At 38.2% G+C, this 72,089-nt stretch overlaps 2 protein-coding genes across 2 annotated transcripts; both read right to left on the reverse strand.

Annotated features, from left to right (window-relative positions):
• Positions 1-14,634: 14,634 nt before the first annotated feature.
• On the reverse strand, positions 14,635-41,814 carry LOC115433214 (glutamate receptor 4-like). The gene is made up of 2 exons (XM_030154501.1): positions 41,438-41,814; positions 14,635-14,834 (listed from the first exon to the last, which is right to left on the reverse strand). Exons 1-2 carry the CDS (start codon positions 41,526-41,528, stop codon positions 14,635-14,637), a joined length of 291 nt encoding a protein of 96 aa, XP_030010361.1. The 5' UTR covers positions 41,529-41,814.
• A 13,072-nt stretch (positions 41,815-54,886) lies between these two features.
• LOC115433130 (high choriolytic enzyme 1-like) lies at positions 54,887-55,672 on the reverse strand. The gene has a single exon (XM_030154378.1). The coding sequence runs from the start codon at positions 55,670-55,672 to the stop codon at positions 54,887-54,889; it is 786 nt and encodes a 261-aa protein (XP_030010238.1).
• Between the last annotated feature and the right edge of the window lie 16,417 nt (positions 55,673-72,089).

Raw genomic sequence — 72,089 nt, forward strand, 5'->3', positions numbered from 1 at the left:
ACCCTGTTTACATGGCAATAAATATGATTCTGATTCTGAAATACATTGTGTCCCAGCTTTTCTTGATCATGCCATACTGCTGTCCGTAACTGTTCCCTAAACCTAACCAAATACTAACCCTGAATGTAGCTAAGTAAAACTATAATAAGACAAGTATTAAAGTTTGACTTGCATCACATTTATTAATGTACATTCATGTTATGTCATCTCAGTAATGTTAAATGTTTAGTGGAGGAGATATGACACCATTAACAGGAAACCCAATGAAACATTAAGCTGTAAAATGCTGTTCATTAAATTTAAACATTATTGGAAACATTTGCTGACATATTTAATACTGCTGAAACACTTGATCACATGTGAACATTTGATGCATTAGGTACAAAAGTCAAAACACTATGTAAAATAAATCTGGTCATTTTAACGCAAAAATCGTACACATTACAGCTTTCAATTATAAACTTAATGGGGTTTCATTAGTTTATCGCTGTTACAAATTGTGTTCAACCCTCCTCAATATTTTCAGTCTTTCCCAGTGAACTATCTCCTGTCACTAAGCCAGAAGAATTCCACTCTCAAATACTCTACACACATATATATATACCGCACATATGCCTCCAGTTCATTCCACTTGAATATGGAGCTTAAGACATTTTTCTCAAGTGCATCAGCCTTGTATGAAAGTAGATAAGATATCAGAGGTCCTTGAACACATCACCAGTAACACAGTCATGGTGTCTTCGTACTGTGGCTATATTCACTGTTCATCTAGGGCAGGGCTTAGAGTGAAAAAATAAAATTACATTATGGAAATGTCATCTACAAAGTACTCTTTAAAAAATGTGAATAGCATGAACAACCATGAACAAACTGAAATTTCTTAAGAAAAATAAGTGTAATTTTAACAATACCTCAGTTTCTCATTTACACATACAAATTGTAACTTATAGCAGCTCCACAAACACACAAAACATTTAAGAATATTGGTCAAATTGCATTTATTTTTCACACTTTTTTTGTACTTGGTTGTTCATGAATTTGTAAAATGGTTTGTAAATCTTAATATTTTCAAATAATTTAGCTTTATTCCATTAAAACAAAGTGGCAAAAAAATAATACAAATGTGAAGAAGACAGGCATAATAGTATTAAACAACATTTGTGTTTGTTCTTGTTATTCACATTTTTCTTGAAGGATAGTTTGTAAACGTAAACATTTTCATGTAATTTTACTTTTTTACTCTAAAACACAGAGAAAAAACTTGGGGTTGTCATTATTTATAGGTTATTATGATAGTATTCAACTGGTCTGATCTACTTTCATATTGGTCTGAATGTGGAACCTGAATTAAAATAATTTTAACATCCTTGATTGTTAATATCTTCAGTAGAACTTTTTCATTTCACAAATTCATCCCAGGGGCCGGATAGGACCCTTTTTGGGCCCACGGGCCATATGTTTGACACCACTGATCTAGTGCTTCACTCGCTCCCTAAGGACCTGCATGTACTAACAGTCTGAACTTCCAAAGGACAACACTTCTGTCCAAAGGACTAATGGTTGAAAAGCTGCTGAGGTTCAAGGACCCTGTGACTGTCCTGAACTTCAGCAGCGATGGGACACTGACACTGAAAACACCACATCCATGACGTTACTGCTCATGCAGGCTGAGTGCTTCCTAATAAACAGGACGTTCTGTCGCTTTGGCACTTAACTTGCAGCCTTTTCACAAACATATAATTATGTACATTATGTGAAGAATGCAGTGTTGGTCCATGCATTTGGTGTCTGAGCCTTCAGTGGGACTTACCGGAATTAATCCACCTCTTAATACCACCACTATCACATCACAGTTATAGAAACCATCAGTACTATACAAACCCCCCCCACAAAATAACAAGGTGTGGCATGAAAGACAGAGAGACACTAGTGGTATGGAGGGCGGATCCCATTATGATTAAAACTGTAAACCCAGTTAAGACAATTCCAAACCTCGACACCACAACCACTCGCAATCAATATTTATCTAATAACAAGACAAAAACATACAAAAGCTAAATCAAAACTATCATATCCTACTCACCAGAGATGCTCAAATATTTACCTCCGCCAAGGAGGTTATGTTTTTGCCGGCGTTGGTTTGTCTCTGTGTTTGTGTGTTTTGCCTGTCCGTGTGCAGGATAACTCAAAAAGTTATGAACGGATTTGGATGAAAATTTCAGGAAATGTTGATACTGGCACAAGGCCCAAATGATAAAATTTTGGTGGTGATTGGGGGGGGGGGCACTGATCTGCCTTGGCAGAGGTCTGCGCTCTCCGAGTCCTTCTAGTTATATATAAATCCATCCTCCTTTCTTTGAACCCTTCTCTGACTCATCATAGAGGTGATGTGTGTTTCAGTTCCATCAATAAGTCCTGTTTCATGTCCATGGAGGCCAAGGCTGACAGTCTCCTCTGTCCAGTTGGATTCCTCACATAAGGTTAGATTCTCTGGAGGACGCAGAATGTCCACTCCACCACTAGCTAGCGTCAGGGTTGGACCACCTCTCCTCACCATTTCCACCTTGAAAATTGATTTTCAAGTCCAGACCAAATCCTTTTCCTCTCCTCTGTCAGCCATTGTGGGTGGAAACAAATTCTACCTCAAATGTATTAACAGTTCAATTCAATGAAATGAGTTTTATTGGCATGAATCCAAAAAAATATGACCAAAGTTATGTCCAATAGGCTAATAGTCCTGCTCTGGCCATCCAATCAGAGGAAGGATAAATGCTGATGACACTGGGGACTAGCTAGCTGGAATCTGATTGGTTACAGAAACAGTCCTGATGTTCTACAGTTTAAGTTCCATGAGCCTTCACTACTGATTCTTAAGGACCAGGGCAGATTAGATTAACCCTGGTAACACAGAGACACTGAAATCTGATTGGACCAAATATCTTCCATCCCATCCACAAACTGGGAGCAGTGGAGCCAAGAGAAACACTAAGAACTGAACAGAATAGTCTACTGGGAATAAATTAATACAATTTCAGGGAACAAATATTAGAATTTAGGTGTAAATGTAGGTCAGTGTTTCTGATGTTTAGTCCTGTAGAAAGCCTTGGCCCTGATGGACCAACACTGGAAGAATGGGATTTTTTGTTCTCACACAGGTTTTCAGACTTTGTAGATTTCAGTTTCAATGAATTCCAGTGTTGTTGGTGGTAAAAGGCAACATTAGACACTTGACTCCCACAGCCGACATTCCTTCAGGCCAGATAGGAGCAGTTGTCACTGTTTTGACCCCGTGACCTTTCAGAGTGGTACAACGCAGCTGAGGATGCAGAGGTTCCCTGAGGTTTTACGAAGCCAACGACTAAGTATCAGAGACAGAGAAGAGAGGAACACCATTCTACAGATCTGATGTCTGTTTGGCAAAATACCAAGATTCTCTTCGATGCGCTGATGCAAACAAATATCTGATCCCTTATTTCCGTTCCCTTTTCACTTTTTTTTTTTTTTTTTTAAATCAACGAAGACCAACCAACAGGCAACAACTTTGTCTTAGAAGTCAATCTAATGCAGACCGACCCAAACATCCACCTTTAACCAAAACCATCTACTGATCTAAACTGTTTAATAACTGTTGATCCACTAATCCTATCAATAAATGTAAATAATTGGTGTAAAATACAGTTTGTCATCTTTTCATAGTCATCTGATTTGACCCATTTGGACGTTCAGAGGCTCCGTAGTTACTGTGGAAACACCGTCATCTTCTACAACACTGATTCACCAATAAAACCCACGGAGTTGGATCAGTGACAGTGGATGGACACACTGGGTTTATGTTCATTAATTGTATTTTTTGCTGAAAAAAAGCCACTTTGTCTTTAGTTTTCTCTGTTTTGACATAATAACCTTTGAATTTACTCTGAGCTTTTATGAACATCTACATGATCAGTGAAATAAATAAAGGAAAATACATGATTTACACTGAAATACAGAGGATAATATTACTTACGAAAAGTTAAAGAGAGAGAAATTAATTTGGGAGCTGCCACAAAAGTAGAACTAGGTTTTTGTGGGTTAAGTGTAATAATGAACAGAGGAGACTCATAATGGACTCAGTTGCTTTATCTGTACCCTCTAATACTTGTTCTGTAGACAAATATTAGTAATGAAAGTTACTATCATGTTGATAACACTTTAGGACTAAGAAATCTTCTAATGTCAGGCTTTGATTGATGCATGTACTTCTCAGCTTGCACGTTTGCTAAATCAGATTTTGAGAGCTTTCTGAAAATTGAATAAAATATTTTTCTAATGATACACAGTAGTTATTGTATTTTAAAAATTACACTAATAAGACAATTGTTGGACATTTCACCATTTAATGATAGCAGAGTTCACTTTTTAAAAGAGCTAATTGCTAATAGTGATCGAAAAGGTACTGCTGGTCAAACAAAACAAAGGAGGTTTTGTTCATTTTGAGCAAATAAAATAAGTTTTTTTATCCCAGCTTGGGGAAATTTCACAGTTAATAGCAGTAACAATATAACAAACAATTGCAGAGAAAAGACAGGTAGGAAAAAAAATATATAAGCGAAAAATAAGAAATTTGTTATTTATATAAATATTTATATAAATAAAAATTTTGAATAAAAAAATGTGATATTGTTTGCATATTTACATCATCATGGCTGGAGGAGGGGGGGTTACTGGGAACTGGCTGTGGGGAGAAATTACCTGTGGAATCGCCTCTCCAGTGTGGTGCAGGGGGTGGGAGGGGTTAGCCATGGTGGATGTCAGTTTTGCTGAAATGATATGAATGCTTTGACACATGGGCTTTAATTTTTCTCATAAAAGAAATTCTCTAGTTTCTGCTTAGCCGTCAACATTAGCAAACAGGTACTCCTGGTTGAATTAGACCAAATACAGTTGTGCCAAATAAGGTGAGTGGATTCAGATGGGAAAAGTCATATGTCTACATTTAAGGATACATAAAGTATTGTAGAATTCAGGACTTCATAGAGACCACTAGCAAAACTGTAGCAATAGCATCTAATGTAAAATCAGCTAATGCTACAATTAGCTTAACCCTGTAAAACCATTTGTATGATATTTACTATGCCAGGTTCTATCTTATCAATAAGATCAAGACTTTCCTTAAAACCTTTTGTATATGACCTGATATATGTTTTCTGCCCCCTGGTGGATTATCATCCCACTGCAGCCAGTGGAAGGGCTTTTTTTTTTTTTTTTTTTTACCTTTTCAATATGGCCGCTATAGTTAAATCATCCACACACTTTTTGTAGGAAAGTCTTTGAGTTACGCTAAGAAGAACATTTATATTGTTGTTCATTTTATTTAAATAAGTACTTCATGTACTGAAACAATGCATAGTTACTGGATAATTGATTACTTATAGTACAGTTAAATTGTGTAAAAATGTGTGTATCTAATTAGATACTTCATGTATGTAAGGTGCTTTATTAAAATGCCCAATGAATCAATGTGACACAAAAATATATTATAAACAAAATGATATGGCAAAATGTTTAAAGGTTTAATAAACATCTCAATTTTTTAAAAATTGGGGCTGGTTTTTGACAGGTCAGGTTATACAGGGTGAAGTATTCAATGATGGTTTGATAGTATTTTATTTTTTCAGGTTCGTTTTTTTTTTAAACTTTAAAGATTTTTTTGCTAGTATTTCAGTTCAACAGCAGAGAACAGAACACATATGTACCCTTCCAGTCTGCATTAAAATAATTATACCAAAATACAACAAAACATGACAAGTCATTTGTGTGTTTACTGACTTTATCCATGTTGATGACAGTAAATACTAACACCAGTCCAAAAATAATACAGAGATGACAGTGAATCATACTGATGTAGCAGAGTTTATCAGAGTGTCTACAGAACGATTATCAATGACACTGGGAACATATAACAACATTTGTCCTCTTCCTCCCACCAATTATCCACAGATTAGACCATTCAGCGGCTGAATGCTCTAATCGCTCTTCACAAATTAGCTTTGTCTCTCATCTCAACTTCCCAAATGTACGCCATGCCCCTAAACATCACACGGTAACACAACTTATTCACAACCATTATGTCAGGGCCTTTTATAACTGAGGAAACACAGGGCTGAGGAGGAAAACCACATAAAGACACTGGAAAATGTAAAACTGGGGGGGTGAAAGCAAGTGATGTGGTTCGATCTCAGATTCCCGCTGGCCCTGAGCTATCACAGCCATTGATTGGTTCATGTAATTCTGCTCTGATTTGGCTTGGCCAATCAATGGGCTGCAGACACACTTCCTGTGACTGTGCAGCCATTAGATGTGGGTAAAAAAAAAAAAAAAAAAAAAGTTCAGAATTTCTCGATTCCTGGCAATATACAGTTTACACCCAGCCAAGCTTCGACCACAAAACAACTGCTTCTCTTCAGTCATTTCCTGTCCCACTGCATTAATTCTGCATCCTCTGTGACTGAGTTCACACACAAAGCCTGGTTACTATACGAACCTGCGAGTTACTGAAACAGAGGAAGGCTTTCTCCTTGTTCCACACGTGTATTTGTATGTAGTTCGACCATTAGGACCTAGCGCTGCCCACTGTGAAGGCCATCTTAAAACTGTGAACATTATTATTCCCAACAATAAACTGCAAAAGGGCTAAAAACAATCCTAGAAAAACATGACATTTTTAACATGCATTAAAAGTTGCCCCTGCAGGTGGTTTGACCTACATGTTCCAAATTTGGTAGGTACACGTACTCGGTTCAGATCAGAGCCATAGAGAGAGAGAGTTGCGACACCCTTTGATGTCACCGCTCCGGTGATCACGTGGTTCATGTAAGCCTCAATAGTTCCAAAACAAACGGTGCGCTGTCATGTTCTTCTATGGGACAGACAGCAGCGAGTGTGTTACTGCAGGTAAATATCAACATAAACCACACACAAGTATATTTACAACCGTTGTGTCACTACTACATGTATGTTTGTGTCAGTTCTGCTTTTGAGTAGTGGGGTTGACCACTGAAAGGACTGACTTTATTACTTTGATTTATTAGCCTTCACATGCCCTGATCACCAGCTCACTGCTTCTTGACATAGTTAGCCATCTAGCCTCATAACTACAGTAAGCAGGTTTATGAAATGAGCACAGGACAAATAAAACTACTTACAGGCATCACATGCCATTCTAATAATAATAGGGCTGCACGATTTTGGCAAAAAAAAAAAAAAATCCCGATTTTTTCCTCTAAAAACTCGATTTTCGATTTCGATTTTTGGGTAAAACTACAAAAGACAACAGAAGTCAGCATGTCGTTTTTGTGAGCAGCCCACAATGCAAGCCACTGCTCCCTACCTCAAATATGTGATGGTATCATGTGATGAACCCACAGTTGTTGTTTTTTTCCTTCATTAAATCTTTAAAATGAAGTAGAGTGTACAAACAATGTATACAACAACAAAATGACATAAGTTTGCCAGGGGGAATACACTACAATACAATGTCCAAATCACAGCAAATACTGATGGTTTTTATAGCCTTTTTGGTTACAGATTTATCTAACAGCTTTAAATAAAGTTCAACATCTTTCAAAAAATAAATAATATTTGGTTATGTGTTACAGAACTTACAATTGTGAATGAAAAATTTAGCAAGTAAGAGGATTAAATTAATTATAAAAAAAAAAAAAAAAAAAAAACTTTTTGGGGTGTCTGGGCCCACAGCAGTGATACCAGTGTAAGTCAGTGACAGGCATCAGTCGTGCGTGTGTGGACCATGGAATATGAGTGATCCCCATGCGGTTGTATTTAAACTGGGGGATCCGTGCATGGAACAGACCGACCCAGGACACGCTGGAGGGATTCTATCTGTGGAGCTGGTGGATGTGTCTGGGCAGAGGCTGTTTGGGCTCCTCTGCTGAGGCTGATGACCCGATGACCCGGACCCGGATCGGAAGAAGACAGCACAGTATGGATCCAGGACAACGTAAGAAGAGTGATTCCCTTGCAGCTATGTTTCAATTGTGGGATCCGTTTGTGAAACCGTGGCTTACATTGGTATCACTACTGCGAGTTCATGAACAAATTTAAAGTCCATGGTCATTACACGGACTTCTGTGAAAGACCGCTGTCACTGATAGGAGGAAGAGCCTACGGTCGCCCGAAGGCGCGTGGCTCAGAGGCACGAGAAAGATGAAATCGATTTTACGATATCCCTTTTTTAAAAATAATTTAAAAATCCGATTTCAATTTAAAATCGATTAATTGTGCAGCCCTGGATAATAACATCTATAAATATATAATAATAAATAAAATAATACAATAAATTACAAATAGAATAAAATAACTGTCAAAGTGGACCCATATTTCTACCTACAGTAAATGACACTAATGATCACATGACCTCAGCTGACAAACCGAACCCAACACCACCAGGTTCAGCATAACAACTCAAATAAAACCCACTGAGAACTACATTTGGACTAACATCATCTTATCTTAGAAACTCCATCATTTGTGGTTATAGTGGTTAAATCTCAACAGCTGGACAAGTCAAGTTAGCTAACTATACAACTACAGCTGAAAATTGAACATAACGGTTGTATAAGATATAAATTTATACAAAGGCTAACACATACCAATGAAAACAGAATTTACAACATATATGTCACTAATACAGGAAATACACTTGATCATTTGAAAAATGATGGTACCTTATTAACTTAGGACTGGAGTTGCTAGATCGGCAGAAATAAAAATGAATGTATTCCGACGATGCCATACTCTATGTTTGGAACTATTAGCTCCTCCACAACCCAGAAGTAGGTCCATATTTCATCATTTTTTACAGTGGGAGTCTATGGAAATGTTGCCACTTTCTTTTCTCTACACCACTGGTCCAGATGCACAAAAAGCCTAGCGGAACCACATCCTACAACAACAAAACACTTTCAGCTGTTTTACTCTAATGTCCTGGAGAATTAACCCAATATCATCTACAGACATTTGGGAAAACATGTCAAAACACTGACTTTTCACTGAGTGATGTTGTGGATATAGCGCATTAATACCCTTATATAACTTATATAACTATATCATATTTGGTAGGGACATCTATCAATCCAAACACAAAGAATCCCTTCATGGAGCAAAACTCTAAGTCCAAGAGGAAGTCAGTGATTATGAGATTTTTGCAAATTGTATATATTTTTATACATACATAACATATAAACCCTACCCACCCCATGTTTGTGAGTTTTCAATGGATTCATCCTCCTGGAGCTGAAATTTGGATCAGGATCATATTTACACATGCACATTCTCTCTCTCTCTCTCTCTCTCTCTCTCTCTCTCTCTCTCTCTCTCTCTCTCTCTCTCTCTCTCTCTATCTATCTATCTATCTATCTATCTATCTATCTATCTATCTATATTATTATCCTGTTGTATGTTTAACTCCTGCTATATTCACTTCCTTCACTCATAGCCTGCTTTTCTATTTTTTTTCTATACTATTTTATTGGCTGCTGAACTTCCCCACAGGGATCAATACAGATTAAATAACTGCAATTTTATCTGTAAGGTTGTGCTTTTAAAAGGTCATTACAGGCAAAAATCTCACTGATAATTTGCTTATGGTTTAAAAAACCAGATGTATTAATTAAAGGTTTTTAGTAGCAATGTGTATGGAAAGTGACTGAATTGAGTGTAATGTCGTGGAGCTTTAATGTTGTACTGGAATATGAATATTTATGGGATGCTGTCAGAGCATAGTGAAGGGGAAATGAACGGTGGTAAACTGGGAATATGTTGTTTCAAATACATGCATATGATTTAAAAAAAAAAAAAAAAAAAGGAAAGGATGCCTATATGTCACAGGTCATTACACAATCACACACTTTACAACCACCTTTGTGACCAAACACACATGATAACACTTCCTTCTCTGCATAATGTAGCCATTGATTTTTTTTTTTTTTCTAACACCAGATCACACCATAGACACCAGGCAGACATCAGTGTTTTATGGTCTTCACACACACACACACACACACACACACACACACACACACACACACACACACACACACACACTTAGAGTGATGGTGAGATTTGTAACAGTTGCGGGCAGTGTGTTTTTTAGTGATGGTCCCTGGGGAAACCGGCTTCTCTCTGTCTACATTTCATGCTTTGCGAGTGACTTTGTGTGTGTGTGTGTGTGTGTGTGTGTGTTATTCTTAGCTGCACCGCTACATCCTCACGCACATGGATGTTGATGCAGCATCAGTATAACGCGTATATATGCGCACAATGAGCTGTGACAACGTAAACACACAACCTCACCACGGCTCATTTATGACTCATTAGTAACACTCTCAGGTTTTATTTGAAACACCATCCATTATGCAAGTGTTAGAATTTGACCGTTTTACCACATCTTCCACTACTACTACATCCATTTTTATAGCTACAATAAAAGCATAGTAGACCGTAGGAGTCTGAGTGTATCTGGCTATTTTTGAATACTTTTGGTTTTGCCTTTATATTTCTCATTAAGAAACTGTTTAACACATTGTAGGAAAACTATATACAACTGAATTTACAAACCAATCTGGTGTCACAATATGATGTTCAATGAACCATTTTACAACTCAGAAAACTATATGCAACTATTTGTAAAAACACTTCTGCTGGGCTGATGTAGTTCCCTTTTCCACCAAAGTCAGCGACACATCTTGGTTTTGTTTTTTTTTCCAAATGTAATGACAGTATTGCCAAAAATTATGTCTACTCGGCTTTTAAATGTAACTGATTTCACAGTTTTACACTTTAACACCAGTGTAAAACTCAGCGAGGCTCCCTCTGCTGATGCATCATCTGAAATCGGTTTGTGATTTGGATGCGACGGTGCGTTCAGGGACTCTGAAGGGTTAAGAGTAATCCTTTTTCATTTTTGATAAGCTTTACTGTGATATTACAGCACCGTATGTCATGATTAGAGATGCACCGATACCACTTTTTTCCAGACCAAGTACAAGTACGAGTACTTACATTTGAGTACTTGCTGATACCAAGTACCGATATGAGTACTTAATAATCCCATTCCAGTCCTCAGTTCCTTTTGTAAATGTGCTTCATTGTCGTTGTCATTAGTCTGACTGGAACAAAGTGCTGCTACTGACATTTAATGTGTTGGAATGAGCGTTTCTCAATTAATCCACCAGGGGGCGCCGCTCTGAATTAACCATACTGGACAAATACCACGAAGAAGAGGAAAGTTTTTTGAGAAGAAGAAAGTCAGTAATAACAAACATGGGGACGACAGAGGTAACACTAATGTGATACTAATATTATAGCGTTTTCGCTGGTAAGGTTTAAAAGCGAAGCTTCAGCAGGAAGAGAAAAGAGAAATGAGCCAGAAGTTTCGTTTTCACTTCTGCTGGCGGTGGTCCGCATTGCTCCGTAGTAGCACCACTCCTGAGTAGGACGGAAACCGGCTGAGCCCTGGGTAGTTGTCATAAATCTGTCAGTAGTTTTTCTCGAACTCACACAGTGGCTCTTTGAACAGATCCTCTACCTTCACAGTTCCTGCTGGTATTCTCTGCCTGGGTACGCATCCGCCAGCACCTGGAAAATGGATGGAATGTACACAGAGGGCGGACAGAACGCTGTATCTGTATCTGTCTGTGTCTTTAACGTTACTTGCAGTCAGTGTTACTTTTATCACCGTCATTTATTTTGAAAAATCTTCACACTCCCTATACATTATTCCACCGCCGTGTACCTGCTGCACTGAACTGTGAATGTCACACGGCCGGAAGTGGTATCAGTGCATTTGTATCGGACATCTTGTACGAGTACAAGTACACACACTGAGTATCGGAGCCGATACCTGATACTGGTATCGGATCGGTGCATCCCTAGTCATGATATAGAGACAAGGCTACACATAAGGTCATACATACACTGAATGACACCTTATAACAAAATAAGTTAGAATTACACACAACTACATTTTTGCACACTTATTATGTAAATGTATTTAATTATCATATTGATAATATATTGTCTAATACATACTGTGTAATTTGTTGTTCTAATTTTGTGCCTTAATAGAGTGTTTTAATAATAAGATTTGGCATGTATATATATTCAGAGCTATATGTATATATGTTTGAATATTTAGAGCTTTATATATGTTTTTATTTCCTTTTCTTTTTCTGTTATCGATCATTTCTTTCCTGCTACTTTTTATTCTTCTTGAATGTAGCGACTGTAACACCCAATAATTTCCCCCCGGATTAATAAAGCATTCTGATTCTGATAGAGATCATAAAAAAGATACTATTAGTTACAAGACTGTGATCATTATCCTCAGCTCAGTCGAACAGTCCCTTATTCTACACAGTGTCCATTTCCACTCCAGTCAGTGTTCATTTTTAATACCATGAAACATTTTACACTTCAAATAAAGGCCATAACTGTATTTGAATTTCCTTGATGCCCCGTCCTGCCTCTATTGATATTGATATTGATGTTGATATTGATACTGATGTTGACCAGGTGTAGGTCTGGACTCAGATCATGAAGTCACACAAGTATAACATGTTGCCCCTGTACAATGATCCAAAAACAGGTTCGAACACTTCAACTGAATTAACACAAAATCTACACAGCAAACACCAAAACTGAATTGAACATGAACATTCTGATAATCGATAAAAACAAGAGAGCATCTAATTCCTCTGAGGGCAGATTTCTCTTTGGGTTATAGACAAAACCAGACATTGGAGGATGTGAACTTTGGGAATGATGATGATTGGCATTTTTCACCATTTTGACATTTCATATCCCAAAAAATGGATTAATTGAGAAAATAACAGGGAGATTAGTAACAATAAATCATCAGTAAAGATAATTTCCAATTGCCTCCCTTAAACTAATGAAATATTACAATATAAATATTTCATATCACTACTTGTAGACACGTGTGTTCATGTTATACAGTTTCCACAGCTCATGGTACTTCACAGTGATCCATAACACTAATTATTTTCATATGTTCATAGTCCAGATGCCATTTTTATAATAATTTTGCCAGATATAAAATCAATGATGGCGGTATGGCAGCAGTAGTACTAGTGGATATAATCAGTCTGTGCCGTCTCAGTCTAATTCATGTCCCTCTAAATGCGTCTGTTGTCATATTACATCTTTGCAGAAATATAGTTATTGTGATGATAAATGATTGCAAGTATGGCTGTCTTAAAATAATGTCCTCTTGTCAGAATTATGAGCTATGTTATCTTTTTCTACTAATTCACTACTTAACAGACCAGTGTTATTTATCTGACATCTCACCAACATATGATAAATCACCACAAAATGCGACCATTTTAATCCTCCATATTTCTACATCATCCATCCTGGTTTAACACAAAACAGGTCTGTACAGACGTGATCCAAAACAATGACTCATTATGTTTATATGTTTAAAAAAAAAATCATGATCTTTATGTACCATTAAAGGGGTTTTATGTAGTATTAGTATTCCAAACTCCAGTCACATAGTAGATCACACCACCGATCAATGCTAAGTATCCATGATATAATCCATGTATCTATGACAGTCACTCAAAATAACACTGTGTGTTACAAATGTTCACATGCTGCATCAACTGATAGTTCACATTAAACTCTGTTAGCTTAGCTCTGTTTTTGCCACAGTAAAACCACAGACCAGCTCTGTTTCCTGTATGGTTTGTGTTGTCAATAACTGAACTAAAAACTGTGATGTTCACGTTATTCAGGCTACATTTACACATAGCTGGGTATTTTGGAAAAAAGGACATTTCCCCTTCTCTGTTTAAAAAAAAGGTGTGCACATGTGACTGTTTTCAGAAAAACCTTGGTTTCCCTGTATATCTACACCGTTAAGAGCATAAAAGCCTGTAGATGGCAGTGTGGTGATAAGATCGAGTCCCATTAACCAATCAGAATCCTGAAAAGAATCAAAACAAAACATTATTTCTGTTACCAACCAGTAGTCGCATGTGACACAAATGTATTTGTGTCATAAGCTGTGATGTCCGTCCCAGACCTCCATTTCCCTCTGTTTACACTCAAATGCAAAAATGGAGTTTTTAGAAACCATCGCTTTTGGTGGGCGTGGCCATCATTGTCACGTAAACAATAGGCACAAACGCAGAGAAAAATCTCCATTTTCCAGATACCGTCTACATGTAAACGTAGCCTTAGACTAAACAGTTCTCTTTTCGGGACCCAAACCAAAAGTGCTTTTATAATATACATGATTCAGATTCCTACTCCTGCCTCTGGACATATGACCTGACAAAGTACAGGGAGATTTTATGTCTCTACATTTCCTCGGATCATGCAATAGCGACATTATTTAGTGGTGATCAAGTTGCAGAAACAGTGTGTTGAGCCTTATCTGAGCTCAGTTCCATTTGCTATTGATTTGCTCCTGGAACCAGTGGGACTTATCTCCTGCTCGTCCATGTTAGTGGTCTTAACTACAGCCGCTGACGCTCCATTCCAGACCTCATTCCAACATAACTTCACAGAGAGCTCTAATGTTCCTGCTTGTAGTCAAATCTCAATCTAGTGCACGAGGACAGCATGAACCCATGCAGCTGACTTACAGGCGTTGGTGACGGCAAAGCTGTTGGCGGTCTCGATGTTGTCCACATGAGGCACCAGGTTGAACGGTGCTTCTGAGGCGTTGGGGCTGGTGTTGTGCAGGAAGATCGCCAAGCGAAAGGCAGTGTACTCCTGATCGGTGTTTCTGATAAACAGACCGCCTGCAAAGAAAAACAGCACAGAGCCTGATCAATCCACCGCATCTCCCTTCCATGTTTCATCTTATTACAGACACTTCAATTATCAGAGACATGAAACCAGTGGAAGTAATCTCAGTTTGTAAAAAACTTTGACTCAACCCAAGAAGACCCAAACATTTACCAAAACCATCTACTGATGTAACTGTTGAATACCTGGTGATCCACTAATCCTATCAATGCATGTAAAGAACTGGTGCAAAATACAGTTCTTCATCTTTTCATGGTCAACAAATATGACCCATTTGGACGTTCAGAGGCTCTGTAGTTACCATGGAAACACCATCGTCTTCTACAACATTGACTCACCAGTGAAACCCATGGAGTTGGATCAATGACAGTGGATGGACACACTGGGTTTAAATATACTAAATAATACACAAAAATTAATAAAAATTTACAAAATAATAAATAACATGAAGAAAAAAACTAAATGAAGTAACCAAAAGAATAAAATAAACAACAAAGTGAGCAAAAACAGTCAAAGTGATCAATAAAATGAACAAAGTTTAACAATAAATCAACAAAATAAGTAATCTGAACAAAATAAGCCACAAATTGAACAAAATTGAAGAAATAAAGTAATAAAAAAGGCAAGAAAATGAACAAAAACAAACCACTTTTGTAAAATGAAAAATGAAAAATCACAAAACAAAAAATAACAAGGAAAGAATAATCAAGAACATGAATAAAAACAGTCATAGTAATGAATAAAATGGACAAAATTAATCAAAATATTAACAAAAAGAATGAGCAAAAACAACAAAATAAACCACACACTGAACAAAATTGAATAAAAAATAATGAACCCATGGAGTTTAATCAATGACAGTGGATGGACACTGGGTTTATGTTCATTTAATGACATATTTCTATTTTTTTTTTAAAGTCACTTTAGCTGCAGTTTTCTGTTTTGATAAAATAACTTTTGAATTTACTCTGAGCTTTAAAGAACATCTACATGATCAGTAAATTAAATACAGGAAAATACCTGATTTACACTGAAAAATGCAAAATGCAGATCAAATCATTAGAATGAATGGTGATAAATCACGTGGAAAAGACAAAAAATAAGAATAATAATTTGGAAGTTGTGTCAAAAATAGTTGTGGCTCTTTGAGGGCTTAAGGAACAGTTCAAAGACCAACAGATGAAGCTTTTCAGGCTAAATCTACTTTTTAACTGACATTGTTGTCACCCTCTTTCTCTGTAGGCTGGTGTTTCACTGATTAGGCAAATCATTCTATTGCCTGGCGCTGGCTTCAAATAAATACCTGCAGAGTAGCTAAATAAATGCATGGGTCACTATTTGAAAAGATATATTCCAGATTACCAACCAAAGACCAACTAACACTGTATTATAGGCTTTGATGTTGTTGTTACCATCTGTGTTCAGAGAAGAACCTACGTATAGATCTACACAACTGACAGGACAATATATCGTTAGCCTCATATCATAATTGTCAAACTCATACACAAATGGACAAAAGTATGTGGACACGTTGAATTCAGGTGTTTCTTTTCTAACAGGGGTCTAGGATACAAAACAATAATGACTAATGTCAGAATATAGTTTTATATTGGGATAAATATCCTATTGATTATTAATATTGATGTTTCTATGTCAGATCCTCATGAACAGGACATCTTACAACTGTAGACATGATGTGTCCCAACATTTATGTCCATATAGTTTAGAAACATCAATATTTCCTTAAAGTTTAATGCAGTGGTTTACAACCTTTTTTGGCTCCTGACCCCATTTTAACATCACAAATTTCTGGCGACCTCAGACTTTCAAAACGGAGACTTTTTTTTGCAAAAATTCATTTGTTTTTGATCATGTAGTAGTTTGCTATACTAGGCTGTAAATAAATGTTATTTTTAGATGACATTTAGTCTCTATAGTGTATATTATTGTGGACGGAGGTAGAAAAGCCAGGTGTAGATTACTGCACAAAGAGAGAATTTTATTTTCCTTGGTCAGGATATGTACAGTCAGTCCAGCTGTGATTTACAAGGCTGACAATTAATACCGAAAAAACAATAAATCAAACGATGAATTACGAAGGAGCTCCAGCATCTGAAACCGACCACAATGAACATTAGACAGATAAACAGAACCACAGTGCTGCAGTTTTAGCTTCAGAGTTTGTCATGTCGTTTATGGATTAGGATTGTCTGTCTCAACTCACCATATATTTTTTATTCGTAAGTTTTGTTTTTTTTTCTTTTTGTTTTTTTTATCAATTACTAAAAAATTCAGGCGACCCCATTTGAATTCCAGGCGACCCCACGTGGGGTCCCAACCCCAAGGTTGAAAAACACTGGTTTAATGGTAGATTTTTCTTACTCAGAGTGATGTGAAGAAAGTAGATGGTTAGATTTGGTAGAAAATTATTATTTACAATCAGAGCAGGAAAAATATTTGAGAAATTTAGAGGTAGAACATTTAAAACTGTAGTCATGGATTGAAAAAACAAAATCAATGTTGAGAGAAATGAAGCCGAAAGCATCTCTGATACATTTTAGAAACAAAGAAAACAATTTAAACCAAACTAACCAATGCAATGATATTTATCCCAAGATACAACTATATTATGACATTTGTCTTTGAGGAAATATTGATGTCTCTAAACTATATGGACATAAATATTGGGACATATCATGTCTACAGCTGTAAGATGTCCTGTTCATGGTGATCTGACATCAAAACATCAATATTAATAATCAATAGGATATTTATCCCATAATATAAAACTATATTCTGATATTAGTCATTATTGTTTTGTATCCCAGACCCCTGTTAGAAAAGAAACACCTGAATTCAACGTGTCCACATACTTTTGTCCATTTGTGTATCAGTTAGGCAGTTATGATATGAGGCCAACGAAATGGAACAAAATAAAAGGGCTATTGTTGCATTGTTGACATACTTTACTGGTCCAGTACCACAGACAGTCCAGGTTTAATGGAACACTGGCAGATGGTGACTACAGCTGTTTTAAAGCTGAACTCTGCATGTTCGTTACAGTCACGTTCATATGTGGCCGTGGCTGAAATGTCAGCAGTGTTTTAGGTTAGAAGCTGTTTTGCTTCACATTTCAAAAACCTAACTTCGGGCTATTTCTAAGGATGAGATGAGTGTAAATGTCATTTATAACAAAATGCCAGCATGTTCTTTTTATGGCTGACCTCTTTTAAGGGAAGACTGTGTTCTGTTTTTTTTTTCTAGTCATGTAAATCCATATCATCTTTCAGTGTGAATCTAGTAAAATACTCTTTCCACTTTCATCTTTTTAAGCTATTTGGACGCCCTGTTGGCTCACACTTCCCACCAAATGCTCAGAGGAGGCATTTCTCCTGTTTTACAGATCAAATGGTGTGAACACTGGTCAGCAGGAATGCCCTTTACACATCTCCAATCTGAAAACTTATCTCAACTGCACATTAGTAGCGCAAGCTCTGACCTATATTTGGTCCCATTGAGATTTCTGTGCCTTATGCGTTTGCAATTTTCAGATGATAGATAGTTGGATATATAAGGTAAGATATGACTTTATTTATCTCACTGTGGGGAAATTTCACAATTAACAGCAGCAAAAATACAAGCACAATGTAATATCATGAGTCGTGTAATATACACGTCACTTTTATTTGGCATTATAAGCTTTTCACGTGTATGTTCACATTGTTATTAGCCCCCTGTCCAACCTGCATCGATGCGTCAAATACCACGCACTGAGGGTTAGAGTTATGCGAACCGGAGATCGTGGCGGAAATTGACACGCGATCAAATGGCGCTGAATAACACGCAGAAGATCGAAAATGCGTACATATAGCATGCCAAATGCCATAAGAACTGGTGTGACATACAACACCATTTATTAAGATCAGTCTGACAAGTAAGTGCAGAGAAAAAGACAGGTAGAAAAAAAACCACAAACGAGTAAAAAAATGTAAATATAAAGAGAAAAATAAGAAATTTGGTATTTATATAAATTATTTGAATTGAAAATCAAATATTATTTACATATTTAGAAAGATACAGTTACATATTTACATACAGTTCATACCTAAACACAAGTCTGACCATCTACCAGTATATTCCTCCATAAACATCCGATGTAGTTTGTGTCCTTGTAAATATCAAGGCTCGTCATTAATGTTTGAATCATTTTTAGAATTGACAATAGTCTCTGGAGCTTGTAAATCTCAGAAATTTGTTCAGAAAAGCAAGGAATTAAGGATATAAAGACAGGGTATGATTTTTCTCCGGGGTGATATTGGTTAATGACAGAAAAAGGATATTTGGAACCTGTGAAGAAGACTACTGGCCTTCAGAATTACTCCAACACACAACTGTCCTTTAAGCCGACTGTCAAATCAAATAAAGAAAATGCGATTTAAACATATTTGAACAAATAGGAAATTACAGTCAAATCTATTCTAACCCCCAAGATCTGTCCTGCAATGACAGTTAGTGATGTCCCGATCTTTTTTTGCTTCCGATCCAGTCCGATTTTTTATTTATTTATTTTCATTTGTTTTGCCGATCCCGATCCAACATTGATCTGATACCGACTTGTTACATTGAAATTTTAATTTAAATTCGAAGTCATACTATTATTTTTCTTGAGATCACAATTGGGCTGAATGTGGAACCTGAACTAAAACAAGTATGACACCTTTGACTCCTACTAACGTCAGTATAATATTTGCACTTTCCAAATTCATACTGTGGGACAAATTACAACCTTTGGTGGGTTACTTCCGGGTCAAAAGAATGTCAGTTTATTTGCAGGGCGTGTTGGGTCAAATAATTCCCCAGGTGGAAAAAAACCTGACTAGCGCATCACTACTGGACCATAAAGTGAAACTAATAGATGTTTTACTAATTCCTCTAACCCTCCCGCTGATGTGCAACTATTTTTTTTATTTTCCCTACCTTCGGAAACTTTCATTTGAGGGGGCAGGATGCTTTTTTTTTTTTTTTTTTTTTAATTCTAATAAACTCTGTTCTTCTTATTCTGCCCCTGCCTGTGTGTGTAGACTAGCTTAGTAAATAGACAACAGGTTTCCGAAGAGAAGCCAGACGTCAAAAGCTTCTCTCCAAAGCTTTACTTGGGACTCACTGTAAAACTGCAAACACACATACAGAATATGTCTCAGTTACGTTCATTGCATTAGTACATTTACATGGCATAATACTTTTAAATGAATAGTAAAAAAAATCGCTAGCTCGATGCTAACTTGAATAGGAAAATCCACAGATATGCTAACGATTAGCATTTATAGATTAGTTTAAGATTTATGACGTCTTTTTACCCAGCAACAAAGGCTCACATCAGAGATATGTTATACTATTCATTCCTACAACAACTGGACATAAAATGCTCACAGGCAAACGTTTTCCTGGCCGTACAGAGTAAGAAAAACACGTCCGTTCAGTTCCTTCTCCTGTCTGAACAGACGACGGGAAAACCGGAAGTACAAAATAGACATTACTGCAACTTATTCTGACCACTAGAGGGCCCCCTTTACTAGCTTCTAACAACAGAACATAACATATGTGTTACTTTGTTAAATACAGGGTGTCCCATAAGTCTCCATACATAGGAGACATAATACATTCCATACATACATGGTTCTAACATGTATTTCTTTATATTTCAGATAACCCAAAGAATGCATTTGAATAAAGAGCAACGAATTGAAATCATCCTGATGGCTGATTCAGCAAGCAGTCGTATGGTTGCAAGCGCATTTAACAGAAAACATGGGACGAGTGTCACACACGACACTGTGGCAAAACTTATTGTCAAGCTGAAAAAAACAGGAAGTGTTCTGGATCAATTTGTTCCCGACAAAATGGCAGTCATATAGAGCATATTATATTAAAAAAAATGGTTTATGTCAAGAGACGTTTATTTTTCCTATGTATGGAGACTTATGGGACACCCTGTAGTAAATTTTTTTAACTATATTTTCTTGTTTTTCAGTTTTTGTAATTACGTATTCTTATTTCTGTAGTACTGGTGTTTGTAAATACTACAGAAGAGGTTATCCACGGTTTGGTACGCATTGCAGTTCTTGAGTTTACGGTTCAGTACAGTTCGGACACAGAGCCCAGCTGTGCACCAAAACATAACTGCGAGCTGATGGAGAGCCTTAAGGTTCATTTATGTTCCTTTATGTACATAAAAAGATTTGTGAGTTTCTACCATTGTCATGCGTCACTGCCTTCATACTTCCATGCCTCCTGTACGTTGCAATGAGCGTTTCTCAATCAATCCACCAGAGGGCGCCACTCTTAATTACCATACTGGCCAAATACCATGAAGAAGAGTAAAGTTTTTTGAGAAGAAGAAGAAAGTCAATAACAATAAGAAACATGGCGACAACAAAGGAGGTTTCAATAATGTGGACACTAATGTTAATATTGACAAGGGTAGTTGGAAGTAGAAGGGCTGTGCTCTGCATCCGGTCAGTCATCTTGCAAAGCTCTAATATAAACACGAGTTGTCCGGAAATGTCATTTGAAAATGACAAATTTATTTATTTATTTAATTGGTTTATTTAATAGGGACCATGCACATTTATGAACACTGCTGTATAAAAAATACACCTATGTAAAATTTTCATCTGCAGTCCCCATGCAGGTGAAAGAAACAAACATTAGTACATCGCTCATTCGCTAAAACTAAAATAAATAATAAATAAAAATACAAATAATGGTGACATAGACATCATCAAAACAAACAAACAAATGAACAAAAAATAAATAGACATAGTAGCCGTTCAGAGCCAGAGACAATGAGCCGTACCGCGGTACATGCTCACACTGAACCATGAGGGGTGTACCGAACAGCACGACAGTACAACATGCACCATTGCACCCCTAGAAAATACTGCACTGACTGGAGTTGGACTCCTAATTTCATTGTACACACAATTACAATGAAGGCTATTCTATTCTATTCTATTCTATTCTATTCTATTCTATTCTATTCTATTCTATTCTATTCTATCCATCCCTTTATACTGCTTGGTCATGAGTCGTTGGCACCAGTTTTCAGTACCAAACACACCCCTGTGCATAAGGGACCAGGTACAAGTCCATCTCCAGAGTCCTCAGATCGGTGCCATGGGTCAGGTCAGGAGGAGACAGTGTTTATGACAGTTCATGTCCCAGTTCATGCTGTGTTTACTGTAGCCTTTTCTCACTTTGTCTTTCTTATTTTAGCCAAGTTATTTATATGTAAACTGTGCAAAAACATATCCATGGTGATGTCTCGGTATCTTCTGGACGACTCTGTGCATCAAAACGTGACCCACTGTAAAATAGAATTTGGCCCATTTCTTGTCCTTCTTCTTTTCCTTTGGGCTGTTCCACTCAGGGGTCACCACAGCCAATCATCTTCCTCCATTTAACCCTGTCCTCTGCATCCTCTTCTCTCTCACCAACTACCCTCGTGTCCTCTGTGACTTCCTCCATAAATCTGGTCCTGGGTCTTCCTCTAGACCTCCTGCATAGCAGTTACAGCCTCATCATCCTTCTACCAATACATTCACTATCCCTCCTCTGTACATGTCCAAACCAGTGGTGGCTCGTCAATAGAGGGCGCTAGGATGCCGCCCCACCTGTCTCACGTGAAGAAGAAGACAATGGGAATCACATAAGATAATTTTACAAAAACAGTAATATTTAAATAAACGAGCTATACATGATACAGTCTGTGAGTACTGTATATAATCTGTATTCAAGTGGAGTTTAAACATGTTTTTGGTCGTTTAACGAGCAGCCAAGTCACATGTTTCCTGTTTGGGGCGCCACCCGAGAACTCCATAGACCACAGGTGTCAAACATGTGGCCCGGGGGCCAAAACCGGACCGCCAAAGGGTCCAATCTGGCCTGCAGGAGGAAATTTGAGAAATGCAAAAAATTACACTGAAGATATTAACAATCAGTGGTGTCAAAATCATTTTAATTCACATTCCACATACAGACACATACAGTCCAATTAGATTTCAAGTGGGTCAGAACCAGTAAAATATTATCAGAATAACCTATAAATAATGACAACCCCAAACTCTTTCAATGTTTTTTAGGTGTAAAAAAGTAATATTACATCAAAATGTTTACATTACCAAACTATACTTTTACAAAAAATGGGAATAACCTGAACAAATATGAACAAACGGAAATGTCTTCAGAAAAGTAAATGTAATCTTACCAGTATTCTGCCTGTGACTAAATGTTTTGTACGATTGTAATGCACATGTGTAAATGATAAACTGACAAACCAAGGCATAATATTGTTAAAATTGCACTTTTTCTCCGAAGACAATTCAAGTTGTTCATGTTTTTCAGATTTTTACAGGAACTTTGTAGATATAAACCTGATCAGAATATAATTTTACTTTTTCCTTGTTATTATTTTACTGGTCCGGCCCGCTTCAGATCAAATTTGGCTGAAAGTGGAACTGAACTAAAATGAGTTTGACAGCCCTGCCATGGACTGTCATTATAACTGGCGCACACAAAGTGCACGCCCTCCAATATAAGAGATAGGAGAGCCTCAGAGTATAAAAAATTGGAAAATAAAAAAAAACAAACAATGGAATCAGCAAATATGTCTGGAAGTAATACTACTGATCTGTAGCTAAACAGCTGGATAGATCAGTGGTTAGCTCAATGGACTTTGGTGTGAGGAGGTATGGGATTGATTCCCAATATGAGTGGTATCAGTGGTACTGTATGTTTTAACCCTTATGTTAATTTCCTATTTCTAGCTTACCGGCCAACTATAAGCTATTGTCGTCATGTGGCATCCGGCGTCGGCGTCTGTCGGTGTCGTCTGTCAGCGTCTGTCGTACGTTACAAAAATTTCAATCGTCTTCTTCTCTGAAACTACAATTCTGATTGACTTCAAACTTGGTATACAGCTTCTTTATGATGATGTCAACAAAATTTAGTGAAATTATTTGGATCCGGATCTCATTCTGGATTTGGAGCGACTTTGAAAAATGTCCCCATTATCAGAGATAGGAAGTGGATGGATGCAATAACTCAGTAAATATAAATGATCTCCAGTGTAAATTTCTCCAGTCCAGCCCTGATGGGGAGATGACCCAAACATAATGTCCACATGCTGATCAGGATCTTCTTCTGATCTGGGAACTTACGGAAAATTTAACATGGGCTCTTATGGGGAAAAAAATTCAATCGTCTTCTTCTCCGAAACTCCAGTTCTGATTGACTTCAAACTTGGTCTACAGCTTCTGTGTGATGATGTCAACACAAGGTACTGACATTATTTCGATCTGGATCTGATTCTGGATTTGGTGCGACTTCGAAAAATTTTCCCATTAGAACAGATAGGAAGTGGATCGATCCAATAAATCAGTAAGAATCAATGATATCAAGTTGGAATTTGAATTTTTTACAGATCTGATTGGAATATGACCAAAACATGGGCTATTTCTGTAATAGAATAAATACACAGAACTGGGTGAGAATAAATGGCATCTGGATACATTTCCCAAAGCTTTTAATTTGGCCGGTAAGATACAGGACCATTGGTCCTATTTTTTTTAATGCCATGCGATTTACCTGTACTACCTCCACCCCTGGTCTACATGCACTGTCCAACTATCAGTGGAAAAGACACTTGTCTGGGACATGTCTGACTTTAACTATAGACTCATGGATAAATGGACGTGTTTGAAGGATAGACGGTGAAATTTACATATAAGAAATACACGACTGAAAACGCATACTTTGTATTTGAATTTAACTTAACATTTTAAAATAGTGCTGCATGTACATGTATCCTACTGGTCATATGTGGTTATAGTGCAGCTGAAGACTGACATGGATACTGTGCCACCAAAATATAATTATTTCAGCAAATGGATGTCCGTCAGTCCTGGTTTCATCTACAGCCTGTCCGTCCATGGGAGTGGATCCCTCCTTCACTGTGGTTCCACCTGAGGTTTCTCTTTTCCCACTGGAGTTTTTTGGAGTTTTTCTTTGCCGAGAAGGAGGGTCTAAGGACAGGGGATGCCCGGGACACTGATCCATTTGCTTCATCAACTGTTTACCTACCTAATTATTTGACTGTTGCTTATTTTCATGTTCAACAAATGCTGTAAAGCCCTGTGAGGCAACCTTGTTGTGATACTGGGCTCTACAAATAAAACTGAATTGAAATTGAATTGAATATGATTTCACCACTTTGGATCTCCACTGGTCCAATCCATCTCAGTCCAGCCTCTCGGATTTTTTCTCAAAAACATCTACCATGTGCTGTTCCTCTGATGTACTCATTGCTGATCCGATCTATCTTGGTCCCTCCCACAGAGAGCGTGATCGTCTGAACGTCCGCTACCTCCACTGTCTCGAACCCATACAACATGGCTGCTCTCACCACAGTCGTCTACATTTATTCTGCTTAAATATTATTCTGATTACTTGACTTATGATAAAACAAAAATACACATTCAAAATGTCTCAAATCTTAACCCATAAATACAGTGCTACTTTTGTGCCTTTCTTAGGTGATTTCTCACTATTGATTGCAATATTATCCTCCTTATTTTTTGTTTTTTAAGTGTAAATCACGTATTTTCCCATATTTAATTCACAAATCCTATAGATGTTCATAAAAGCTCAGATTAAAGTTGATGGTTATTATACCAGAAACCGAGAAAACTTGAAAAAAAAGTGTCTTTTTCAGTCCAATCTCTCATTAACTGAACATAAACCCAGTGTGTCCATCCACTGTCACTGATCCAACTCCATGGGCTTGACTGGGGAATCAATGCTGTAGAAGATGACGGTGTTTCCAGAGTAACTACAGAGCCTCTGAACGTTCAAATGGGACATATCTGATGACCATGAAAAGATGAAGAACTTTATTTTACACCAATTATTTCAACATTTTTCTTCAATTTTGCTCAGTTTGTAGATTATTTTGTTCCTGTTTCTAATTATTTTTTCTTTTTTTTGTTCATTTTATCAATTACTTTGGCTGTACTGGTTCATTCTGTTGACTATTTAATTAATTTTTGACATTTTTCAACATCTTCTTGCCTATTTCCTTTCTTGCAATTTTGTTCAGTATTTGGCTTATTTTCTTAACCTCCTCAGACTCAGCTATGGGTTTTCTGTCCACATTTGTGGACAACAGTTTCACAACTTTACAAAAAAAAAGAGAAAAGAACACTGTCCACCACAAAGGACACTCAGTAAAAATTTTAAAAACTGCATCTGAAAAAAACTGTTGCATCATGATGTTTCCAATATAGGCACTTATTAAATAAAAAGAAAAAAATAAGCCGGTACTTTGCTGACATTTCCTGGGTCTCAGGAGGTTAATATTAATTATTATTTTGTTAATTTGTTTTTATTCCTTTTATTCATTACTTCGGCTGTTTTTGTTCATTTTGTTGATTATTCTATTATTTTTTACTTTGTTTTACACAGTTTTTTGCTTATTTTTTCCACGTTATATATCATTTTGAATGTTTTTTTCTTCATTTTTGTTCGTCTTCTCCACTGTCATTGATCCAACTCCATGGGTTTTACTAGTGAATCACTGTTGTAGAAGATGACGGTGTTTTCACGGTAACTACGGAGCCTCTGAACGTCCAAATAGGGCATATGTGAAGACCATGAAAAGATGAAGAACTGTATTTTACCCATTATTTGCATGTATTAATAGGATTAGTGGATCAAAAGATATTAAACAGTTTAGATCAGGAGATGGTTTTAGTCGACGGTGGCTGTTTGGGTGTTGATGGGTTAACTTGAAAATCCTTGTCCAACTAACTTAGTGAATTCTGTTGACTTAACTTCAGCAACAGTTCAGGAAAGTGGGTGGAGTCAAACCCTGCATCATCACAGTTTGGTGATATAGCATCCAAATGCATCATGGACAGTTATCAGGTTGTGAACTTATCATCACTCTTTTGCGCCTTGTTTCAGAGCTGGGAATACATTTTATAATACACATTATGCATTTATTTTGACCCATAAAGACCCAAACATCCACAGGTGACCTAAACCATCTACTGATGTAACTGTTTAGTACCTGTTGATCCACTAATCCTATCAATCCATGTAAATAATTGGTGAAAAATGCAGTTATTTGTCTTCTCATGGTCATCAGATATGACCCATTTGAACATTCATAGGCTCCCTAGTTACCGTGGAAACATCGTCATCTTCTACAACATTGATTCACCAGTAAAACCCATGGAGTTGGATCAATGACAGTGGATGGAGACACTGGGTTTATGTTCAGTTAATGACAGATTGGACTGAAAAAGACACTTTTTCTTCATTTTTTTATGTTTTGATATAAAAACCTTTGACTCGAGCTTCTATGAACATCTATATGATCAGTCAGTTAAACATAGAATAGATTATTTTCACTGGAAAAAATGCAAAATTGAGAGGATAATATAATATATGGTGATAAATGACTTAGCAAAGTTTAAATAGAGAGAAAAAGTCACCCTGGGTCCATATGGGTTAAGACATTGCCTCATCTGTATGCGTTTCCACTGTTTGATGGCGGTTCAGTGGTTAATACAGTCACCTCATAGCAGAAGGTCCAGGTTCAATTCCAGCACCAGCCATGGTTGGTGATGTGAAATACCAGATGAGCCAACCAAACTAGGAAACTAGCGTTGACACATTTCAGTTTTTAATTCAGCTGAATTTAATTTTTAAGTTCAAACAACTGCACTAAGAGTTCAACTAACCATGGGCGTCACAGACCTGGCAGACTTTTTACAAGTGACAACTTCATCCCTCACACTTTTCGTGAGATAAACCAAAGTATCCAATTACCAGTAGAAATTCTACAGATCAACCAGAGGAAAAGTGAGTGAGTAGGAACCTACCCAAATACACAAAGAGTAAACCCATAGGTCAGATCAGCTTGAGTGACAGATCGACCAGCCAATGAATCACAGGAAATACCCGGTTGGACTTGGCACTAAGCCACTGACAGTGTTTGACCAATGTCGAACCTGGCAGTCAAGTTGCCTCTCTCCTCAAGACTTTGAGTAGGAGCGTACTCAAGGTAGCTCAGCATCACACTGGAGAAGTGACACAAAAATTACTGTCACTGTCAGATATGTTGTTTGTTGGCTCATATTTGAATGTCGAAATACATGACCTGGTTGTTATGTAAGGGATAGCCTAATTTATAGTCAGCTGACGAGCTGTAAAATAAGACATTATGTTGTGGGTTCAGACTGACGTCTTCTTAATGTAGCTAATATTCAAGTTTATAGTGAATCACAGCATGTCACAGTCCTAACAGAACTGTTGTTGCGTTCAAATTTTTACCCCCATATTTTTTTTAATCCTGTAAGATTTATGCGCATGATACAAACAGTCACGCATGTGCAAACACACTGTTTTCCATATCAGTTACTTACTATTTATGTCCACATGCATAATTTGGTGATGATCAACCGCTGTTTTCAGACATTAAGCTACTTTCTGCTTTTTCTCTATAATGTGTCCCTATGGAGATGAAAAGGCTTAACATGGACAACATCCAGAAAATTGGGGTTGTCATGATTTTTGCAGAGGTGAAAGTGGGCATGACTAGAGATGTCCACATTAACTTTGGTGATGATTAATCACTGTTCTCTGGGATTAAGCTACGTTAAGCCTTTTTTGGGTTAAGTGTTTTAGAATGTCCCTCTTCTTCTGCTGCTGCCGGACCAAAACAGTGTCCACAGCTTCCTCTTGGTCTTGCAGCTGTAGCAGAAAGTAACTGAAACCCTTTTACTATGAACAGTGGACTGATCTAGACCTCTTCTTCTTCTTCTTGGTTTTTATGGTGGTTGGTAAGGCAACAACGTGCACCGTGTACTGGTGAAATGCATGAAATCTAAGCTATTTAGATTTATTATTATGGGCTCTATTTATCTGTGAAACTTTAATTATCGGAATTATCTGAGTGACATCATTTTTTTCAATATCAGACCGATGTTTATCAGTGCTGATAATTATTCTGCAAACCCAGTGGAGAGTGTAGAGGCAAAGAGAAACCACAAATTTAAACAGAACATTCCAAAGTATCGAAAACAATAACAAAGGTAAGGCAAAGCAAAGAACACAATGTTGAACTACCTCACTGTGGCTCTTCAACAACACTTTATGTCCGAAATGGAGTAGGAAGAAGCCGAGCTTATATTGTCCAACCCCAAATTTACATGACTAATATATACAATCCATTAAAAAAAGAACAGGTTAACACTAAGTTACAGGAAAAGAGCTCAAGTTATAACTTATAAAAAAAAACATAAGAGCACAAAACAGTCCAGCTGTATTTCCTTATTTCCTTCTTTAAACACTTCTGTTACCGTCCTGGCTTAAACTGCTGTTCCTCATCCTTATATTTCTTTTAAAAATATATTTCATGTATAGTTCAAGCTAAGGCTGTGGTCTGGTACCTTTTTGGCATCAATTATATAATGATATAGAAATATTTAGACCAGGTGTGCCTGCAGACCTAAGGTACACACGAATCACACGGACCGGGGGGGCAGGCAGGAGGAGGGAGTTCTCTTTCTCTCTCGCTCTCAAATTTCACTTTGTGCACACAAGCCATATGGACTTACACCTGTGGGCGTCAATGACTTAGACAATAGCTACAATAAAAATAAAACCAATGTGGTCATTTGTGTCGACCTGCTGTAACGCTTCACTATGAATCTAATCCACCAATAGCAGTAAACACATGAACTTTTGGACGACACTGCTATGGAATCTGTATAATTCTTCTGAAGAAGCAGATCAGATCAGATCTTCTGCCATGTTCATAGGTCTAGACCAGTGTTTGTCAACGGGGGTGGTACAGCCCCCAAGGGGGCATTAAGACACTATTGGGGGGCATTTGGAACGAGAAAGCTGAGAGAGGGCAGGAGACACATGATTGCGTAAAGGGGCGTTTGTCAAAAAAGGTTGAGATCCAGTGGTCCAGACCAGGGCTGGCCTCCCCTGGTCTAGACCCACCTTTGGCAGTGACACAATGTCGTACAATGTCTAATATACGACCAGAGATTATAGAGGGTGTATGTGGTAGTTTTTATGCTGTTGTGTATTTGTGCATGCTGTACCGCATTTGTCCAGCAGTCACCGCCAAAGCGTTCTGGGCATAGCAACATGATTGTAAGGCTATTGTGTTCTAAAATTACTAATATCTCCCAAAATATTGGTCCTATCAACTTGCCATTTTTGCTAGTCTGTTCCTTGACTAAAAATACATAAGTATGACAAACTGCAGCAGTCAGCTCTGTACAGATTTTGTGTAAATCCTGAGACACACACATGCACATTAAGAGTGCAACGTTACAGGTGGACTGCTGTGGGATGTTTGGGCCACGGTTTCAGTTCGGTTTCAGTTCATGTTTGTGCATAAAGAGAACAGTTTTTTTCTCCCAAAATTATATTTTTATTTTGCTTATCAGCAAAAACGGAATTTCACAACAGGAACAAATTGTGTCACACTATTGTATGTGTGTCAGAGTCCTGCACCGGGTCAGTCAAGTAAGTTACTGTTCAGACAATGTGTTTAATCACGGGTCGGGTTGTGGGTCTAATGTACGTGGGTACGGACAGGTGCGTTTTAGACATTTAAAAAATGCAGGTAGCAGGTTGGGTTGCAGTACTCAGTTTTGTGAGTATGAGTGGGTGTGGGTTTAGAAAAGTGGACCCCTGCAGGACTCAGATGTGTGTTGAGTCTAAGGCAAGGTTATAATAGTTTTGGATTTTTCATTATAGTTTTATTTAGTTTTGACTGTTTTTCTCCAATTCAGTTAGTTTTAATTTGTTTTTAGAGCAGGTTTGCTAGTTTTTGTTAGCTTTTGTTATTTTCTAAATGCTTAGTTTTAGTTTAGTTTTAGTCAATACAGTTTCAGTTTGTTATCTTTTTTATAGTTATAGTTTTTATTTATTTCAGTTAACGAAAATCTTTTTACAATTCTAGTTTTCGTCATTTTGTTAGTTTTCGTTAACAATTATAACCTTGGTCTAAAGCCGCTTCTCTGTCCACTGTCTCTCACTGTGGGGCGGGGCTTCCTCGCACTGCACACTCACGTGCATGTCCAGAGAGAGAGAGAGAGAGAGAGAGAGAGAGAGAGAGGTACAAGCCGAGGCTGTATACTGCATATGTAGTTACTGCACAGATGAGACGTGACAGTGGAGCGACTTAAACCTTCATCAGTTCTAAGGCCAAACCCCTCCAATCACTGCTGTGGAAGCCCAACCGTGATTGGACATTAACTTGTGGAGGCGGGCCGTCACCTGCCTGAACAGGCACACACTCTGGCCTGTAAAGCAGTATACAAAGCGCCAACGCAAAATCAATTGTGAAACCGAAAAACCTGCGGTCCGTAAGGACAGACTGTCCAGTGCAGGGTGGACCCAACAGGACACGGTTTTCCTGAGTACCGCTGAATCCCTAACGCACACACACAGAGGCCACTTGGCTTTTATCATATAGACTGGCATTGTACAGGTAGTTCTGACCAGTGTATATTTAATGACAGTATATATTTAATGACTTGTTGGTTACAGTGAAAGTTTTTTCTTCTGACATCCTGACTGTTCACCTACACATGACAGAAGCTAGGGTTATGCTGTTTATTCAGGGTGTTTGCTCTTTATCCAAATAAAAATTCCAGACTTTTTCCAAAACTGATATTTTTTCCTCTAAACCTTGACTTTATGTACTTTTATACTTGTGTGCCAATTTTTGTTAAGATTGTACCTGCTGTGTGTAGTGGAAAAGTTCATTTTAATAAATGTATGAATGCATAATTCACAGTAAACTGTGTTTTACTGACATAAACTTATTTATATATATACCACACAAACAAGTTTCACTAGAATCATTCCAGTACAAACTAGTTAGTGAAATCAGATCAAGTTTTTTAGGCTTTTCTCATGCATTTCTTATCTTACAAGATTATGTGTCTGTGCATACTCTAAAATTCTACGATGACAGAATTTTTTTTACACAGTTTATTAAGACTTTCACACAAAATTCCAGACTTTTCAAGGTCTGGAAAACAGCGGTTCAAAATTCCATATTTTTAAAGACTTTCAAGACCTGTTATTAATACTAGCTAAGCAGGTTAAACTAACATCAGCTGACATTATTTTGTACAGTGGACAGGCTAGAGACATTATTCAGGAGGTTTTCAATTGCATAATTCATTTTGACCTCGGCTCCTCGCCAATACATTAGTATCTTAAACTTGTAATACCACTGATGGCCACTTGATGGTGCTTCTAAAAGCCCTGGCTCCCTTACAAATGCATTGCAAAAAACACGAATGATGTTTGTTTTGTTTTTTTTACTCTAACTTTAGCCTCTAATAATTAATCCATTTTTTAATTACTTATTTAATGACTAATTCTATGTCAAACTTTGACACCTGGTTCGCTCGCCTGCCAAGTTGGACTTTTGGAGCTTATTTTTATTTAGTAAAACACATATATTTCCCTAACTTACAGCACATTGTGGTTAATAGGTCCTAAGACTGCAATGACCTTATGAACCAAAGCTTGATGATGTTAACTGCTTCACAGTCACTAAGCTAGTGTTAGCATTAGCTCAACTGTGACCCATCACAGACACTGATCTAACATCAGTTCAATGAAGATATGACAATGTGAAGTGGATCACATGGATTTAGGTTGGGACATGGTTCTGTGGTCAATATGTACGTCTCTGTCCACTCCATCACATAAACCAGTCTGACTGAGCTGTGAGACGGACACGGTTCAACTACAAACAGAACCAGCTGCAGAACTAACAGTGTTTTATGGTCATGAATAGTTTGGATTCTGGATGAAAAAACACCAATATGTGACAAATGCTCCTATTATTATCAGAACAGATCAGCAGTCTGTGTCTTTATTGTACAGCATTTTTCAATACTAATAATACTAATATTAATAATTGTTAAATAATATGTATGTATGTACAAAAAAGCTCATTTAAAAGTTCATACTCTTATATTTTACATGTTCTGCCTGTCTTTCTGTTCTTAGTTTTCTGTATTTTGTTGCTGTAGACACCGTGATTTCCCCAGTGGGATCAATAAAGCCAAAATATCTTATCTTATCTTATCTTATCTTATCTTATCTTATCTTATCTTACTTCACTACATTATAAACAAGTGGTTCCAGGCACAATAAAACCCACTCTTCGCATGTACTGTAACTTATTTTGGCATCGATCCAGCTGATGTCATCATGTCTATGCATGTGCTGATGTCAGCATAGACAAATTTCACCCATTATAAGTAAATGGAGGGGAAAAAAAAGATTTTACTAATTCATAAAAAATTAGAACTTTGACCTACTTTTCCCAAAATGTAATCACATGTATTCTGGGTCACTGGTAATCTATAAACCCAATCTGGGATGAATTCAAGCAATAGTTTTGCTGCTAAAGTGTGAACAAACAAACAAACAAACTAGAAAAGCACTGGGAGAGTGCAGACCACCACCAAGGCAGATCAGTCCCCCCCCCACACACACACACACACCCAAATCACCACCAAAATGTAATCATTTGTTCCTCGTGCCAGTATCAACATTTCTTGAAATTTTCATCCAAATCCGTCCATAACTTTTTGAGTTATCTTGCACACGGATAGACAGACAGACAGACCAATTCCGGCAAAAACGGAACCTCCTTGGCGGTGTTAACAAACCAAACCAAAAGCAATACCCCTTGCCTCACCTTCGGGGGGCGGGGTAAATAAATATAAAACTAGAAGCACTCGGAGAGTGCAGACCTCCGCCAAGGCTGATCAGTGGGCCCCCCCGTGGGCCCCCCCACCCCCGATCACCACCAAAATTTAATCATTTCTTCCTTATCCCATTTCCAACAAACCCTGAAAATTTCATCCAAATCTGTCCATAACTTTTTGAGTTATGTTGCACACTAACGGACAGACAAACAAACAAACCCTGGCAAAAACATAACCTCCTTGGCGGAGGTAACCAGTAGACCTGTCATCCATTACACTGATCAGCAACTGTTTTGATCAGTGTCCAAAGTACGACGGAGTATTAGGGCCACATAAGAAAATAAAAACGCTTGTCACTATGAGAGTAAAGTCGTAATATTTCGAGAATAAAGTCAGAATATAATGAGAATAAAGTTGTAAATTAAAAAAAAAAAAACTCATTATTTAACAAGAATAAAGTCATACTTTTATGAGATTAAAGTCACAATATTTTGAAAATTCGACAGAGTTTTACAGCGAACACAAGTGAAGCAGTAACTTGCCCTTCTGTTGGACTCCAAAACTCACAGCAGAATCCTCTCAGTTTCTTCAGAAACAACAAACCCGATAACTCTGGTGTTTCCACCGATAGCCCTGCAGACGAACACTTCGTCAGTTTCTCCTCCACAAAAGAGGCAATTTGCTCCAAATCAGTTCAGTTCTTATAATGAAACAAACCCAAACATGTGCAAACTCGCTTCAAAGTCATTAGCCTAATGGTAATGTGTGGATGGTGGGCGGGGCTAATAGGTTCAGTATTCGGCCTTTGAGCATAACCCCAAATGAAAGAGTAACTTCACTGAATGTTCCAAGTTCTCCATTATGCGATGAGTGGGTACAACTTTACTCTCATTATATTCTGACTATATTCTCAAATTCAATATTATGACTTTATTCTCGTAGTGACAATTAGTAGTAGTTTTATTTCGAGCACATAGAATCATCAGATAACAAAGAATCATACAACATGGTCCAAAAAATAAATAAATAAATAAAAATTTTCTGTGCTCGAAAAGGAGTGGGAAGAAGTATAACTTATTGACTCCCACCTAGGGATGGGAATCGTTAAGAATTTAACGATTCCGATTCCATTATCGATATTGATTATCGATCCGATTCCTTATCGATTCTCTTATCGATTCTCACTGGGTGAGGGAATAAAAGAGTAGAAACAGGTGTGTTTGCATTAACTGTCTTATATTTCCATCTCTGCACAGAAAATATACCATATACAGAATGTACAAATAATAATAACAGATGATGCCGGACCTGGTTGGGGGGGGGGGGGGGGGGGGGTACAGTGAAAGTGAAACTAAAGATGCTTTACTAATTCCTCTATTGTCGCATTTCTACTACGTGGAACTGGTTTGACTCAGCTCGGCTCGTCTCCCGTTGTTGTGCACCTCATTTCCTTTCCCTTCTTACGTTTGGAAACTTGTATTTGAGGAGTTACGACGCTTGTTCCCCACACCGGAACCGGCCCGGCCTTCACTCTGCCGCTACATTCACAAGCGCTGTTAAGTAGAGAATCAAATACGTAACATTCCTGTAAATGAGTCACGTGCTGTGGACAAAAGTTTGAGGATATTGGAGGGATTCCACCCTTTAGAAGACATGGAAGCTTTGACAGTGTTCCAGTGGACCTGGTGTGGTCTGTTTAGACCGTTTCTGCCTCAACGCCATGTTGGCTACGTTCTGACCAAAACAATGCAGCGTACGTGTGACATCATCACGCATGCACAACGAAGGCGGAATCGATAAGCAGAATCGTTAAACAGGCAGGCAAACGATTCCATGGAATCAAGCTACTGAGAACCGGTTCTCGATTCCCATCCCCATCCCCACTCCCACCCCCTTTTTACAAACTAATAATCAAACTAGATCCGCTTCCTTTGTTTTGTTAACACACATTTTCCTGTGTATATTTTTACAATAACACAAAACATCCATATAAACCATCCAAATACACTTTTTTAGTCACCTCACACACAATTAGATTTGTGTGATCAACTGTTTTTAATATAGACTATAATATTTTTATGCACTTTAAATATTTACTCCAAATACAATGATCAATAAATGTGATAATATCTTCTTATCATGATACCAATTAACTACAATAATATCTTATTTTATGTGTACTTCTATAATGTTCTATATTTTGTTATTACAGTGGATTTATACATCCTTTTAAATGCACAAATTGAAGAAGACATTTTTAAGTTTTCAAGCGTTTTTATTTTCCTTTGTGGCCCTAATGCGCCGTTGTACCAAAGTCATTGATTCCACCTTGTTAAATGTGAATATTTGCTGGTTTTGTTCCTCCTTTGTGACAGTGAACTAAATACGTTAAAGTTTGAGGACATCATCCTGTGCTTTAGGAAACACCTTTTTCACTATTTTCTGATCTTCTATAGACCAAACTATTACTCAACAAAACAACCAGTGATGAACATGATGGCCCTAAACAACACAACGTACAGTCCAAGTACAAATGGACGACAGATCTAAGACTCTGATGACAAATTCAAATATACTTCACACACCATAAAAGCTCAAATAACAGGAGAAAATGCCTCTGCAGCTTCTTCCTGAGTCTAGAGGCCTGTCTCATCTAGTTTTCAGATCAGAACAGCATGGAGCTCCACCAGAGCATCCCCGACCGCATCCTCGCTCACAGGGAGATAAAAGCAGTGACTTCCAGGGAGGGGGGGGGGGGGGCAGTTAACCAGTGCATGGAGCCTCAGACCAGGGGGAGCAGAGCAGGGCTTTTGGTTTGACTTTTCAACCGCTAGGATTTTCCTGGCCTGAGTTGCATCTATGTACATATTTCTGCAGTAGAAGCAAGTGTCCAGCGCACATTTTCCCACAGTGGATAGAGGTAGACCGATATACTGAGTTTTTCAATATCGGCCATCGGCTTTAATTTTTTTTTTTTTTTTTTTTTGAAAGCAGACATTTGATCAGTAGTAAAAATGTTACAAGATATTTGATCAGGCACCAGTGTGGGCAACACTTGAAGTTCAACAAATGTTAAAAGAGTATTATGTGTATGTGTATTAATAATTTCATTTCTGTTTCTGTATAAAAATCTTGATTGTATTTTATAGTCAATATGCTTTAAAAAATTAAATAAAAAAATCTGACTTTAAATACAGGGGTGTAAGAAAATATCAGTTCTGCAATATATCATGATATTTCACTTCATGATACTGTATCGATATTAAAATGTACTGTATCGATATTTTTAAGTATTTTTTCAAATGCAGACATGGCAGAGATTCATTTTTGGGTTCTTTGTGTTTATCATGCTCTTTTATTTATATATTCACAACGGTATTTTGAATAATAACAGTTTTTTCAAGCATCCTAAAAGCACTTTTTACTGTCTGAAAGAGGCAGATGTTAGTTTTTTTTACTGGGAATGCATAAAAATAATGTTCTGATGTTGGACGATTCAGGGACCGAACACTATGCATTCTTTTCAAAACTAATAGAAAATGAACATTTAAGCAGGATCTTAAACTGTAATTATTATTTATTTATTTATTTGTGTGATTTTTGTTCTGGTAAACCTGCCTGTTAGAACTGTATTCATCCAAATGCTACACTTTAAGTTTTTCCAGGAAATAATCTTTTTAAAAAAGAAACAAAACCAAAAATATCGCCTCGTTAACAGTATCATGATATATCGCAATATATCGTATCATGATCCTAGTATTGTGATTTGTATGGTATTGCCAGATTCTTGCCAATACACACCCCTACTTAAATAACAGCCTCAAAAATTGGCTGCCCAAATTTTAAAAAATCGTCATCAGCCTTAGAAAAACTCATATCAGTAAACCTCTAACAGTGAAAACACTAAATGTTGATGTTCATAGTAGAAAACAAGGAGAACTAATAAGAGAAAAAACTGACTCTGAGAAATGATGTTCCAAACTCTGTAAAGTGCCAAAGAAGTTTTGGAATTTACCTTATAACCACATAATTATAATTACATCCAACAATACTTTTGCACACTTATAATGTATATTTCTTTAATTATCATACTGATGATATATTGCTGGAGGGTCAAATTCATTTTAGTTCAGGTTCCACATTCAGCCCAATATGATCTGGGCCAAACCAATACATTAATTACAGTGAAAAAAGTAAAATTACATGATGAAAATGTTTACATCTACAAACTATCCTTTAAAAATGTGAATAAAACGAACAACCTGAAATCGCTTAAGAAAAGTAAGTACAATTTTAACAACATTATGCCTCAGTTTATCATTTACATTATAACTTACAGATCACAGTGGATCTACAAATACAGAAAACATTTAATAACAGGCAGAATATTGGTTAAAAAAAAAAAAAAAAAAAAAAGCACTTTCTATTAAGACATTTCCGATTGTTCATATTTGTTCTGGTTATTCACATTTTTTGTGAAAGGCTAGTTCATTAATGTCAACAACTTTATGTAATGTTACCTTTTTTTTTTTTTTTTTTTTTACACTAAAACTAAGAGAAAACTGTGGAATTGTCATTATTTATAAGTAATTATGATAGCATTTTCCTGGTCTGACACACTTTAGATCAGGGGTCTCAAACATGTGGCCCGGGGGCCAAATGCGTCCCACCAAAGGTTCCAATCTGACCCCTGGGATGAATTTGCAAAGTGCAAAAATTCCACAGTCAAGGCTGTGGAACTCATTTTAGTTCAGGTTCCACATACAGACCAATAGGATCTACAGTCAAATAATAAGAGCAGAAGAACCTACAAAAAAGAATGACTCCAGATTTTCTTGTTGGTTTGTTGTGAAAAAAAATATTACACTATGCCAATAAATAATGACAACTTCAAATATTTGTCTTTGTTTTAGTGCGAAAAATAACATTAAATTATGAAAATATTAACATTTACAAACTATGCTGTAACAATAAAATGTGAATAAGCTGAACAAATATGAACAACCTGAAATGTCTAAAGAAAACTCAGCACAATTTGAACTCTTTTCTTCCTGTTCCTCAGTGTTTAGTGTCTTTGTAGATCTGATCCATAATGCACATGTAGAAATGATAAGTTGAGGCAGAATATTGTTAAAATGGCACTTATTTTTCTCAAGAAATTTCAGTTTTTTCAGGTTATTCACATTTTTTTGTTTGGATAGTTTATAGAAGTAAGTATTTTCATAATTTAATGGGGGTTTTTTGCACTAAAATAACGACAGAAATATGGAGTTATCATTATTTATAGGTTATTCTGTTATTATTTTACTGGTGCGGCCCACTGGAGATCAAATCAGGCTGAATGTGGAACCTGAAAGAAAATGAGTTTGAGAGCCCTGCTTTAGATCATATTGGTCTTTACATTCTTGATCATTAATATCTTCAATGTAATTTTTGCATTTCATAAATTCATCCCGCAGGCTGGATTGGATGCTTTGGCCCACGGGCTGTATGTTTCACACTCGTGATATATTTTCAAGTACATATTGTACAAATTGCTGTTCTAATTTTGTGCCTTTATACAGTGTTTTAATATGTATATTTCATATATTTAAATATATTCAGAGCTATACATATGTTTGTATCTTTAGAGTAGGGATGTAACGATATGAAAATTTCATATCACGATTATTGTGACCAAAATTATCACAGTTATCATTACTCTCACAGTATTATTGAAATTGTGCTCAAAATGTTCAAAAAGTACTAATACACGCTGAAATAATTTAACCAAGTTGTATTTAAATAAAAATAAATACATAAATACATAAATAAATAAATAATAGGCACAATGTGCTTTATGTTTCAGAAACATTCAAGTATTAACCCTTTGTGGTCTGAGCCTATTTTGTCCGTTTTTCAGTCCTTTTGACTTTGCCTTTATATACTATATAAACAAATGTTTACTATACCCATGTTTGATCTTTTTTTTCAGCACAACTTCATCTATATCATCTACCAATTATTTTTTCACTTTAACCTACTATATGAAAATAAAAGACAAAAAAACTCACAAAAATATATAAAATCCGATTTGAAAAATGTATATAATTTATTGCATAAATAACAAAAAGATGCTTAAAGAACCTTTTCAAAGACTTTAAATGTGAATATTGGTTCCAAATATTCGGTATATAAAATCAAAATTGTAATAAATTAAAACTGTACTCAAATATTTGACATAGAAGCAGATCTTTACATAAGGTTTTTTCCCCTAAACGTGCGGTAATCAAACACAGTTATCATGATAATTAGAATTTTAACGGTAATACTAACCGTCTGCAATTTTACCGCGGTTTATCGTTATACCGGTAATCGTTACATCCCTAATTTAGAGCTTTATATATCTATATATTTTTGTCTTCTTTTCTGTTGTACTGATCATTTCTTTCCTTGCTACTTTTTCTCCTACTTGAATGAAGCAACTGTAACACCCAATAATTTCCCCCTGGGATTAATCAAGTATTCTGATTCTGACTGACTGATTGATAAAAGCTGTTGGGTGAGAAGAGGCTGGAAAAGCACAGCGACTACACAGCTACAATGTCAAGAATGTCTGCTATTGTTGGCAGCAAATGGTGATGAGAAGCATTTCAATCAAAAGGTTAGGAAACTGTGTCTGGATGAAGAATAAAAGAGAAAAAAGAAAAAAAAAAAAAAATCCCAGCAAAGCAACTGAAATCAGCAGCAGAATGTGGAATGATGGCACAGCAGTTCCACAGGGAGAGTCAAAGCCCATCAGCGCCATCACCACCACCCTGCTCAAGTGTCCTCATGCTCCGGGGGGCTGTTCTGTAGCAGACCCTGACCTCTGACCTCCCTGGAGGAACAGGGGGGGTCGGTTGATGTGGGGGGGGTCGGGTTCTAGTATCACATTGATATAAAAGGACAAGAAAACGAGTGGAACAGCTTGTCATTTTCCATTCCCCGGACAGGCTCCTGATGTGCCTCAACTGGGCTCTGAGTAAAGAGGGAGAAAACCCGCAAAGAAAAATACAAAGTCACATTAAGGTTTACATTTACAGACTCTTGGAGGGTTGGAAAAAGTCAACTTGCAAGTGGGAAATTCTGGTGTTTAACTGAAAAAGAAAAAAAAAAAAAAAACATGATTGACTGCTTTTACTGATGATTGATTTTTTTTGAGGGGGTTATGATGATCAACAACAACTCAGTGGAGGTCACAGTTTGCCCTTCTTTTTCATTCCCTCGGCCTCTAAATCAAGCACATCTTCCTGCCAGTGAAATGAAAGCCATGAATCCGTCACCTCTGACAGAAGTTGCTTAATAGAACCAAAAACCCCAGAGTCAAACAGTGCGGGTGTGATGGAGCGACTGGACCAGAGGGCACAGGCTTTTTTTGTGGGTTTTTTTTTTTTTTTTTTTTTGCACCAAAGCCAGGACAAGAGGGTCTGCGAGAGTGTTAACAGCAGTCAATGAACAGGCAGCCTGCATAGGGAATACACACACATCCACACTGTGATCTGCTGCAGTGGCGGAGTGCACTGGGATCACACTGTAGCCTGCAGATACAAAGCGCATTAGGTGTGTACGCCTGTGTTAAATAGCATCAAGAGGAGGAAATGTCAGTTAAAGAGGGGGGGAAATGTGCAGAAATGTGCACCCGGACAAGTACCGAGGTGTGGGAAGAGCCGGACAGACGCGGCGCACAGGACGTCCACACACGCATCCATTCACATCAGTCATTTTTCTTTCTTTTTTGGTTCACTTACCGATCTGAACGCTGCTCGGGAAAGCACCCATAGTCAGTCCCCAAAAGCATGAGAATATTAACACAAACCAGTCGCCAGAAGAAATCCTCATTTTGTTTCGGTTATAAACTGATGAGAGACATCGAGCAGGTTTAATTAACACCCCCGGGGCAAAAGCAACATCACAAGCTCCCCCCAAAAAAACAACACACAAACAGATCTGTTTGAAAAAAACAACAGGACCAGACGCCCGTTAAATATCCATGTCTGCCTCTCTCTCTTTTTTTTCCTCTTGGATGTTTTCCCCCGCAGTGCCGCTCGTTTTTTGCCGTCAAACTGCGTCCGTTCGTCCGGCGCCGGAGATTTTGCGCACAACACCACCACCACCAAGAGGCGGAGGAGGAGGAGGGGGAGGGGGAGGAGGAGGAGGCGGGGGTTGGTTGGTTGGATGGATGGTTGGTTGGTTGGTTGGTTGGATGGGGGAGAATCAGCATCAGCATCAGCCAGCGGCGGCCAGTGCGTCTGGATGCGGCTCAAAGTCACAGCTGGAACATGCACACATGCGCGCGCACGCGTGCGCCCCCGGACCGACCGGAGACTGAGGAAGGCATTCCCCACATCCACTTCCACACCTAAAACTTCCAAACCCGGTCAGAGGAGCTGAGGGTTAGTGTGTGTCAGTCTGGAGGACATGGGCTTTTATCTGACACACTTCAGTCTGTTTCCAGGACACACCTGGAAACACCTGTTCAGTTTGGAACACACTCTGCCCTCTGGTCAGCAGCTACTCCTCTACAGACCTGCAGCTATCGATTATTTCTGTAATGATTCATCTATTGATTGTTTTCTTAGTTTAGTTTAAGTAACCAATTATTTAAATAAGGAAAAAAGAAAATAGTATAGATGTGAAACACACATGTCTGAAACAGGGTTCTAATAGTTTTGGATTTTTCATTATAGTTTAGTTTGATTTAGTTTTGACTTTTTTTCCTCTAATTCAGTTAGTTTTGATTTGTTTTTAGAGCAGGTTGGATAGTTTTTTTAGTTTTTGGGGTTTTTTTGTAAATACTTAGTTTTAGTGTAGTTTCAGTATTAATTTTAGTTTGGTCATATCTTTTCTCTTCTTCTCTGTCATCGTATTCAAATAAATCCCAGACAGGACTCTGCTGCTTTCTCCCAACTTTAGTCTCCATGTTTCCAGGTAGAGTGGGGACCAGAAGACGACTGGAAACCACAAGTGACGGACCGTGAAGTGTCATGTGGTGCTGCTAGCTAAAATTGCTTGAGCAAATTAAGTCAATTTCATATCAACCTGACATTAACAAAGATGAAAACGAAAGGAATTTTATCCATAATTTTTATATGTTTTAGTTAGTTTTGTAAGCACACAATACAGTTTCAGTTAGTTATCATTTTTTCTTTTAATTATAGTTTTTATTTATTTCAGTTTTTTCAATTCTAGTTTTCATCATTTTATTAGTTTTTGTTAACGATAATGACCTTGGTCTGAAAATGACAAACAGCTTGTTCTTTATTCCAGAACCAGCTGAAACAACCACAAAAAGTATAAAAATAAAAGGATATAGAAAAAAAAAAATCTAAATAGAAATATGTTTATGTTTATGTTTACGCATTTGGCAGACGCTTTTTTCCAAAGCGACTTACAGGGGAAAACCAATTAAATCACTCAATCAATCAAATTTTATTTATATAGCGCCAGATCACAAGAAAGTTATCTCTTGACATTTTATATATAGAGTTGGTCAAAACCAGACTCTAAGTCAATTTACAGAAACCCAACAGAATCCTCCAGGAGCAAACACTTGTGACTGGTGACAGTGGCGAGGAAAAACTTCCCTTTAACAGGCAGAAACCTCGAGCAGACCCAGACTCCTGGAGGATGGCCGTCTGCCTTGACCAGTTGGGGTTAAAGAGAGAGAGTAGAGAAGGGGAAAAAGAGAGAGCGATAGAGATAGGGACTGGGGGAGAGGGGGAGAAGGGGGGAGTAGGGGGAGACACATGGAGGCGGTTGAGGATAAGTGAGTGGTGATGATGAGGGCAGGGAAGAGGCCGGACCACCGCAGCAGGTCCAGAGATAATCGTGAAAGAATCTGTGATAATCCTGGGAAAAACCTTATTAGAATATTTAAAATGGAATGTTTGAAAGTGCTAGGACAGGAGGTGCTCTCGGAAGAGCTGGGTCTTCAGGAGCTTCTTGAAGATAGGCAGGGATGACTCTGTTCTTGTAGCACTTGGTAGAGCGTTCCACCAACATGGAACGACCCATGAAAAGAGCCTGGATTGTCTTGTACAAGGTCTGGGGACCACCAGACTACGTTCCCCAGACGAGCGGAGTGGTCGTGGGGCAACATAAGCTTTTATTAGTGCACCTAAGTAGACAGGAGCAGACCCACGGAGAATTTTGTAGGCTAGGATTAAAGATTTGAATTTGATGCGGGCAGCTATGGGTAGCCAGTGTAACTCAATGAGTAAGGGGGTGACATGTGCCCTTTTAGGCTGATTGAAGACCAGACGCGCTGCTGCATTCTGGACCATCTGTAGTGGTTTGACAACACAAGCTGGGAGGCCCGTTAGAAGAGCATTGCAGTAGTCAAGACGGGAGATAACCATAGTCTGCACCAGGAGCTGGGTGGCCTGTTCGGTTAGGTATGGCCTGATCTTTCTTAGGTTGAACAGAGTGAAACGGCATGATCGGGTGACAGAGGCAACGTGATCCGTGAAGGTCAACTGATTATCAATCATGACTCCCAAGTTACGTACTACACTGGTAGGAGCCAGAGGTATGGAGTCAATAGTGATGGAGATGTCCAGCTGTATGGTTGGCTTAGCTGGGAAGACCAGCAGTTCAGTTTTGGACAGGTTCAGCTGAAGGTGATGGGCTTTCATCCATGCAGGTATGTCAGAGAGACAATCTGAGATCCGCACTGAGACTGTGGAGTCATCAGGTGGGAATGACAGATAGAGCTGGGTATCATCAGCATAGCAATGATATGAGAAGCCGTGTGAGTGGATGATCTGACCGAGTGAGGTGGTGTATATGGCAAAAAGGAGGGGGCCCAACACAGAGCCTTGGGGGACCCCCGTGGTGAGGCGGTGAACTGCTGATGTGTGCCCTAGCCAGGACACACTGAAGGACCGACCAGTAACTAAATAATAATATTATAAGAAATAATAACAACAACAGTATAAAAGTGTATATATATATATAAGAATATATATAAGAATATCTATAGATATAAACAACAACAAACCAGTCCAATGACATCTATAAACAATATGTGCACTGCAGCCTTCAACACATTTGCGAAGGTCCCCCCCCCCCATGGCGTTACTAACTGACACCAACTGAACATGGAACTAACATCCAGCTGACACAAATACACACTCAGATTTGTGATGTTTGTGTGAAAGATTCAAAGTTTAAAGGAGTAAGTGATGGTTCCAATGGAGAAAAGTCAACATATTGACATTTTCTGTCTGTGTTGATCCTGGCGTCATGTGTGTAATAATGTGTGTGTGTGTGTGTGTGTGTGTGTGTGTGAGTGAAACACAACAGTGGAACCAATGTTTAATGGCAGAGAAATTACGGAAAAGAAGCTTTGATTCAGGAAAATTGTAATCAATTATTTATTTATTTTTTTTTAATCAAACCGAGTTGATTAATCGTTACAGCTCAATTTATTAGTCCATTGTCACATGTCCACATTTCAATAACATATGTATAAAACATACCTTGGTAATATTGTAATTAAAAAATCTGGCTGACTTTTCTAGTGAATATATGCATGAACTGGAAGAAAAGGTTCTATTGTAGTGGTTTTGGCTTCAAAAACTGAAGAACAAACAGCAGAGTGAAGTTGGCTCCATACTGGAAACCAGTTCTGAGAACGGATTCATTCTGTCTACAGATCTCAGAACCAGTTCTGTTTAGGGAACTCAGAACCAAACTGCGCTCCAAGCTCCAAGCTCTGACTCCTGCTGGGCTTGTAGGTGCGCTAAGCCACGGTGACCCGGGACACCAAGCCCCAGTACGGACCTCCAAGCTCCAGGCTCTCCATCAGCTCCCAGCTACATTTAACAGTCGGGGTTGTGCTGGGTGTGCAGCCGGTGCTCTGTGAGTCTGTTCATTTGTGGCTCGGTGCTGGGGGCCAAGCAGAGGCTAACGTAATTTAATGTCTGAAAACAGCTGTCAATCATCATCAAATTTCATGTGGACATCTTTTATGCTGAGATACACTCTAGCACCCTCTCCAGGATAAAGCAGTCCAGAAGATGAGTGAGTGAGTGAGTGAGTGAATGAGTGAGTGAAAAAAAACAATACTCTAGTCTAAGGTAAAGCTAAGTTAATTTATTTCATTTGTGCATATGAGTAAAAGGCTTAATGTGGACAGCATCCATAATTCTGGTGTTTTCATTTTGATTTTTGGAGAGGTGAAGGTGGACACAATTAGATGTCCACGCATAATTTGGTGATGATTGGCTGAGTTCTGTTCTGTTTAAGGCTTTCCATCAGCTCCCAGTTCTGTTTAAAGCCTCGGTCACAAATGCTGTAACGAACAATGGGACAGTAGGAGACTCTGAGCCTCAGACCTGACCCATTACTATCCTCTTGTTATTTTTCTGTAGGTAACAGAATAAATCATAAGGTAGAAGTTTGAGGAACAGTGATATCTGAAGTCATGTGTATGTAAGTTGAGTGTTCTATGGTTAGACTTGTGCGCTGTCCATGGTGCTGAATTACACACTGTATATGCAGGGTAAACAGCCCCTCCACAGCTCCGTAATTATCTTTCATTGTAAATGCTATTATAGAAATAAAGGTACCATCCAGCATCACTTCATGATGGTTCTGTAAACAAAACCAGTAATGCTTGCTGGTGCATGAAGCCGCAGTGCCCCAGCACAAAGCCTGGATCCACACTCCACTTGGCACCGGCTTGGTCCCCCAGCACTGAACCGCAAGTCATCAAACTCACAGTGCACCAGTTGTGAGCCGGACAGCACCGGCTGTGCGCCCGACACAACCCCAGCTGTTAAGGCGAAGACACACCAACCCGACTGCTGATCGAAAAGGTAGCTGATCTGCTGATCAGTCGGCTCCCGTCTCATGGTCAACAAAGTGTGAAGAACACACCAAATTGACAACTGACTTTAGTGTACATTCTGCGCTTGCACGAGATGTAAAACCAAAAAATGATGGAACATCTCTCTTGACCAATACAGAGCTCACTGTCATCAGTCACTGTTGTCAGCAGGGAGTGTTGAGTAGTCCAGAAGGGTTGTTGTTGTTGTTGTACTCATTGAATGGATGGTTAGTAATAAGAAGATACTAGTGTTGTCAGCTCTAGGGCTTCTACTGGTGGAAGAAGAAAGATGTCACAGGTGAAAACTAAGGACAAATCGCGCTATACCAACAATGCTAACAGTGTTCACGTCATGGAATGAATGAAGTCCATAGTCAACACTGTCACTCATTCAGATCCGATATGAGCAGTGAATGGACTATTATAGAAGACAGTAATAGAGTGAAGTACCTTGGTAGAGCTGGATTCACATGGAAACTTCTTGTTCACTCATTCACTTGTCAAAGGCTACTCGTCCACCAATCAGATTGGTCCGACTGAATGACGGGTAGTGGCCGATTACACATGTTGAACTGGCCAAAAAGCCTGGAGATGGCATTAACGATGGCCCATCGCACACCAACCAGACTCATGTCACCGACCTCACCAGACTGCCCGATGATGTCCGACTGCTGAAAATCGGGTTGGTGTGTCTTCGCCTTTAAACGTAGCAGGGAGCTGATGGAGACTTACTCAGAACTGGATCCGAGGTCTGTTTAAGTTAAATGTAGCTGGGAGCTGATGGAGAACCTAGAGCTTGGAGATCCGTTATGTGGCTTGGTGTCCTGGGTCACTGCGGCTTAGTGCACCTACAAGTCCAGCAGGAGCCAGAGCTCGAAGCACAGCTTGATGCGGGGGCATCATAATAAGCGTCTGTGTGACACACAACCATGGAACCAGTGTTTAAAGCCATACCTACTGACCTGACATTTCACACAGCACTTAGTAAAAGTCTGAACATGAACAACCCTCCTCCCCAAAGCCCTGCCCACTTCCCTCTGCCTGAGCTCTGATGCTCCCCTCCTCTCATCTGATGCACATGGTGGAAGCAGAGGTGGAGGTGGAGTTCTGGTCCGCTTCGGTGTGGCCGCGGACCCCTTCCTCTGCAATCAGACACATCATCCACCTGCTGCAGCGATGGACTGTTTCATCAGTAGAGCCTGTATTTAAGGGTCTGGTCTGTGCAGCGCTGGGTCAGTGTCTTCACTGCCCCTCATCAGCTGGGCAGACTGGGCTGTACTGTGTGCGCGCGGACTCCGCCCACTGTCCGCGGACATTTGAGGTTTCATAGTCCATACATTTATCTTCCTACATAATCCTACACCGAGTGACACCCAGTACATGTATGCGGAGTCCTGCATTCGCTTTGTGCACACGTGTCTGCAGAGTCCAGTACCCCAGACTCCCAGACTTCATCTCCATCCTTCATTCACCAGACTGACTGCTGCAGTCAGGTTCTTCTGTTTGGTCCCCTTAGTAGTTGTTTCTGTTAATAAATCAGTTTTTTCCCTTCCACATGTGCATTTGAGTCCTATTCATTCACATCCCCAGACAGGAGAACGTACTCAGCGACAGGAGGAGCACCAGGAGTCAAATGTCAGATTCAGAGGTACCCATATCGGATGCGGGGCGGCGGTCATGGATGATTGACAGGAGGCTCTGCCAGGCTCGACCAATTATTTTATTCAGACTGAATAAAATGATTGGTTAGACTTTTATTTATCTAAAAAAATTTTAGTTTTAAAACCTGGTGAATTTCTTTTACATTTTAGTCTGACACATGCTTATTAGGAGCATTTGAAGATGACAAAAGAGTGAGCGTAAAAATGCCACATCATACGGTAGAGCTTTAACAACAGAGAAATTAAGGAAATGAAGCTTTGATTCTGGAAGATTGTAATGGAATAACTTTCTCTTAAATCAATTTTCATTAGTTAATTCAGTAATCGTTTCAGCTCTAGTCTTTGTAATGCTGCGATAAACTGTCACAACATTGTCTTCAGCCTGACTGCAGTTATAAGCCACACAACAATGGAAACTGTAAATTGTAATTTCTCACAACATTATTTTAGATTTAGTTTTTTGTTTTGATATGGATACGACAGTAGCATTGGAACTGCAGCGTAGTACATGAATAAGTACCAGATGAACTGTAAGTGTTTGTAGAGAAGCTCTAACGTACAACAGCTGTCAACTGGAGACTTTGAAATAAGACATAAAATGAAAACAGGAAAAAAGCAGGTACAAATTATAGATGATCAAAACACTGCAGTCTATAAGAAAACATCCCACATAAGAACAGTGTTGTTTGTGTTTTAGCCCTAATTAAACACCACTATTAAAACCATATTGTGTTTTCAACTCATCTGGGAGGCAGATCCACTGTTTTCAGGCTGGTTATTCAATGTGACAGTTCTACTAGAAATGCAGATACTTGGGTAAAAAAAAACACTCAGGTAAAAGTAAAGTAAGCAGTGTTAGACGTCCCTCCTTCTGTCACTTCACACATAAAGCAGGTTTTCAGCAGAGACCACGGCGGTAAGAGTAATACCTACAGCTCATATAGGATTCACACTGAAACACTACAGACTATGATCACAATCCAAAAGACAAAATCAACATCTAGATGTATTTTGCATCATATGTGTTTTATACAATGCATGCCCAAATAAACATGATTCAGATTCTCCTCTACATACAAAGGGCATATTACTAATTTATTCTGTCATACCAGGAGTGATTCTAGGATCAGAGGATTAGGGCTGCTGGCTGGCCAGGCAAGAGAAATTTCACTGTTTTGAACATTTTAACGCAATTTCTGACCATCGTTCACTGTAAGCCTGGACGTTGTATTTACTAAAATGCTTTAATTACAGTGTACTTAAATGATTTAAGTTTTATTACATTGCTATAAAATGTTAAGTATATTCTGCTAATTTGTAGACCTAGTTGAAAGTGTGAAAAAGTTTGAGTTGAATGGATTTAAATCAGTCAGTTTTGGTCATGACCACACCTTTTTATCTCTGCATTGCACTGTGGGTATTGGGCATGTTGTTGAAAATGTGTTCTTTTTCTGTGCAGGGGTTCAGCGGGGTTGTGGTGTTCGTATTAATTTTGACTTAATGTGTGTATGGCAATGTTTATTGGCCTTTTCTTGTGTTTGTTTTTGTATTTTTGTACAGCTTCACCGTGAGTCAGAGCCAGAGGAACAACTATGGATTTACTGTTCATCTTGAAGGGTTTCAGTACTATGTGAAACTTTAAACCTCACTAAATTAAAAGCAATGTCTGTACTGGATGATTGCATTGGGCTAACTTTATCTTAACTTCCAGCTGCGCTACAATTCTTAAGTTGAATAATTTTACAAAGCCATTTACTTTACATTTAATTTAAATCTACTTGGAATTGAGTCCAATGAACTGATGATATTTAGTCTAATGATTATATAAAGCAATTAACATTTCAACAAATTTTAAGTTAAATTAATATGGAAGCAAATCTGTGTCATCAGAGACTGAAAGGTTGTATTTTGCAATAATTTAGGTTGAAAGGTTGTATTTTGCAATGTTTTTTTGTTTTTTTTTTGAATGGTTGTATTTCATAATTTAAATTTTTTTATAGTTGATTTTTTTTTTTTTTTTTTGAATTGTTGAATTTTTACACATAGAGTTTTATATTCTGAATTCAATTATTAAAAATAATAATAATAATAATTCAATATTCTTAATTACAATGTGTTTCAAATTCCATCTAAAAAAAAATTCAACCTAAAAAAATTCGATATAACATCTTGACCAGGCAAAACCAATAGAGTACGGAGCCACTCAATCTAACTTTCACCCAATCTGAAGATCACATGATGCTCACTCAAAAAAAATCAACTATAAAAAAAATTAAAATTATGAAATACAACCATTAAAAAAAAAAAAAAAACATTGCAAAATACAACCTTTCAACCTAAATTATTGCAAAATACAACCTTTCAATCTCTGATGACACAGATTTGCTTCCATAAATTAACTTGGCATTTAGTGTGTTGTACTTAGAATAGCAATTCCATTCAAATCAAGCATTTAAGTGTAATACACTCAAGTTTTCATTACTCATTACTTACATTTTTAAGGCAACCGGTTACCTCAGATTTTTTAAGTAAACTCAACTTATCCAGTCTTACAGTGTTCTCACAAGCAGTCTGTTTGTTTACATACCAAACCAATAAGTCACTTGGGCCTTTTTGGAAATTTTGTTGCGAAGGTAATTGTGGGAATGGGAATTCCATGCAGCCACAGCAGCAACAAACACAGAGACAACAAGCAATGAAACCGTCTCCATTACCAGGTCAAAAGTAATGGAAAGAATCACTGTAAGTCAACTGTCATCTTGTAATACGGGCTGTGTGATGGTGAAAAACAATACTTAAACATCAGTTTCATGGCCTTTTGGGAATATGTCATCGTGTAGGTTTATCATACATGGACAGTAAGGAAGAAGTGAACGGTGAGGGGCCCCCCATACCCCGTATGCTTGCAAGGTGGGTAGCAGACAGGGTTTCATTGCTTGTTGTCTCCATGTTTGTTGCTGCTGCCGATGCATGGAATTCCCATTCCCACAATGCACTTCACAACAAAATCTACGAAAAGGCCCGAGTGACGTATCGGTTTGGTATATAAACAAATGGACTGTTTGTGATGGAGTCATCTTCAAAGTTGTTCACCATGAGGGAAGTGATTTAATTGCGTAAGCATGGCCAGACTAATGGATTAGTGATAATTAGGATCTGACTGGGGTTGGACACATTTGAAGAAAAATTAGTGAGGAAAGTCATGCACTGCTTTAAGCAATTTATCACTATTTATTACAATATTATGCTCTATATTTTGCATTTTTCACTTTAAATCATGTCTTATCCTCATTTAATTTCCTATATTTAAATTAGATGTTCATGAAAACAGAATAAATTCAAAAATGATTATATCAGAAACAGAAAGAAAACTGAAGAAAAAGTGACTTTTTCAGCAAATCTCTCATTAACTGAACATAAACCCAGTGTGTCCATCCACTGTCACTGATCCAACTCTATGGGTTTCACTCGTGGATGAATGTTGTAGAAGATGATGGTGTTTCTATTTTCAAGACACTTCACCCACCTGGCCTCCACTGTTACCCACACTGGTGTATGAATGCCTGTGAATGTTCGGTGGGGGTCGGAGGGGTCGTTTGGCGTGGAATGGCAGCCAGTAGCTGTGGATACAGATGTAGTTTACCACCACCAAGTTTAGTCCACCACCAGAGGGAGAATGTGAGAGCAAATGAAAAATGGATCAAAATGTACAGAGCTTTGGGTACGTTGAAAAGTGCTATAGAAATGTAATCCATGATGATGATGATGATGATGATGATGATTATTATGATTATTAATAATAATAATCATAATAATAATAATGATAAAGCCATGCCACGTCAAGCTTATATGGTCAGTTGTTTTTATGTCCAAACTGGAACCACAGCATTGTCTGTGCATGTTTCAGACTGCCTGATACATTGAAAACTGATGCCCTTATTTCACCCTGTCTGTTCAAATGTGACACCATGACCAAGTGTCAGTATATGACCTGTTGGGAGTGAGAATATTTATTCAGCACTTATTCAAACGTGTGCAAGATCACACATCTCATGAGATATTGAAAAATACATGGCGTTCCACTACTAGGGTAAGGTGTACTACATGTACTACATACTGATAAATATATTGTCTAGTACATATTGTACGAAGTGCCATTCTAATTTTGTGTCCTAATAGAGGGTTTAAATATATATATATATATATATATATATATATATATATATATATATATATATATTCTGATATATATATATGTATGTATATATATATATGTATATATATATGTGTGTGTGTATATGTATATATATATATATATATATATATATATATATGTGTGTGTGTGTGTGTGTGTGTGTGTGTGTGTATGTATATATATATATATATATATATATATATATATATATATATATATATATATATATATATTCTGATATATATATGTATGTATATATATATATGTATATATATGTGTGTGTGTATATGTATATATATATATATATATATATATATATATATATATATATATATATGTGTGTGTGTGTGTGTGTGTGTGTGTGTGTGTATGTATATATATATATATATATATATATATATATATATATATATATATATATATATATATATATATATATACACAGGGTGGGGAAGCAAAATGTACAATGAACATTTAGTTGTTTTTTCTCAGCAGGCACTACGTCAGTTGTTTTGAAACCAAACATATACTGATGTCATAATCATACCTAACACTATTATCCATACCTTTTCAGAAACTTTTGCCCATATGAGTAATCAGGAAAGCAAACGTCAAAGAGTGTGTGATTTGCTGAATGCACTCGTCACACCAAAGGAGATTTCAAAAATAGTTGGAGTGTCCATAAAGACTGTTTATAATGGAAAGAAGAGAATGACTATGAGCAAAACAATTACAAGAAAGTCTGGAAGATACTATTAAAGAAGAATGGGAGAAGTTGTCACCTCAATATTTGAGGATCACTTGCGCAAGTTTCAGGAAGCGTGTGAAGGCAGTTATTGAGAAAGAAGGACACATAGAATAAAAACATTTTCTATGATGTAAATTTTCTTGTGGCAAATAAATTCTCTTGACTTTCAATAAACTAATTGGTCATACACTGTCTTTCAATCCTGCCTCAAAATATTGTACATTTTGCTTCCCTACCCTGTATATATATATATATATATATATATATATATATGTGTGTGTGTGTGTGTGTGTGTATTTTAGAGCTTTATATACACATAGAAATTATATATTTATATTTCTATATTTTTCTTTTGTGTTGATGAGTCTTTCCTGCTACTTTTTTTTCCACTTGAATGGAGCGACTGTAACACCCAATAACAATAAGTAACAGAGGATTCTGATGCTGGGTAATAATGTAAAAATTAGAAAAAAGAAGTAAAAACACAGGCCACACCATGTGATTAACCTCAAAAAGGTCTGAGATTAAACTACTATTTAAAATAGGGCAGAATCTGACTTAAATATGGGCCACAATTTTTAATGGAACTATTTGTCTTTTATTTTCAAAGGAAACCCCACACACACAGTGATTGGATTTTTATGTAAGAAAATTGCATGTTCCCTTTTGTAGGGAAGCTGCGTCTAAAACATCGTGATCCTTAAGTATTAATGGTGCATTGTCCTGGATTTTACTTTTATCATGACTCATGACCACATTGTGATATATTTTCATATCAATGAATTGATAGTTCATTGTTTATTGATAAGGCTGAGGGGTGGTAACAAACCTGAAGCAGCAGAGGCAACAGGATCCTCTGAAACTATTGACCTGGGCCCTGAAGCTTCAGTTCTGTAGAAGCTCAGACTAAGAAGGATGTTTTGGTTTCATCTCCAGTGATTATCAGAGAGGGAACTCGTGGTCTTGTCTAATTAGAGAACAGCAGACGTGCACAGACATCTTAGAAAATAGACTGTTACAGCCATGTATGAATTGTGTGCAGCCTGGTGCCAAAATGTAACTATTGTGATAATGTGTAATTTATTTGTACAAAAATGTTCGTATCAGTAGAATACAATTCAGTGTATTAGCAGAACTAACTAATGCTAAATAAAGACATTTGTGCTGGACTGTGAGGCTAACAATTGTGGGCTAGCTGTAAGTATCAAGTAAGTACCATGTCATGTCAGTGGTTTTTTTTGTTTTGTTTTTTTTTAACACTTTTTTCTATTTTTCTGTTCATTCTGTTTTTATTTTTCCAGTTTGGCCTGTGACACCTGGTAACTGCATGTAAAGCCCCTTCCTCACCTTTTCCCACTTCCCACTTTGGTTTAGGGTTGATGCTAGACCCTGGTTTGTGGGTGTACACCTGAAGCGGTGCTCCACTTGGAGTGTATCTGGGCCTGTTTTCAAGTCCATATGTTACATGTTGTGGAGATTTGAATCTGTAAAAGACGAGATGAACCCATAAACGAGCGACCACAAAATGAGTAGTAATTTCGAACACCAGTCAGTTTCCAGGCTCTTAACAGCAGCACCTCTGTGGAGGTTTGGAGGTGAAATAGTCATTCCAATAATGCCGCTGTGCTTCCTTCTGTGTACAGAATAGGAAGAGTTTCTACTGACTGATGCAGGTCCAAATAAATCAACAAACACCAGATAAGATGACAGGAATATTTATTGATAAAGGATCCCTTTGGTTCAGGATGGTCACATGCTTTGTTAGTTGCAGCTGTAGGCCCTGTTGATCCTGGTGATGTCCCACTGGGACATGGCCTGCCTCTGTCCGATTGGGACAGAACGGTCAGGGTAGGGGGTGAGGGTCGGCTGGTTACGGACTCTGGCGAAAGCATATTTTCCGTAGTGCATGACGGAGCTGTAGTCGTAGGGAGTTTCTTGGTTGATGGTGCGATGTTTCTGGAAATTGTGGGCCATATTTGATGCGATGTTGTTCCAGTGGATTTTGATGTATTGGTCGCGGTCACTCCTGGTTTGTTCGTGTTGGAAGCCCAGAGCGTGGCACAGCTCATGCTGGATGATGCCTTTGTGCATGCAGCCGTTCTTCTGCAGAGACACCACCTGTCTGCCTCCTGACTTGCCCACAGCAGAGTAGCATCCTTGTCTACTCTCCAGGCTTATGTAGTCGTACTCTCTCACACGTGGGGTGAAGCGGATGCAGGTTTTTGTGTGGAAATCCTGCAGGGCACGTTTGATCTTGTCCTTCTCGAAGCTGCTGAAGACATTGTTAATCACGTAGGGAATCACCACTTGACCATTGGACGACTTAGGCCAGCGGCACCTGTTCCCAGACCAGCACATCATGAGGTTTCTGTTTGTTGGAAACAACAAGTCTCCTTCAAACAGGTTCTCATCGGAGGCGTTGTTGGTGGACAGAATCGCGGTGGTGATGTCAACACTATCTTCATCATCTGGGACCTCTTCTATGTCAGAAAGGGCCTGAGAGAGACCCAGCAGGACCAACAGCAGCAGACCCACAGAGGGACTCATCTTCTGGTTCGATGGGTTTGGAGGCTCTGGAGCTTCAGTGGAGACACTCGTGGAGGCTCGCTGTCCGACTCACTTCAGTCCAGGGTCTTTATACTGTCCACCACAGGTGTGTCCACAGAGGGATTATGGGTTGAGGTCCACATTGCTAAGCCTAAATAAACCAATGAAGGGAGGAGCAGCAGACAAACCCACAGGTTCAACAGAAACATCATGTTGCATGTTTGTACTTCAGTTTTTGAAGCCAAAACTACTTTGTTCAAGCATCTACAATAGAACCTTTTCCTCCAGTTCATGTATAAATTCACAAGAAAAGTCAGCCAGATTTTTTAAGTACAATATTACCAGGTTATGTTTTATACAAACTTTATTGAAATGTGGACATGTGACAAAGGACTCATAGTAGAATTGTAACGATTAATCGACTCAGATCGATTAAAAAAATTAGTTGATTACAATTTTCCCAAATCGAAGCTTTGTTTCCTTAATTTCTCTGCTGTTAAACATTTGTTCCACTGTTGTGTTTCACAAAGACGCTTATTGTGACGCACATGACGCCAGGATCAACACACAGTTGGATGTTATTTCCATGTTCAGTTGGTATAAGTTGAATCCAAATGTGTTGAAGACTGACCTGACAGATTGTTTATTGATGTCATTGGGCTGGTTTGTTGTTGTTTATATCTATAGATATATATTCTTTAATGATGTTGTTATTGTTGTTATTTCTATACAGGTATATATATATATTTTTTATATAACCTTTTACTTTTCTTCTTTTGTGAGGGGATGAAAGTGTCCTGGTGTCTGAATTTGGACTGGAGTCTGCCGGTTGGGGAACCCTGGTCTAAATGTTCATCAGTTGTGTGACTGATGACTTTACTTGAATACACCATAACACTGGTGTATTTGTTTCAGTCAGCATTTCGTATACCCACTTCTAAATCCCCCTGATACACACCATTCAGTAGTATCTGAGCAAAATTGCCCATTTTTCCCCCCTCAGATGGTGAAGCCATGACCCGCCCTACTCTACCTCTAATTGGCAACAAAAGCAGAATAAACATCTTTCACATGAGTGACACATATCAAAATAACCTACTTTCATGGAATACATAATTCTGAGGTAAGTTTTTAGGTGGTTTCAGAATGAGGCACTGTTTTAAACTACTGGACATAAGACTGCACATTAAGAGAAGAGATTTTGTAGCCAATAGTTAAACTGTGTGAGTGGGCTAACGTTATGAAAGCCTAACTTTATGAAAGGCTAACATTATGAAAGGCTAGCAGTATGAAAGCCTAACGTTATGAAAGGCTAACAGTATGAAAGGCTAACATTATCCTATGTTTGTCTCATGTTGAATACATTTTCATTCATGCAGCTGCTTGTGTGTCCAGTAAAACCTACAAACTGCTCCTGATCAAGTCATGATAATTTTATAATAGTGAGCAAATACTACTGATGGACTTTTGAGGTAAAGTAAATAGAGTAATCTGACATGTCACTGTTTCTAAAACAGGGCATTTTTCTGGACTACTTAAAAAAAAAAAGGCAAAAATTGAGAGCATCCCCACTTCTCTAGGGACCACTGCACCACTGCACCATAATTAGACAGTGAGTGACTAAAGAATTTGACAGAATTTACAAATTTATTCAAGTTGAATTGTGTGTTCAAGTCCTTTAACAGAGGATTATTCAGTTTCTGTCTCTGTGACCCACCTGGTACACTTCCTGTGAAACTACAGTATATACTGATGGCTAATGCTGCAATGCTTGATAGTTTTTGGCATCACTTTTAGAAAACTGTAATCCAAGTGGTCTGAGAGGAACTAAGGACTCTCCACATGTCTGTGAACTTCAGGCTGTAGAAAATCCACGTCATGATACAGACTTTGCATTCAAGCTATTTGTTACAAAATGAGGCACATTATTAACATTTGTGGGCAGTGGTGGATCCAGAAAAAAATCGAGGGGGGGGGGTTGTGATATCCTCCCTACTTACTTTGTTTACATAACATACATTATGGTCATATTTCACAACACAGCATACACTTTAATCTTAACTGACCCTGAGGCTTAGACGTAGTAGGAGCACCTTTAATTACAAGGCCAAACTTGGACTATCGCCTTCCTATAGCTGTAGTTTAATAACAACAAGAAGTGTTGATTCTTATTGTCTGTGACCAAATGATCAGCTGTTCTTTTCTGTGCCACATGAAATATGTTGCTAAAAGAATGGAATCTGACTGAACTGATCTTCTTGAATGCTTTTAAATCCAAATTCAATGAGACTAACTCAATGACTTACATTTGTTTTTCATAGTCTGACTTGTCCTGTAAATTCTTGTATGTTGTAACTGTGTGTTGTATTTCCTGCTGCCTCATAGCCAGGACTCTCTTGGAAAAGAGGTTCTTAATCTCAGTGGGATCTTCTTTCCTGGTTAAACAAAGGTTAAATAAAACAAATAAACTAGAAGCACTCAGAGATCGCAGACCTCTGCCAAGGCAGATCAGTGCCCTGGATTTGGATGAAAATTTCAGGAAATGTTAATACTGGCACAAGGAACAAATGGTTACATTTTGGTGGTGTTCACGGGTGGGGGGGTGGGGGGCACGGGGGCCCACTGATCTGCCTTGGCGGAGGTCTGCACTGTCTTTTCTAGAAAAGCCCCCCCACCCCCAATCATCACCAAAATTTAATAATTTGTTCCTTGTGCCAGTATCAACATTTCCTGAAATTTTCATCCAAATCTGTCCATAACTTTTTGAATTATCCTGCACACAGACAGACAGACAGACAGACAGACAGACCAGCACTGACAAAAACATAACCTCCCTGGTGGAGGTAAATATGTTTTTTTTCTACTTGGTAGTAGGCCTACTAGTAGTACACACAGGAAAATGTGTGTGTGCACGTGGAATACTTGATGATCTGTCAAACAAAACAATAATGATTCACAAGATGCTGACACATGTCCAACAGCCAGTAAATGTATCCACACACACCAGTTAGATAAAGGCCTATGTTTGACAACTATGTGTGATTCACTCAATCACTGGCTGTGTTTTATGGCAAATGTCGTACAGTTCTATAGTTTTGACTGTATAATCATACATTACATACCTTCTGTGGCTATTCATTTGTTTTTCATGTTTGAATAGACAGGTGTCTCCTCATTATTATCAGACTTTAGTTAAGATTTAACTCCCTTTGCCATAAAAAACGCTCATTATAAATGGTGTGTAGACCCTCCCCCTCCTCCAATACAAGAGACAGAAGAGTCGCAAAAGTTAGTGTCTACGCACCACCCACAGGAGTGAACGTCACATCCTGAAAAGTACCAAGACAAACACAGCAGCTAGGTTGGCCTCAGAGGGGACTGGGGTTTAGCTAAATAGGTAACACTGTGACGTGATGGAACGAGGATAGAACAGGTTTGTTTCCCAACCGAAGCAGTAATTTTTTCTGCAGATTTTCAAATGGGGGGGTAGGAAAATCCACCACTGGTGGGTATTATGACATAATGCTGCATTATCACGTACAGCTTGGTCACAGTATCATTTGTATTATACGTTTGCACACTTTTCTGTGTACTCTTACTGTTACTGTTGGTGCTGTCACAGAACCCTTGGCAAGCATTTTAGTCAACTTTACACTATAAATGGGAAGTTTAACAGACTAAGAAGAAAATATGACAAGCATGATAATTAATTTCTTGAAGAAAATATTAATGCTTACTTCAACACTTAAAACTTAATCTACATGCATTCAGTATCCACAGATGACATGTTGAACCTGTGGGTTTGTCTGCAGCTCTTTACTTTATTGGTTTATTTAGGTCTAGCATTGTGGACCTCAGCCCATAATCCCCCTGTGGACACACCTCAACAGAAAACAAGAACGGAAAATTAGAAAAACAGAGAAAAAGTAGTGACAACATACAGCTTACCATACTTACTGACCGTTGGTCCATGATCCTGTTAGTACCACCTTTAAGTTGAATTGTGTTTTATTGATGTGGACATCACAATAGTTTCATATTACTGAACATTTAATGTGCACACAATTCATATGTTAAATCACCAGGACTAATGCTCTATTTTCTGATTAGATTAGCCCACGAAAATAATTCTTAACTCATTCATAAAACATAATTGTTAAAATTGTTTAAGTAAAAAGTCATACAAAAATAATATAATCATGAACTATCTAAAAAAAAAAAAAAATACAAAACCCTGCCATATTTATATTGGCTAAACAAGGATGCACAGGTGTTAATCAGAAAAAAATGAGACAAATGAAACATTCAGTTCACAGGCAAAAGCTCTGGTGGAGATTCCTGAAGTCAGCATGCCAACTGCATATTCCCTCAAAACTTGTGACATCTGTGGTATTGTGCTGTGTGATAAAACTGCACATTTTGGAGTGGCCTTTTATTGTGGCCAGCCTAAGGCGCACCTGTGCAAAAATCATGCTGTCTAATCATCATCTTGATATGCCACAGCTGTGAGGTGGATGGATTATCTCAGCAAAGAACAAGTGTTCACTAACACAAATTTAGACAGATTTGTGAACAATATTTGAGAGAAATAAACCTTGTGTGTACACAGAAAAAGTTTTAGATCTTTCAGTTCAGCTCATGAAAAATGGGAGCAAAAACAAAAGTGGTGCGTTTATATTTTTGTTCAGTGTAATTCCTCTCTTGCCGCATGTCCACTACGTGGAACCAGTTCGACTCGGCTCAGCTCATCTGCACCTCATGTCCTTTCCCCTACCTTTGGAAACTTATTTGAGGGGGTACGAAGTTTGTTTCCCGCACTGGAACCAGAACTGGGCCTGGTGTTCACTCTGCCGCTACATTCACAAGCATCGCTAAGTATCGTATCAAATATGTGACATTCCTGTAAATGAATCACATGCTGTGGACAAATGTTTGAGCAGATTGGAGGGATTCCACCCTTTAGAAGAAATGGAAGCTTTGACAGTGTTCCAGTGGACCTGGTGTCGTCTGTTTAGACCGTTTCTGCCTCAACACCATGTTGGCCACGTTCTGACTAAAACAATGCAGCGTACGCATGACATCATCGTGCATGCGCAACGAAGGTGGAATCGTTAAGCAGGCAGGCAAACGATTCCAAGGAATCTAGCCACTGGGGTCCGGTTCTCAAAAAGATCCGGTTCTCGATTCCCATCCCTAGTAATAATAGTTGTTTATTGTCACTTACTACTTACAGCCACATCTTTTTTGTTTTCACAAAAGTAGATGCACTGATTTCAGATGCCAATAGATAAAATAAATGTGCACTGACTAGAACCAGTATCAGAGACCATATTTGTCCTGTGTTGGCTTCTCTGCACTGGCTCCCTGTAAAATCTAGGATCCAAAGCCCTTCATGTCCAGACACCTACTGATCTGAAAGGGCTCTGAGTTCCATCCAGTCCATCTAGAACCCTACATTGTCAACATGCAGACACACTGGTGGTTCTAGAGTCTTCAAAAGTAGGATGGGAGCCAGAGCCTTCAGCCCTCAAGTTCCTCTGTTGTGAAACCACCTCCTGCCACGGTCCAGGAGAAGACGCCCTCTGTACGTTTAAGAGGAGGAAGAAAACTGTCCTTTATGATAAAGACTAGAGTTAAACTGGGTCAGGCTGATCTAGTTCCACTGAGATAGACTGGGAGAGTCATCAGGATACACTGTCCTCCTCTCCGCTCCTCCTCCTGTCTGTCTTCCTCTCTGCTCCTCCTCCTGTCTGTCCCCCTCCCTCCTCCTCCTGTCTGTCCTCCTCTCTCCTCCTCCTGTCTGTCCCCCTCTCTGCTCCTCCTCCTGTCTGTCGTCCTCTCTCCTCCTCCTCCTGTCTGTCGTCCTCTCTGCTTCTCCTCCTGTCTGTCCTCCTCTCTCCTCCTCCTCCTGTCTGTCCTCCTCTCTGCTCCTCCTCCTGTCTGTCCTCCTCTCTCCTCCTCTTCTTATCTCCTCCTCCATCATCTTTATTAATTTATCCATATAGTTGTGATAGTGTTTCTTATACAGTTCCATAGATAGTACAGGTTTATATTATTAGTACTAACAGTTGTGGTAGTACTATATCCACTGTTAGTACTTGGATTTGGAGTAGTAGTATTCACAGTTATGTGTACACTGTAAAAAAAAATCCTGTTGTTTTTACGGAAAAAAACTGGCAGCTGTGGTTACCAGAACAGTACTATAAAAAACACATCCAACTGTAAACATATTTACAGAGTAACATGTAGATTTAACATTGGATTTAACTGGTAAATGGACTGCACGTATTTAGCACATTTTATACACCCTCATGGTGTCCAAAGCGCTTTCTAAAGCCACCAGGTCCAAGTGGGAACAATTTAGGGTTCAGTGTCTTCCATGGACACTTTGACATATGGACAGCTGGAGCCAGGATTTGAACCACCAACCCTTTGGTTATTGGACGAGCCGCTCTACCAACTCTACCAACCCATAAATTTACAAGTTTAAAATGTTATGTTGTTAAATGTTTAATTTTTTAAACTTTTTTATTTAAAAAAAAAAAAAACAAAAAAATGCAAATATGCTTTTATTTAAACATTATGGTCTTGCAGTTTCTATAGATATACACAGAAATACATAATTTCTATGTACAAATGTGGTTTTCTTCACATACTCTTCCTGTCAGAACTACAGCTATATTTGATTTAATTGTTAACACAAAAATCTTTTCAAATAAACAACTTTGCTTTGTATTGTCACTTACAGGTTTTTTAAGTTTCAATTTTACAATTTTTTGGTGTTAATTCCACAGTCATTTTTTACAGTGTAGTTATACTCATAGTACTTATACGTGTAACAGCTGTTGTAGTTTTTAACACTTGTAGTTCAGTTTGCTGTGCATCCATATGTCTCCCCCCTCCCCCTGTCTCTCTCTCTTTAACCCTTTAACTGCTCATGTCAGTGGTCCATCCTCCAGAGTCAGGGTCTATTCCAGGTGTCTACCTGTTAAAGGTATTTTTTTCTTCCACTGTCACTATGTGTTCACTCCTGGAGGAGTCTGTTAGAATCTGTACATTGGTTTAAGAGTCAGGTTTATTCCAGCTCTAAAAGGAAAGGCTCAGCAGATAACTTCTGTTATGATGTGATGCTATATAAATACAATTTAATTTAATTTGATGTGATAATGTTGCCTTTTTTACATGTTCCTGTTTATTATTATCAGCATCCCTTTGTGTGATGGACCAGTGGACTACAGCTTTCATAATGTCACATCACTAAAAAAAAAACATGTTTTTTAATCAGAACATGAAATGTGAGGCTTTGTTTTTGAGTGAAACTGTTTGTTCAAAGTATTAATATTTATGGTTTGTTTTCCCTTAAGGAGAATTAAAGTCAGTGTTGTCACACATTAAGGATGTGTGGGTTGCTGTCCTTGGGGTAAAGGTATAGAACTCAGTGGTAGTGATGATGCACTCAGCTTAAGTTCTGCTGATTTTTATTCAACTTGTACTTGCCTCAGGTGGAACTGCTTCCAAATGACTCATAACGAGTGAGACGCTGTTAGAAGCAGGCCTTTGTTGTTGTCAGTGTCAGGAGGACCATACACTTTCATTCACACCTTCCTTTAAACAGCTTTCTGGTTCAAGACATACACACCTGCATGTCAGTAAATTAGCATATCATGAAAAAGTCAGCATTTTTTGTGTCATTTCAGAACATGAAAATTGTAAATATTTTAGACTCATTACATGTAAAACATTTAACCCTTAAAGACCCAAAACCATCTACTGATGTAACTGTTTAATCCATGTAACTAATTGGTGTAAATACAGTTCCTCATCTTTTCATGGTCATCAGATCTGACCCATATGGGCATTCAGAGGCTCCGTAGTTACCATGGAAACACCGTCATCTTCTACAGCATTGATTCACCAGTAAAACCCATGGAGTTCAACCAGGTGGGTCAGTCCATCTCAGATCACCCAAAAAATGGTATTTTTAAACCTCACCCCCTCCATTTTTTTAATGAAATTTGGTGGTGTATGAATAATTCATGGCCAGAAAAGCCAAAATTTCAAATTGTACCCTTATTGGATCAATGGTTTTCGAAATATCGCAATTTGATTTTAATTTAGTAAAATGTTCCTGTTTTACTGTGACTTGTTGTCGTCTCCTAAGTGGACCATAAGGTTAAAAACCAAACCAAACTGAAGAAAATGAAAAGAAAAACTAAACAAACAAACCCATAAATCAATAACTAACCCCAGTAACTGGTCCAGAGTGTCTTTTTTGGGTCAGTTTAGCTAAGGAGGAGAAAGGAGGACAGATGGAACTGGGACATTAAAAAAACAAGAATTATATCATATAATAACAATAATAATCCTACTATAATGGATGTTCTGTGTCCGGCGCGTCTTTGTCCAACCCATGTCTGACACGTGTTGCAGCACGGGAGGGGGTATGGGTGCAATGCCACTGTTGCACCATGGGAGGGCGGTATTGTATAATGACATCACGGGTACAATGCCGCTAGTAATAATAATGATAATAATAATAATAATAATAATAATAATAATAATAATAATAATAGTAGCATAGTTCATTTGTAGTTCTAAACAAATTTAGGCACTTTTTATTCTCATGTTTTGTCCCTAACACAATGTACTTCCTCTGTCGTACCTCATTCATTACACTTACATGCACATTTACAATGATTTAAATGAGGTGATGATGTTATTTAGCAACTTTTAGGACAGAAAACAGATACTTTAATTCTGAGGAGTTGGAAACACAGGGTCAGTTGTGTATAAATTCACATCTAAACAGTATTTTGACTGTTGATGTGTTTATTTCTGCTGTAAATTCCAGCTCCAGTTGAGTGTTGGCTTCATCTTTCAGCTCTGGAAAACCTCATGGACATGTTGGACTGTAGAGGTGCAATGATCATCTAATGGTGGTGTGATGAAATACTGCCTCGGAATCATGAACCCTCTATGGAAACACCACTGTTCATTGTTTTTGGCACAGATGATGGATGACAGTAGATGAGGTGCACTTTTTCATTCAGTCCTACACATGTATTACTGCCGTAGTGAGAAAAGCTATTCACACACAACAAATGGCCAATAACATCATGGGCAATAGTAAGTGTTTCAGCCACCTGCAAAGCCTCAAAGACCACCTTCATGGAAAAGTCTGGACAAACATTACCTGAAACTCATCTTCAAATCCAACATCTAAAGTCCTGTGGACTGATGAAGTTAAAATAGAACTGTTTGGCACAGTCAGTAAAGGAAGAATGGGAGAACATCCAAAACACACTTGAAAGACTTTTCCATGAAGGTGGTGTTTGTTGAAGTTTTGCTGCCCAGTGGAATCACAAATCCTACCTTTGATGAATCTTCCTGCATTTTTTTTTTTTTTCAGTCAAATTGGGGGTTTTAATTTACCATTAAAAACAGACTGCGAGCACTTTGTTGTATTGTGGGTTCTCCAGATCTCAACTCCAGTTTTTCTTGACTGCAAGTAAAGAGAGTCGAGTCTACTTTTTTCTGATATATATATATATATATATATATATATATATATATATATATATATATATATATATATATATATATATATACATATATATTAGGGGTGGGCAAGTTAACGCGTTATTACCGTGTTAACGCATTCATTAAATAACGCCGACAACTTTTTTCATCTCACGTTAACGCCGTTTTATTATTGTTCTGCCTTTCAAGCGAGTCTGAGTTGATTTATACATACGGACTCTTATTTTGCAACTCATGCTTTTATTTTGCCGGTCCACACACCGGTGCTGTGTGTATGTGCAGCTGAGAGGAGAAAACTGGCGAACTTTACAAGTAATGCTGATGTTTAAGCTAATTTGTTTATGCTAGCAGTCGGAGATGGGTTGCTAATTCTTTCTGCAGGCTCATCCTAAGTTTATGTAAATTCATTGGTTGTGTTTAGGTCTAATATGCCAGCCTTTGAACTAACCTTTACTCATTTACGATGTGAATGTTGTATTAGCAGTCATTTTATCTCGATGCTAACTTGAATGGGAAAATCCATAGACACGCTAACGATTAGCATTTACAGGTTAATTAAAGATTTACGTCTTTTTATTCAGCAACAAAGGTTCACATCAGAGATATTTGATACTATTCATTCTGACAACAACTGAACATAAAATACTCACAGGCAAACGTTTTTGGGGCCATACAAACAAGAGTGAAAGAAACATGTCTGTTAGTTCTATGTCCGAACTAACTACGGTAACACGGAAAGGACAAAACATACGTTAGTGCAACTTATTCTGACCACTTCAGGGCCCCTTTGCTTGCTTTGAACAACTGAACATCACATATTATTGGGCTTATTAGTATTAGTACTTATTAGTGGGCTTAAGACTCCTGTCAATCACTCACAACTGTAAATACACTGGTGGGGACATAAACATGTGTAAAAGTAGTGGTTTTTTACATGGACATTTTCATTTTAAATGTCTTCAAATGGTGGGGGTGAGAAGGACACAGTTGTTTGGAAGCACTGACGTGCAATTATTTTTTATCACCGGAGTACTTCCAGTCTGGAATATCACTGAAAGGCAATACATGCTGTTGATGCATTCCCCCCAACAACTATGCGATTAATCGCGATTAATCGCAGAAAGCCATGCGATTAATCGCAATTAAAAATTTTAATCGCTGCCCACCACTAATATATATATATATATGTATATATACACTACCGGTCAAAAGTTTTAGAACACCCCAATTTTTCCACTTTTGTATTGAAATTCAAGCGGTTCAAGTCCAATGAACCGTGTGAAATGGTACAAAGGTAAGCGGTGAACTGCCAGAGGTGAAAAAAAAAAAAAAAGGCAAGGTTAAACAAAACTGAAAAATAATGTACATTTCAGAATATACAAAAAGGCGAACAAGAATTGGTTTAACAACTTAAAGCAGTTCTGCAGCAGTGGAGGTTTATCAAGCCTCAGAAGTTGGTGCTTCCAATTCCTCCAAGTGTCCTAACGATTGTGAATTCCTTCCAACCCCCTGTGTCTGCAGAAAAGTAGTGTTGGAACACACTTTGGTACCATACCGTTATGAGCATTATTTGAACAGTATTGGACTGCAGAAAGTAGTGTGTTACTATAAAAATGGAAAAGAGGAAAAGGCAATTAACGATAGAAGAGAAACAGACCATCAGAACACTGAAAAATGTCGGTCTGTCCTACAGAGAAATGTCCAAGAAAGTCCAGGTGTCAGTAAGTCCAGTTTCCTTCACCATCCAAAGGCACTCAGAAACTGGACTGGGAAATGCAGACAGGAGGAGGTCTGGAAGAACCAAAGACACAACAGAACCAGAAGACAAGTTTCTGAAAGTCAACAGCTGGAGTGAGAGGAGACTGACAGGACAACAGCTGAAAGCACAGAGAAGATAGAGGAGGAGTAAGTAAGTCTGAGTTTACACTGTGAACAGAAGACTGAACAGTTGCAGGTTTGATCAGTCCATAACACCTTCTTCCAGTCTACAGTAATAATAATAATAATAATAATAATAATAATAATAATAATAATAATAATAATAATAATAATAATAATACATTTTATTTATAGGTGCCTTTCTTGGCACTCAAGGGCACCGTAAAGTAAAACAGCAAAACAGGAGAGTATAAAACAAGCAATAAAGCAGAGTAAAAAATAAAAGGCAGGATAAAAAAAAAGAAAAAATTGGACAATGCAGTTGTGTTCACAAAGAGAAAGAGGTCCTAAACAGATGTGTTTTGAGTCTGGATTTGAAGACAGGGAGTGAAGTGGTGTTTCTGAGGTCCGGTGGCAAGGAGTTCCAGAGCTGGGGAGCAGAGCAGCTGAATGCTCTGGTCCCCATGGTGGTGAGACGGGCGGAGGGAACAGTGAGGCGGATGGCGGAGGAAGATCTGAGGGTACGAGAGGGAGGGGCAACATGAAGGAGGTCAGACAGAGATGGAGGGCCGAGGTTATGGATGGCCTTGAATGTCATTAGAAGGATTTTAAATTCAATCCGGAACTTAACCGGGAGCCAGTGGAGCTGTTGGAGGACAGGAGTGATGTGGTGAGTGGAGGGGGTCCTGGTGATGATGCGGGCAGCAGAGTTCTGAACTAATTGAAGTTTATGGAGGGATTTGTGTGGGAGACCAAAGAGGAGAGAGTAATCTAGACGAGAGGTGACAAGGCTGTGAACAAGGATAGCAGTGGTATGGGGGGTGAGGGAGGGGCGGAGGCGATTAATGTTACGTAGGTGGAAGTATGCAGACCAAGTAATGTTATTGATGTGGGATTGAAAAGATCGAGTACTGTCGAGGATGACACCCAGACTCTTAACCTGTGGGGAAGGGGAGACCGTGGAGTTGTCAATGGTGAGGGAAAAACTGTTGGTTTTGGATAAAGTGGATTTTGAGCCAATGAGGAGAACCTCAGTTTTGTCACTGTTTAGTTTGAGAAAATTGTAGTCCACTGGCGGTGTTTCATGGCCCAGGTGAGCCTTTTTTTCTTATTCTGAAGTCTCAGCAATGGCTTTCTTGCTGCAACTCGACCCATCGTCCCTTTATTTTGTTCTTATCTCAGCGACAGATTGGCCATGAGTTACTGTGAAGGCTTTGTGTCTGGAGTCATGGTCTTTGTTTACCATTTCTTCAAACATCTTCTCTGATGAAAATACTGGTTGGGTTCATGTCTAATGTTATATGTGTCTTCCTTGGGACAATGTCTACAACATTTGTTCATGGTTTATGAGAAATTTTGATTTTAAAATATTTGACCATTTTTTTAATTATTAAAAATCTGCCTTTTCTTCTAATGGTCCATATTTTGATGCATTATAACATAAATGGTTAGAGATATCAACATACTTCCTATTGATTCACTGATAGAAGTCATATATGGACTTTCATTGAATTAGTTGAGTTCTTCTATTGGGAAACGGACCTCCTGCATCCAGACCCCAGGACTCTAACATAGAGACAGAACCTGATAACCTCACAAATTCAGCTGGGGACTGATCCAGATAGAACATGATACTGACATACAGGGACACTGGAACTATTTTTTAAATCACTGAATTGTTTGAACTGCAGCTGCTAGTCATGTAACTTACAAACTAACATGTCCGCAGTAACAACAACACGTAGAGGAATGCAGTCTTCCACTTTGTGTTACCACTTGCGTCTTCGTGTTGTGTGTGAGGTTGTCGACCACACCTGACTCCCACCTGTGAGTCAGTTTGACTAAAGTGAGTTTGCCACGTCTGTGATTCGGCTGCCGGCTCCTATTATCAGACACCTGGCTGCACAGCTGCTGCTGCTGCTCCTGCTCTTGTGAGTTTACACACAACCACTTTCACTTCGTCACCTCATCTTCACCATGTAGCATCGTAATTCTCACTTCTCCGCTTACATTTCTTTCCTTTCTACAGCCTGAGGCGGTCTGACTGTCAGCGAACGCACTCATTTAAAAGCACTGCAGACTATCACTGCTGATCACTGTTCAAACACAGAGACACGTGTGCTTATTAGTGAGGTGTGGATTGATATTGAAATATCGATATCTCCAATACCAGATCTTTGCACTCTAGAATCGATTCACATATCCAAGTATCAATATTTTTGATTCTTTTTCGTTTTTTTTTTAATTCACTTTTTTATTGACATTCTGCATCAATTTTGACAAAGATATTCATTTTAAATGTCATCAACAGTATATTAGTCTGAATGTCCCATTTTTACCTCCGCCAAGGAGGTTATGTTTTTGCCAGGGTTTGTTTGTCTGTTTGTTTGTTTGTTTGTCTGTCCGTTAGTGTGCAACATAACTCAAAAAGTTATGGACAGATTTGGATGAAATTTTCAGGGTTTGTTGGAAATGGGATAAGGAAGAAATGATTAAATTTTGGTGGTGATCGGGGGTGGGGGGGCCCACAGGGGGCGCCACTGATCAGCCTTGGCGTAGGTCTGTGCTCTCCGAGTGCTTCTAGTTTAACAATGAAACAAACAAAAAGAACATTAACAAGTAGGGAGTGAATTGCAGTTATTGCATTTACTATATCTAATCTCCTATACAAAAATAAAAGCATCAAAGTCCGGTCTGCGTGGCATGATGTATTCCATCCATTTCTTCCAGCGCGTAACAAACAAGTCCTTCTTATAGTTCACCTCTGCAGTTAGTCTCTCCATCTTATATTTGTCCACTGTAATTTCCATCCACATGCTCAGCGTTCAGCTTTCTGATGAAAGCTGTTTTCTTGTGATGGCTTTTTTGGCCGCTATTAGCAGGATATTAAATAAGTATTTGTCTCACTTTGTCCATCCTTCTGGTGTAAGTCCAAAAAATAAAGATTTACATTCAAAGGATAAGTGGCTCCCGCTAATTTCTTGTGTTTCCTTATGTATTTCCTTCCAGTAATTTTCAATAACTGAACAATTCCAGAAGAGATGATAATGATTTGCATTTGTATTACCACATTTTCTCCAACAAATTGGGCAGTTATCTCTGTAGTGGGACTTTTGATGTGGTGTAATGAAATATCTAATCAAGCTTTTCCAGCCAAACTCTTTCCAACTCTGTGAACTACTACACTTCCATTGATATTCCCAGACTCTTATCCACTCTTCTTCTGTCAGATCCAGTCCTCCCTCTATTTTCCATTTTATTTTTATATATAAAATGGAATGTGTTTTCATGTTAACAAGCCCTTTATATAGACCTGAGATTATACCTCTATTTTTGTGTGAATCATAAGCCCTTATGAATACATCCAATAACTGATTGCTTTTTTCTGCTAAATTCTTTATTTTTTCATTAACAAAGTGTCTCAGCTGTAGGTAACGATAGAAATCTTGTGTCTCTAGAGCATATTTCTCTTTAATTCTTTCAAAACTAAGTAGTGCATTATCCTTTATAATCTTACATATAGCCGTTATGCCTTTATTCACCCACTCTGATATTTTTGATTCTTAAGTCATTTGAGATCATGTATATCAGGAACACAGTGGAAAGTAGCTAAACTATTGGGATCTTGTCCAAATGATATGTGATTGGTGGGAACTACTTCTTCTTCCGCCTCGGTAAGCGTGTACTGCGTCACACTTCTCAGTCAGTCAACTCTGACTCACTCAGTCTGTAGAAAAAAATGGCAGAACAGAAAAGGAGTCATGTGTGGAACTATTTTAGCGCCACAAACAGCCAAGAAAATTATTAATATGCAAGTTTTCATTTTTATAATAGTTCTTAAAAATTAAACAATAATTACTCTCATGTCTTGTATTCTTTATGAAGCTATGATTTGAAATGCACTATTTTTTAAAAAAAGATTTTCCAGACATTGAGTAGATTTGTACAAAGTATCAGTATCGGATCAGTATCGCTGATACTGGTCTGAATTTTACTTGGTATTGGATTGAAAAGGAAATCTGTGGTATCGAACATCACTGGTGCTTATCTCACCTCTGGTTTAGCGTTATGTAATGCATCTTTAACATGTCATGTCTTCTGTATGTTTCATTCATCTTCATCATCATAAAACTGTCCACACACATCACTGTCCCTTGTCAACAAATGCAGATTGTAAACTTCCACATGCAAATGGTTGTCTTTACATTTAGATATGTTGGAATAACTGATGACCTGCTTTTAGTGTTGATGGTAAAATAATAGTTTTATGCTAAAATAATCTGCCTCTAACCAACAAGATTGAACATAAATGTAAACCATGAGTATGTCCACTATACACCCCATTCACCTCCAACATCACAGTAAAGTCTTAAACTGCAGCGCTTCATTCACTTTGAAACGTCATTATAGTATGACGACTAGAGCTGCAGCTTTCAATTATGTTTTTAATCGATTAATTGATTCAATTAAAGGATTATCTGACTCTGCAGGGGGAAAAAAAGGAAAAATGTGAAACAGACAAACTGAAAATGACAAACACTTTATCCTTTAATCCAGAATCAGCGGAAACAACAACCACAATTATTGGTAGATATATAGAAATAACATTGTGACAACCTGGAAGTTGCCCCAAACACACACACACCCTGTAACATGCATGTTGGCATCCAGATCCACGCCGGAAATTGTCACCACAGCATCGACACCTGATTCGCCCGAAGTTGGCGGCAGTTTTTAAATACCCCCCCCATATCCGCATTCGGAGAGTGCGGCGGTGCGTTCGAGTCGGCATGACACGGAAGCGTCCGAGCAACAGCTCGTTAGTAGAGACAAAAAAGTACGGCAGTTAATCCCGTTTACAACTTTGTTCATCTCCGTCCGTTTTCTCCCTCTGGTGTATCACATCCATCCATCTCACTGCAGCAAGACAGTCTCCCTCACATACCAGCAAACCAGCAGAAATAACCGGAATGGATTACAAACTGACTGGACTGGACTG

This window comes from Sphaeramia orbicularis, chromosome 14, assembly GCF_902148855.1.
Source record: "Sphaeramia orbicularis chromosome 14, fSphaOr1.1, whole genome shotgun sequence".
In the NCBI taxonomy this organism is placed as follows: Eukaryota; Metazoa; Chordata; class Actinopteri; order Kurtiformes; family Apogonidae; genus Sphaeramia; species Sphaeramia orbicularis.

Coding starts and splice junctions, on each gene's coding strand:
- LOC115433214 (XM_030154501.1), bottom strand. CDS start 41,528: ATGAGGATTTCTTCTGGCGACTGGTTTGTGTTAATATTCTCATGCTTT. Junction 14,835..41,437: donor CCCGAGCAGCGTTCAGATCG/GTAAGTGAACCA, acceptor TTTTCTTTGCAG/GCGGTCTGTTTATCAGAAAC.
- LOC115433130 (XM_030154378.1), bottom strand. CDS start 55,672: ATGAGTCCCTCTGTGGGTCTGCTGCTGTTGGTCCTGCTGGGTCTCTCT.